The 60,086-nt window shown below is 39.8% G+C and overlaps 3 protein-coding genes across 3 annotated transcripts; all 3 read left to right on the top strand.

The window, feature by feature from the left end:
- The first annotated feature begins 26,504 nt into the window (after nt 1-26,504).
- On the top strand, nt 26,505-28,329 carry LOC135988399 (interleukin-8-like). Its single transcript, XM_065634335.1, has 4 exons — nt 26,505-26,568; nt 26,741-26,876; nt 27,628-27,711; nt 28,299-28,329. Exons 1-4 carry the CDS (start codon nt 26,505-26,507, stop codon nt 28,327-28,329), a joined length of 315 nt encoding a protein of 104 aa, XP_065490407.1.
- A 4,551-nt stretch (nt 28,330-32,880) lies between these two features.
- Nucleotides 32,881-35,699, top strand: LOC135988450 (interleukin-8-like). Its single transcript, XM_065634434.1, has 4 exons — nt 32,881-32,958; nt 33,717-33,855; nt 34,903-34,986; nt 35,593-35,699. Exons 1-4 carry the CDS (start codon nt 32,895-32,897, stop codon nt 35,648-35,650), a joined length of 345 nt encoding a protein of 114 aa, XP_065490506.1. The 5' UTR covers nt 32,881-32,894; the 3' UTR covers nt 35,651-35,699.
- Nucleotides 35,700-41,730: 6,031 nt separating this feature from the next.
- Nucleotides 41,731-44,797, top strand: LOC135988398 (interleukin-8-like). The gene is made up of 4 exons (XM_065634334.1): nt 41,731-41,791; nt 42,565-42,700; nt 43,401-43,484; nt 44,767-44,797. The coding sequence occupies exons 1-4, from the start codon at nt 41,731-41,733 to the stop codon at nt 44,795-44,797; spliced, it is 312 nt and encodes a 103-aa protein (XP_065490406.1).
- Nucleotides 44,798-60,086: the final 15,289 nt, after the last annotated feature.

The following is a 60,086-nucleotide window of genomic DNA, read 5'->3' as shown; positions in this document are numbered from 1 at the left end:
AGTTTCACACCAAGCTCAACCTCTGGAGCTACTCCCACTCTTCTGTCATTGTTTAACACAAATCAATACATCCCAGCTTGTTAAGAATACCCAGAGGTTTGATTTTTCCTGTCACAGCTTCAGCCACTGGAGCACTCTGCCTGACACTCCTGGATTAGACAAGTGAACAGAGAGCAAGCACAGCCTGGCACCTTCAAGTCTATAAACCAAGATTTGCTTCTGACAAGTATGCCACCCTGCTGGACATGTACACCATAAAGCTGTTAGGCACCAGGAATATTTTTAGCACTGAAGACCAGGTCCTTAGCTTAAAAGAGAGCAATGTGTTATTAACCCTTCAGTGTAACTCAAGCTTCATCCTGATTCTCAAATTTAAAGGTTTGTGGTTTGGTTTGTTTGTTTGCTGGTGGTTTGTTGTTGTTGTTCTGGGGGTTTTTCTAATCTTTTTTTTTTCCCCAGGACTGATTTAAGTTTTTAGAGATGACTTTTTAAAGCTTACAAGCAAGTTTTGAAAATCCAATACTTAAATTAGTTAGATTCATGCAGAGATGTCTGAAGACAGAAATTAATATAATAAAGCAGTAAAAAACCCTGTTGTAATAATGGACTAATTTCCAGTTAAACCAGGTGGGTTAATTTTTATATCGGCTTGGTGAATGTGGATCAGATTTGGTTTTAGTTTTCATTCTCACACTTGAACAACTCCTCCTAACAGCTGAGTTCCAAACACACTTTAGTGATATGCAATTATCTGATAAGTACTTTGAGAAAGGAGACTGGGCATAGGTATCACACTGGATGTGGAGGGCAAGGAATCAAAAAAAGTTCTTTAGAGCCACAAAGCAGAAATTAGTTTATTTACTGTAAATTACAAGAAAGAGAATGCTTCTATTTCTATCACAGCAAAGTAAATAATCACATGCAAAGGGTGCATGATTATTTTCATCTTTCAGAATAAACAAAGTTTATATGCCCTGGAAACCTAACAATAAGTTACAGCCTAACAACAATCTCACCCCTTAAATGGAAGGGTAATGATAGTTTCTTTAGAACAGGCAGGGAATGTGATTATCTGTGAGTCTTTAAGGGCTGGGTTACATTTCTGGCTCCTTGCATCATTAACATTGAAATAATTTTCAGTTAATAAATAATGGGAAGTTGGAGTTCAGCTACTTCTTAACTTGGCCTCAAATCTTTAACAAATAGAATGATAAAGCTAGAAGAACATCTGAAAAAGAAAAAACTAAGAGATTTCTGATCTATCTTTATTGTACACAGTCATAATAACCAGGCTGGCCATGGCAAGATTATAAAGGCGTGCTGCACTTTAGTGGAAGTGTTTTGATAAACACAACAGAATATATGTGAGCTCACAACAGATTTCCCTGCTTTCTAGTGAGAAAGGAAATTCCTAATTTTGTTTGCAAACAGCTGTTTCTGGACAACTTCAGATCATTAACTCCAAACACAGAAAATTCTTGAAATTTCTGGACCAGATATTGCAATGCAAAGGTAGAACCTTAACTGATAAGATCTGAAATTAACAGAAAACAAGCAATCAATTCTTTCCTTTACTTTACAAACCTGACCAGGAGGTTTGTGCTGATAACTGCAACAAATGAAAAAAACCAACACAAAACACCTGACTGGATTTACCCTGAAAAGGACCTCCCATTCTTTAGCAGGATTATTTTCTGCCATCACGCCAAAGTGCCAACAGCAATATTTGTGTGCCAGGACATGCTTTGCAGACAGAACTGATAAGCATGGAAAACAGAAACTAGGAAACTGATGGTTAACTCAAATCACTAAATATGCAATGCACACATCCACTAAAATGCATTGTAATCTATCATGAGCCATAATCCTTCACATGCACCATTTTGTGAATCTTGGGGACCATCAATTTCTAAGGAATAGAAAGAAGCAGAGCTAATGTTTGCAGCAGCACAGATGCTAAAGGCTATGAGTTTTGACATCGTTTAAAGAACTGGAACTGACCTTTGCCTGCATGGAAAACAGCTTGCAGATACCACTGGTTTTACTCATGAAGACACTGTTAAAAGGGCAGGTCTTACCTAAGAGTCTAAAACACTATTAGTTATGCGTCATAGATTAGCATTGATTATATACACCCATTAAGTCATCCATTTGAAATTACAGAGCTTTATAAAACCGTATAAGAATTTTCATTGCCTAGAGCTATAAAATATTATGAAGAGCAAAACCAGGGAAACTGCCCTATCCAAAGGTGCTACAGTCATACAGCTTCACACTCCCATCAGAACTCAACCTCACACAACCTCACCACACCCAGCCAACTTACACAACACTTCTAAGTCCTAACTCCTTCGCTCACCAAGTTTCCATACCCAGATTTTCCTGAAATACTAGGTTTTCTGTGAAACACCGTTTCCACAGATTTCTGGCTGTGTATCCCTCTACATCTATGCTTTTCTGTCTTCAATACAGAAAATATTGCTGACATTCCTGTGAAAGCATGCCCACCTGCTGTAGTTGGAACTGCAAATGATCAGTTATTTATTTTGTTACCTCTACACTTGCCTTTAGATTGTGTACAAATGAGATTTGATTTGCAGTTGTTGTATGAATATTTGAGAGGGGACAATCATTGTGTCTAGATTTCCCCAATTCTCCTTATCCTACCATCACCCAAATCATAAAGGAAACTTTGGCAATAACGCTAATTACAGTATATTTTGCATCACAGACATAGGTATGCAAGTCCATATTTTCTCCACAAACTCACTGAAGAAACAGAAAATGTCTCTGCTCCACTGAAGATCAGTCCTAGAGTCACATTATAAATACATGAACCTTATACAAAAAAGTCTACCAGTGATCAGCTTGACTTTAATTTCTAATGAACACAATGCAAATTAGACATTGTTTTCTTGACGGTACTGCAGTACATGACACTGTGCAATGCAATGATTGACTCTGGCATAAGGTTTGCAGCACTATTGTAAGCCCTGTGGAAGGTGTCTGCATGTCACAGCACACAGGGGGATCTGGGAGGCTCTCTGCTAACATGTTGTCAGCGTTCACTGCCCTATCAGTCAGATTTTAAATGATACTATCTCTTTTTCCTCAGAATTTAATTTCCTGAAAATTTATACAGTTCCAAAACCTCAGATGCTCTGAAATTTTGGAGAAGAGGTTGGCAGCAAATTTTTTTGGTGTGTAAACTGCAAGATATATCTGGAAAAAAAAAAAGTTTGAAGTAAACTGCACTTCAGGATTATCACTGTTGTAGTGTTCTGCCTAAATGCAGTAATGTACTACTAAATCAAATATTCCTGCTTCATAGCAATTCAAACAGAGTAATAATTACGAGGCAAAAACCTCCTAATGTTAAATTAGCTTAATGCTAGGCTGTATATGGGTTACTCGTGACTGTCTATGTAAATACTTCAGTGGTTAAAAAAAGTAGTCTAAATTTCTAGGTATCATTCTCTTCACACCTGCCAATAGAAAGAACAATTTTTTTCACACAACATTCCGCCTTGGGGCAATAAATGGAAGTCACTTTAAGAATAAGAACCTATACTAGCCACCGTTACTAGAACTTAGAAACTTCAAGAAAATGGTAAGGATGAGAGAGAATGTGGAAACTGGATTTAGCAGATGTTTTACTGAAACAGTTTTAATAAATAATGTGCGATACAAAACTATGTGACATTATCCACCATATTTTACATTACTGTAATTTACTGGATCAAGTTTCCTGATGCCATAAAATGATGCAACACTGTCAATACTGAAGGAACATAAACTTTTGGTGTATACAGCATCATTAGGAGACCTAGAAGACTGAACCACAAATCCTCTAGAAAGAGCTTAGCACCTATAACGTGTTCTTATATTACGTGCCCAGATAAACAGTATGAAGAGCACATGCACACTTACTCCACCTCATCTATTCCAGCATCTGCTCTAGAATAAAGTCAGATTTTCTTAAAGAACCATTATACACCAGAGCTTCTCCTAGACAGATGAGGTTGTAGTTTGTCACTGCATTAAAGCACACTGAAATGAGTTTCAGTTAGCCTTACACGTGTAACTCTTTGTGCAATAAAAATGTTCAGGTTGAAAAGGAATGGCATGAGAAACAGTACTCTCTAGTTTTTGCTCTGTAATTATAAAGTGAGGCATCAGAGGCTGGTGGGCATGGAGGGAATGTGTGGCAATTGCAGTCCACCTCTGCGTCTGAGTAACCCACGCTCCTTTGCTCACAATTGCTGCAGAATGCAGACATTCTTCACGTTCTGTCCCGCTGTCTCTGTATGGCATACACTTCTTCATTGTATGCTGCTAAGCACAAGGAACTTGAGTGATACGTCAAATTGCTGGGAAGCTATAATAACAACAGTGACATCTGAGACTTAAAAACATTTTCATAACGAATACAACTTTGTAAGCAAGTAACATTCCTGAAGTGCATCATAAAAATTGGTCAGAGAAAGAACTGACTTCAATTTTGGTACTGCATTAGGTACCTAAACAGATGGTAGAGCAGACCATCTAGAAGCATCTGTAGCACTTGTTTATTAATTTGCTCTTAAAAATCTCACATGAGCACAGAGAGTACTGTGGGAGAATGCAAACCAAAAAAGACTGGGCTGACTCAGTGAGGTTCTGCCTCAGGTCTGGCTGTTTGAAGAGACATCTCTGACTCTACCCTCTGATTCTGGGACACTCCTCACCTCTGTTCACTCTTCTTGCTGAAATCACCCCCAAATCACTGATTGCTCTGGATTTTTCCTGCCCTTCTGCTGCTTTTCTATTGCAATATCAATTAACCCCTGTAGGCATTCAGCTATGTAGCATCCTCTACCAAGAGCGAATACACATATACTTACTGTGTCATATTCATATTTGTCCCCTGAGTGCCTGATTGCATGGAACACATTTTCATTCTCATTCAGATATCCAAGGCCCAGACTCTTCTGAGTGGGGTCCCGGAGCACAGTGAGCACTGCATGCTATGGGTGGCAGTTATGTGCCAGTTCAAGGCAGGGGCGATGGCATTTCAGTGGTGCTGGATGAAACAATAGTGTCTCTAATTTTGAAGTGCTAAATCTTCTCTCAGTCCTTAGCTAACACATTTACAACCTATACTAGTTTTCATGGAAATTAATTAGGCTAAAATTTGACCTCATTGTTGAGGCCATCCGAACATCTTTTTGGCCTATAAGAGCTTTGAAAAAACAAAGCCAGATGAGAATGGAACACAGAAGTATACAAAATCATTATCTGATTTGAACTATGAGCTCTGCATGTTCCTGCGTAAGGCAGCATAAACAAGTCAACAACTGCACAGCAGATGCTGAAATTCTGGAAAGATTCTTCCCTGCCTTGTTGTTCTGAGGATGTGTTTTCCAGTTTGGAATTTGATCCATCTGAAACTCATTCTCAGCCCTGCAGGCAATACCTTGCTTCTAGCCAGTACACATGTCCTTACAAGTGAAGAATCTGAACAAGCTGCTCCCTGGAAATGCAAATGCAGCCTCTGGGATGGTGGTGTCCTAGCTTCCACAGCACATGCTGCACAGTGGAAATGTACCGTGCTTGCAGGAGGAAATCCTCCCCTCAGGAAGCCATGGACTGCTGGATGAGGAAGGCACTCTCTAATAGGAGGAAGTTCAGTCTTTAGGACTGCAAGCTGAACAGCATGCTCACCCAGGTCTGTGTGGAGAGCACAGGTTATAACAGGTGCAGGAATGGAAATAATTTCAGGCATGAAATATCATGCTGAAGTTGTTGCAGAAACGAGAAGCAGCTATTACTGGAGGCATAGGGACAGGGAGCTGAATGCTTCTCTCCCAGAGCACCTGGTAGCTGCACAGATCCTCTGGAGCTCCTTTGCACTTCTGTAGTAGTTAGTTCAATACTGCTGCAAGAGTTGGCACTGAATTTTTATGCCTTCATTTACAACAACAAACTTCAGAATTTCAGATACTTTTGTGAAAAATTAAGGAATACCAAGTGAAATACCCTAAATTTGAAGGCTCAGAGATCAATGACCATTTTTACAAGATTGATGTGAGTGTTCAAGCTTGGCACCACTCTCTTGGCATCCATCACAGATTTGTACTTAAATGACAATGTTTTTCAAAGAGGCACAATCCTTTGTCTCTGCTGTTCACAGACTGCTGCCTTTGTTACCTGAAATTTCAAAAGTGACATTCTTCTGGGGTTGGATCCTTTTGCTTCCTCAACCCCACACCAATGAGCAAGGCCCCGCCAAGTGCAGGATATGCTTTTTCCTAGCATAATAGACTTCATACAAGAATGACACATGCATAACTGCTGTAAAATGAAAAGTAGAAGCTCTTTCAATGTCTGTACTCTGAGGGTAATTTACCTTAATTATCCTGATTTGCCTCCTCTGGAACCTGCCCCCACTGACCCCCACATACAGGCCCATGACTCTATTTAAGCTCAGCCTTACAAGAGTTGCCCTTTTTTTGAGCTGTATTGTAAAAGTGTTGGTCTCTGTCTCAGCTGTTAATACATCTGTGTCTGACTATAGATGCTACCAATCCTGATCTATGGACTGTTTTGTTCTCTTGTCCCTCTAGACTTGAAGGACAGTCACCGGATGATCTGGTTGTAACCTGGGAGTTCACTTTTTGGCTTTATTTTGGTCTGCTTTGATCACCATGACTTTGCCTGGTACTTGGACTCATGGTTGAACATGGCTGTAGTCTTTGGCTCTGCTCAGCTTGCCTTGCTAAGGCACTAAGGGATATTTTTACCAAGTAAGGTGACAAAGGCCTCTGCTGAGCAGCTAAAATGCTGCCAGGAAAGTAGCAGGGTAGGATGCCTGCCAGGGCTAGCTGGGTTTGGGCTGCTGGTAGGCTGCAGCCCAATATGGTTAAGCTTGCACTGGCCCCTGCTGGCTTCTGCAGCAAAATGTGCACCAGAGACCCAACATGAGTCATGATTACTCCTGCTCTGCTTCATCTCTGAGCACAACTGAGGCTGCTGTGCCAGACACTGTACCTAAGACACAGCTACTGACAGATCTTTATTTACCTTTTTTTTTTAACTACAAAAAGTAAACACAATGGCAAATGTAGTTAAAAAGGACTGAGCTAAAATACTGAAATCCTCATGCCTCAGGTTGTATCCAGGAACTTAGATCTATGGTCCAATTGCACATCACTGCAGCACTTAATTTTTATAAGCTGCTAGGGCCTCTACAGAGCAAAAATAATTTTAATAATGTTGTTAAAATATTTTCTGTAGTAGAGTAATTTTTTAAATTAATGCCATATCTGTTTAAACACTGATGCCTGGAACTAAAATTTCATAACTTCAAATGTCTTGCAAAATGTATAATTTAATATTCAATTTACCAGCTGAAATGAAACTAAAATGGCACTTGGATTTTGTCAGAAGTTCTCATGAACATAAAAATAATTTCTGCCAGCTCTCACTTACCTGATCTATTCTGATCTCTTCTGATTTTCTTCTGCTCCTGTTTCCACCAAGTCTGTTTCCTGTAAAACACGTTATTGCAAGCCTTCCCTACTGCATCAACTGAATAAACATTGTTGCATTAAAAGTTCTATGTAATAATGATATACTAATGAATATTATTTGATATGCTGACCATTTATCTTACATTGGGCTTATTCCTTAGTACTTTACCTTTTCTTGACTCTTCAGGCAATAAATGCTCCCAACTACACAGCTTTTGTCATAGTCTCTAAAGAACCAAAAAGAAATCAGCATTCCAATAGAAACACTAATACTAATAATTATATCTAACTGAAGCCAATAACATTATAATTCAGGAAAACCTGTAACTCTAGGATAATCAGGATACAGTGGAGTGGAAGTACCAAAAGGTGGTGTAGGCCCAGGGAGGAGCCTATTTGGCTGACAGAATTTGCCTTGACAAAAGTTTGTATTTAACTTGGCAAAGCTGAAAGAGATTTACTCTCCCACTGGCAGAGGAGACCTGTCAGCATTTGTGTAGCAAAGTTTAACACTTATGAGAATGCTTCACTGACCCTGGATGGCAGAAAAAAATAACTGTTAAATTTATGCTGGAAAGATGTTTTAAGAGCCTGTACGATTAAATAGTGGTAAGGAGGCTATTGGAATGGAAGGTAGATGCCAAGGTTTAAGGAATGGTCAAATGAAGAAAAGATGAAAGGAATACCATTCTGGCATGCTACATGTGGAGATAAAGCACAAAGATACTAAATTTCTCATTTACACCTGCCTTGGTGTAAATGATCACAGCTAGGGGTAACCATGGGGAACAAATTCAGCCGCAATGCGGTGGTAGCTCCCAGGGCGAAGGCAAAATATTCTTGTACATAAGTAGTGGTCAGGTGGAATGAACTCGATGTGCATGAAAAGCGCAGGGCTAGACATACAGATTTTGGATTTGGTTTTGAACTGTCTCAATGTCATTAAGAGCAAGCTCTGAACAGTGGCAAGAGGTTACTGTATCAGACTTGGCCTCCAGGTGGACCTATGGACCTGCCTGGACCCACAGAAAAAAGAAAGCAATCACTAAGGCGCTACCCGCGTTTCTCTTGCTGCAGAAATGCCTGCAGTGACTGCGACATCAGGTCTGGGAATTGTTTACCCAGTTTTTATTTAACAGAAAAAACGGTGGGGGACGAACGCAGAGCAGGATCCTAGCAGCAGGATGTTTCATGCCCAGGTACTGCTGCCTTACCAGTATTTTCATATACCTCCTGGCTAAAAGATACATGGGAGAAAACTTGGCTTCTTAATTAGACTGCTTCAAAAATGCAGGGAGGGAGCACATGAACTTAGATACATGTCTGTCTTCCATACACTCTCCACAATACACCAGTAGCCAGCTTTCTGCACTTAAAAATCGTAGTTATCAGATGTGAAACAGAAAATGAGTCCATCCTCAGGGATATCAGGACATCTTCCTGGACAAGAAATAAGAGCAGAAAAAGGACATGAGATATCTGGTTTTGGTTATAAGCTTTACTGTGATTCAATGACAGCAAAGGTAATGGGTCCTGGACAAAGAAGCTGAAATGATATTACAGTATCCTACTTGCTTGAAGTTGTTAGCGAAACACTTGCAAAGAGAAATCCCGATATTCCTAGCAAAGCCAAATATTATTAAAGGAAAAAATCTGGACCAAAAATTCTAAGTCCTGGACAAAACAAGAAATAACTATGTCCACTCTAGCCCATTCTGTCTCAAGTGCAAGAGGCTGTTTCTGCCATTGTTGTGAATAGGAAAATATCTTTTCTTTTAGCTTTCAGATTAATGAGTTTCTAGGCTGCAAAGAGACAAAGCATTCTCTTCCCATGGAACACTGCAATCAAGTAAACAGGGCTGAGCTCTCATCTACTGGATCTGTCAGCACCTAAAATGACTGAGATACTGGTGTGCTTAGGAGGCATGTCAGCACTGGATCACCTGCGGAAGGGTATAGATGTTATTTTTCATCCTGGCTGCTGTTCTCACTAAATGGACAGCAAATAAAAACTTCATGTGAAAGACAGGGAGTGATACTGGGACTAGTGCTACAAGAGGAATCTGTTGAAAGGGCTTCTCCTGAGATAAAACACACATTGTCTATTAGACACTGTTTTCACTAAGGCTGCTCAATGACATCTTGTTAATAAACATAAGCTTCTTACCAGTTATGACCCATAACAATTTCCAGGATCAGGAAGATGTGCCTAAACCTGACACAGCAAAACACAAGCACAAACTCCAAACTAGACTTGACAATACAATGCAGCACTTGTACTCAAAAGAGAAGGCTCAGTTAGCCAGGCAACAGCTTGCTATTTCCTGTGCAATTTGTGTACACATGCAGTAGCTTGTTGCTGCAGGTAACTTTCAAGGTAGGATCATAAATTATGCTGTTTCTCAGAAAATAAAATATGAGCACCTCTTTGTCACCAGTTCCGCAAATCACATGGGCATCAGATTATTCTATTTCTTTTCAAAGCAGTCCTCAGGAACACAATTTAAGTCCATGTTTGGACACCATATTGGGGCAGAACCTTACAATATATTGAAAAGCTTTTAAACATGCAGTTCAAAGTCTACAAGAGAGGCCAGCATTTTAGTTTAGGTCTTATACTACATTTCTCGTATGTTTCACTGGTAACACTTCTGGTGCTATCAAAGGGCCCTGCTCATGTACTATTGCATCTTGTTCTAAAATAAATACCAGACTAAAATGTGGGGGAAAACACTTAATTTCATTGTATGTAATGTCAGAGGGAGAGAGGGAATAATTCTTTACTCTTTTTTCTGCTACAACAGTAAAAGCAATTTCCCTAGGAAAACGAAACCAAACCAAACCAAACCCCAAAAAACTCTGCAATGACTGTTAACAGTAAAAACCTGCCTCTGTGTAACACCTCCCACTTGGGAATATGAACAGATTTAGTCAAAAACCTCAACACTAGTGACAAAAGTATTAATATGAGAAGCCAAAGGAATGGTGAAACCCATGGACAAGGGTTTTTCCAAATGATGACATGGTTTTGGCTACCTACTTTGAGATTCAAATATACCTGGCTTACAAAAGGAGCTCAAGATGCACTCTGAAAATCACACTGCTTTACAGCTTTCAGCAAAACTGAAGGCATCTGCAGCCAAAAACTGGCCCACTAGACACAACACTAGGAAAATTTTGCCACTGCTGATGAGGGACACGAGATGAAGCCCATAGAAAGCACGTGCAATTTAAAATCCCTTCAGTATCTGGCACTGAGCAGGTAATCTCACACAGGGTAGTAGTAAAGGACTGCTGACACTGAGAAGCATGTATTGGAGACAATTACAAAAAAAGCTGTATGTTTCTAAAGCTTGGTCATCATTTGAAAATGGAAGGCAAAAGATTCAGAAAGGGCTTTACTGCTGTGCCACAGCTGGAAGGGAAAATTCTGTATTTTCCCTTTGCTGTTCAGAAACTATTTTGATTGAGTTTTATTTGTGTAAAGAATATTTGGGGAAGATTGGGGAAGAAAGCAGACATTCAGAAGGTCACAGGTGGCCTGATAAGCTGCAACTTCAATTTCTGCAGTCTATAACTGAAGGAAGAAAGGCTGTTGTGTCTTATTAAGTTTTCCTCCTTCAGTATTTCCAGCCAAATTCTAGAATGCTCTTGTTGAGCTCCTCTAGCAATGACAAGCAGGCAAAAATATGGTATTTCCAGCATTAGGGATCTCACTGCAATAGAGGGTGCCTGCTGTCAGGGCCCTGAATGCACCAATTGGCCTTACTAGCTCTGACAAGCCTCAGCCAGAGCATATCGCAACCACACCCTCACCCACAGGCCCAGAAACTTATTTAAACTCTGGTTTTGGCATTTTTGCCCTTTTTGAGCTACACAGGAGGAGTGCCTGTCTCTGGTTCAGCATCAGCATTGGGTCTGCCTGGCTACAGACAGTACTGATCCCGACCCCTGACCTGTCAACTCAATTTTCTGGCTTGACTTTGGATTTGCCTCACTACCGTGAACTTACTTGGTGATGTGGACTCTTGGCTGAACCTGTCTGATCTCTGGGCTTGCCTGGCTCAATTTGCTCAGGTACTATGGGAGGGGACCTGGGAGTTACTTGCTTTGGAACCTGTGTTTAAATAAAGATGCTTTCAAATGGATTCCATGCATTTACTTCTGGTGCAAGCAACACTATTCTCACTTGGTACCCTCCTACAACATCCCCTTTTTACGAGTGTCTCCTCATACATACCTACAGTGCTTGATCTCAAGCTTTTTGAAGTAAAAGATTCCAATGGACGGTCATTTAATAATCAGATGCTTATTATATTCATACATTTCACACCTTCTGAAACAGAACAATTAAACTTCTGAATTCAAAAGACAGGAGAACTCTGCACATGTACAAAGAATTTGATGTTACAGAAATGGCAGCGGCTGTAGAACTAGCATGTAGTTACAGTATAGTCATGCAATTCTTTGATACCTAGGTGCTTGAAGCTTGCCCTGTGTCACATACCAGAAGAAAATCCAGGTAGTGTTTTAACTGAAGTTATACTGTTAAGGCATGTGAGATCAGGAAAAAAAACCTCAGGTTACACAAGTGAAAACTGTGATAGGGAAATCACCTCAATGATCTCAGTGGGGTGAATAAGACCCTTGCAATCCCCAACAATTTACTAGGTCAAGTAATGCAGAAGAGAAATAGGTCATACAAATTCTATATAAGAAGTGTGACCTGCATGAGCTCATGGCAGGAAGTTCAACTTTCAGCTAATGTCTATCATTGGCATTACAAGGAAAACAAAACAGGCTCAAATGAGGACCAGTGTGTCAACTGTAGCTGAATTTCCTGGCTCTAAGAAGTGGAGCAAAGCCATAATCCAACTTAATACCTTTTTCTGTGTTAATTTATTTGTTCATAAAATTCTATAGGTATGAAATATATTGTTTGAATCCTTTCCAGGGGATTATAAGGCAGATTTCTTTCAGAAAGGAAGAAAACAAGTCTTGTTTTTCTGAATTACAGATTCTGTTTCCATTTTAAAAGGTCAAAGTGCCTAAATTGTTAAAGATAAGCTTGTGCCCCAAATTTGCATATTTTCAAGCAAAATACACAGAACAAATGTGATGGTTCTTTCAAGGGTCTTCTAGATTCACACTGGAAAGTATACTTGATAACCCACAAAGCCTAATTTTGTAAAAATAAAACCCAGTTTCACTTACATTGTCTGAGGTCTGTGCCTGTTGTGTGGAAGAACTGCGCCAATACTTCATGTAATCACATAACCCAAGGCAATTCTTTGCTCCTGTTTGTTTAAGCATATATATTCTTTACTAAAATAAAAATATTAATCACTCAGTTCTCAAGGCCTTTAAAGTAACTTTCCTCCATGCTGTATACTTTAGAGTGTTTCTTTTGCTGAACCTCTAGAAGAGTCACGGTAACTCAAACACATCTCCTGTGGGACAGAGAGCTTCCAGCTCTGCAGCTGTGTAATTTTATAGAGCAGGAGTCAGGCACAAAGAAATAAAACCTAATCTTCAGAGGTAATTAATTTGCTCTGGAATGACTTTTGAGGATTACAGTCTCATCTTTGATGAGATCTTTGCAGGTCCTGGCCTAATCAACTATCTCAGATTCACAAAACTCAGCAACAAAGCCAAGAGCTATCCTGAACTCTTCCGAATTCTAGGTTAATCTTTCCTCTGAGTTATCCACCTTCCACACCATGTACATGCAATAAATCTAATTTACTTGCTGATTTTTCCCTGGGTTGTCCCTATATTTTTCTTTCACAAGGGACCTTGGTTAAGCTGAAAATTCCTAATGGTTTCACAAGGGCACTTCTAAAGTAAGGCATTGAATTAGTCTTGATTATTGCTCTCACAGATACCCAGCAACTTCAGCAGTTATAAATACACAGCAGATGTGAAAATCAGGCCATTTATTTAAGAATTCATATGCAGATTCAAGGGTACAACTTTAAATGTCAAAGGCCATGTTGTTAATGTGCCAGCAGAACGTTAACATCACATCCTGTACCAGATACACACTAGCTAGAAAATATGCATGCCTATGTTTTATTCTCACAAAGTGATTTCAGGTCCTTGGGGTGAGCCTTAGACAAAATTTCTGTATTCAAATACCCAAATGGGAATAGGAGCTTCAGATCCAGATTCTGCTCTCAGCTTTGCAATTCAGGGCTCTCCTTGGCTGCTTGGGACAAAAGCAAGTAGCTGCTGGTTGTGCAAGAGTGCTGACAGGTGTGGAAAGGCTCTGTCCGATTTCAAAGAGCTGCGGCTCAGCCATGGGGCAGTATGCAGAGCATCCCAGGGCTGAGCCACTGCTACTATGCTTCATTTTTATCGAGGCAGCGTGCAAAAGTTTGGCTTCAGACTAGTTGCCCATTATTCTAGATACTCTTCAAAAACAAGAAAATGGGAGGTTTGCTGGTGCTAGAGTCTTACAACCAGCTGTAAGCTCTGCACCGAATGCACTAAGATGCCATCTGGTAAGACGGCAAGTGCTGCTAGAAAACCTGTATAAGCACTCTGCTATTCCTGAATTTTATAAGTGTAAGTTGTCTGCTGAGTTTATGCTGAAATAAAGGAACTAATTTATCTGCTTACTGATGCCCTTACAGGGACAGGTGATTATGCTGAACCCACAAATGAGCTGCAGCAGGAACTTAGGCTGAGTGGTGGTGAAATGCTGACTGCTCAGAGCAGAAGTATTCTCACTTTGCAAGAATGTTAAAATGCTGATGGCTGCTCCCAGGCAGGAAGCTGTCCTGCTGCCCTTAAAGAGGGGCCACCACCACTGTTTCAAATGGCAGTGTCCTTGCTTGCGTGCCATTAGTGCAGAAGTGACTTCTTACATGAGGCTCCCAGGATGACACTGTGCAACACAGTGAGATTGCAACATGATGTGGGTATGATTTTATTGTCTTGCTGGAACTCATCACCAAGTCCCTGCCTCGAAGTAAAAGGACGTTGTGAAAATGGCCTTTGGATGTCCCCACAGCAAATGATTTATTGTGAAACAAGCAATGGCTGGTGCATGGGCTTGAGGACAGTGCCCTGAAAAAGAGCAGAAGTGCAATATACTGACACTGCCTTTTGCAAATAAACAGCACAGGGAGACAAATACTGGGTCTGAAAGACATGTCTGTGGGCAGCTCATCTTAGGCAACAACTGCTCTTCTACCTCCAGCCTGTTTGTTTTCTCTTTATAGCATAGGAGTCACATGCAACACAACGCTGTAGCTGTAATGCTATAGTTGTCATAGTAGATGTAAACTAGAAACAGTAACAGTATGGTCTGGTTGCTTCCTGAGTAGCACTGAGTTCCTGATACCCACACTGGTTTCTGTTGAGGTTCAGGCGTTCAGCACAATATTACAGATATCCAACACCTCCTTAATTCACATCCATGGCAGGAAGAGCCAACATGACTGAACTTGCCATGAAATAAAGTGACCTATATGTTAGTAAGGCTTCATAAAGGCAGGTTTTGTTCTGTGATAAAAATGTCACTATGTCTTGTAATTCTATTGTGTCGTATTTGATGGTACCTTAGCTCTTTAAGACTTCAGAGCAATTGTCACTAATCCTTCAGATGTTATCTGCCAGCTAATACAGCATGTCTGATGCTTCATACAATGGATTACAGTAAATAATTTTCTAGGCTATGTTGTTACAACTAAGGATGTAGTTTGAGGCATACATTTTCAGAGAAGCCAACATAAGAAGTTCCTATGCCTTCCTCAATCCCGGGGCTCTTGTTCCCACCTCTCAGAACAGCTTTTGCACCATCTTCTCAGTTATTTTACTACCATTGTCGTAGAGCCAGAGTATAAAATAAGTGAAAAGATCGGCACTGGACTGAAAAAAACTTGTCCTTGATAAGAATCATCTCAGAAATCTCAGCCCATTCCTATTCCCAGATCTCAAAGTAAGTCCCAGGTCTTCCACTGAAACTCTGATGTGACTGTATGTTAATGGGAAACATTATTTCTTTCTGGATTAATCTGTCCAAAACTTGGTAAAACAGCACAATAAGCGTTAGTTATTGGGAAATATCTTTGATTCAAAAAAGAAATAAGGAGAGGCCAATAAAAGAGGACTTCCAGGATCTCCCCATGGTGCAACACAACTTGCCTTATGTTCTGCCTAAACAGTAAGACATAATTTTTAGTATCTTCAGAAGGGAAGCAATTCTTTTGTCATCTGAACTTGTGCCACCTGGTTTACACTTCTTACTGTCAACAAATCACAGAAGTACTCAAAAAATGTGTATGAAAACCAAACTTCTTTGCTCTTATTCCTTCTGCTACAGGTACACGTTTTTCTTCTGGAATTTCTTTTGGTAAATGATTACCATAATGTTTGGCATTTCCTTTCAATCTGAGTTGTGAAAAGAGTAGGACATGACTGGCTTATATGGAATTACAAGCATTCCTTTCAGAATGCACTGTGTTGAGTTTAAGACATGACATACAATTTTTAGTTAGTAACTTCTGAAACAAGTATCACAAAACACCAATGAAAAAAGTACATAATAAAAAGTTCTACTGTGATGGAAAGCTTTGGACAGGATCTTCTCGTCTGTCACGGCAAGAGTGTTTATGCCAGAGCAGTAAAGAACACTTCAGTTTTTCCATTTTCAATGTATTTTTCATGTAGACAGTGATGATAAATTGAGCTCTATCTTGACACTGGGCATAAAAGACTAAAAATTTCAATGAGGCTGCACAAATATACTCCAGAACTCATTTTTTTCCCTTCCTGTCCAATTCCATACCCTTGAAGCTCAAGCCTTATTACTTACAGATTTTAATAACAAAGGCTATGAGTTCAAGTGTCATATGTAGCTGTTCCCTTTCCCACACTTCTATAGCATAGTTCAAAAACTCATGTCAAAAGTGAACAGTGACGTTCAAGTCAATAAGTGCACATCCTGCTCATTTTGCAACATTAGCTGGAAGGAAATTGTTTTCAAACTCTGGTTTAGTAACCATTCCTGATCAAAAATACTGTCACATCTCTTTCAATAAAGTGCAAACCAAATCCTCATGAATTAATAACTGTGTAGTGTTTTGTAACTAACCACCACTTGTCAGAATGAGATGAAACACTTGAGCCCCTGTCACTGCTTCTGGTAAGCAGAACTAGACAATTTTATTATCTGCAATACTTTCCAAAGTGACTTTCTTGTCACAGAGAAAAGCATTTAAAAATTCCAGAAACAGAGCTAAGAGGTGCAGTGTGGTTACAGGACCTTTGCGGCTCCACATGCATAAGTTAAAGCTTTTACCAAAGATGGCTCCAAGTTAACACAATTGTAAATAACTACATACTTACTCAGGCTGGACAGCCAAATGCTTTGGATATACGGCATTCGGTAATTACTCTTTATGGTATTATTGCCTGATAATTGTTTATCTCCCAACTGTACTAGCCTTCTATGCTCATGAAGACTTTTGTCACTGTTGAAACACAAAAGTAACAATAAAGCTCATGTACAGTTGGAGGAGTGTTAGAGCAGTCATGTTACTATGCTATGAGATCTTGATCTTATAACATATGATTCAAGGTTGCACATAAAGTTACAATTCTGACTGCCATACGTTGCCAAAGCAACCGTCATCACCCAACTGCTTTGCCAGGACTGCTGAATCCCTCAGGTTACAGGTGAAATGGAGGCACAAATTCAGGTTCTGGCAAAAACTTGACTACAACTTTTGTAATGGTGCTCCTTGCTGGTTCGAGAAATTTCACTCTCCCGTGATCCTGTTACCACACCAAAATGACCAGGTTATTAGCATAAATCCTACTGCAGGCAACTGTGGCTGCAGTATCTTCAATGGTAGAGTTCAGGATCCTGAAAGGGGGGGTCAAGGTAAGAAAAAGGATCACAACCATGGATTTCAGGAGAGCAGACTTGGAGCTCTTCAGGGATCTGCTCAGAAGAATCCCATGGGATCCTGGAGAGTAGAGGTGTCCAGGAGCACTGGTTGATTTTCAAGTATCACCACCCTGCCAAGCTCAAGACTGGTCCATTCCAGTACGCAGGACATCAAGCAAAGGCAGCAGGAGGCCTGTGTGGATGAACAAGGAGCTCCTGACAAAACTCTAACATAAAAAGAGCATACAGGACGTGGATGCAGGAGTAGGGAAAACATTTTTAGTTGTGTTAGTCTTGATGTTAGTACCTGAAAAAGGTGAAGCGGGGAAGTTCTCACTCTCAGGGCTTTGTTACAAATCAGACAGTGAATGGTGAGCTTACATTTACTTCCTACCTGCTCTGAGGAATCCCTAGTCTCTAAGATTTATTCCATCAGACCTTCTGGGTATTGGGAAGACAGAGTTGCTTTTGGAGCATCTCAAAGATCCTTATGAAGAACACACTAAGCATGAAGGAGAAAAATATTGTCTCAAAATATCTGAAGTCGTTTAAGATTGGAAAATAGTAGTGGATTTTGTGGAACAGGACTTGGTCAAATGCATCAAGTAGAACAGTAAAACTAGAATATATGAGGACAATCTTTTCGGGAGACAACCTTGTAAACTTCACCATAGCCAAAAGTAGATGCAAACATAAAGTTTAACCAAGAAGAAGGGGTCCTAGGTCTCTTGCATTTCTCATTTATTCTCTGAGAGTCTGTGAGAAACTCTTCTGGAGGACATCATACTACCAAATGAGTTTTTGTCCTCTGAAACTGAAGAAATCATGGAGATTTTGCAGAAGCCATGGAAATATTTTCTGAAGAATATGTGTGATTGACAGGATGAACGTTATGAAAGACTGACAAGCCAGTGTGCCATCATGCATGCCACTTCAGAAATGAAAATGATGAAAGAGATGCTGGAATCAAAGCTTATAACGACTCTTAACAGTTCCCAAGCTCTCCAGTGGTTATCACACTTAAGAAGAATGGCGAAGGGATATTGTTTTGTGTAGGTGATTAAACATTCCTCTCAGTGACTACCCCCGGTGCATGTCTTATGCTCATAATGGATGGTTTTCTAGTTAACTGTACTGGGATTGGATATGTCAATGGGTTGGACATATCACACTGATATTGGCAGACCTGCAGCAAAAAAATGCTGGGGAGAATCAAACTCCTTGCTGTAGGCTTATATCCTTGACCTACATGAAAGATTCAGATGTCTAGGTTTGGCACAGGCCACTGCTGGTCTGTGTCAACACAGGCTATTTATGCTAAATTGGAAGTGGGTAAATTCCTTTATTCTAATTACATTATTTTATATGAGAGTAAATTAGCTCTGGGCTGGGAGTAAGTAAAACAGAGATATGTATGAGTAATTTTCACATCTTTTATTGAATCCCAATGACAAATACTTTTCCTACAATAAGTAGAATCATGGAATAATTCAGGTTACAAAAGACCCTTAAGATCATCGAATCCAACTGTTAACACTGTCAAGTCCACCACTTTTAAATACCTCCTTGGATGGTGATTCAACAACTTCCCTCGGCAGCCTGTCCCAATGCTTGACAGCCCCTTCCATGAAGAAATTCTCCTAATATCTAATTTAAACCTCCTCTGATGCAACTTGAGGCCATTTCCTCTTGTCCTATTACTTGTGACTTGCAAGAAGAGACCAACACCCTCCTCACTACAATCTCCTATCAGGTAGTTGTAGACAGCGATAAGGTCTCCCCTCAGCCTTCTTTTCTCCAGGCTAAACAGCCCCAGTTCCCTCAGCCGCCCCTTATCAGACTTGTGCTCCAGACCCCTCACCAGCTTCATTGCCCTTCTCTGAACTCGCTCCAGCACCTCAAGGTCTTTCCTGTAGTGAGGGGCCCAAAACTGAACACAGGATTCAAAGTGCGACCTCACCAGTGCTCAGTACAAAGTGACAATCACTTTCCTCGTCCTGCAGGCCACACTATTTCTGATACGAGCCAGGATGCTGTTGGCCTAATAGGATAAATAGGAGAAGATGCCTTTTTTTCAAAGAGAATCCAAGCCCAGAAAGGACAAATGCTGAAGCATAATACTGAAGAAAGGATAAAATGTGAATGGCAGATGGAGATTAGGGCTTTCAGAAGTTCAGGGCATACTTTAGCAATTGATAAAGGTATAAAAACACTTGCAAGTCTAATGGTGACATTTCAAGCTAGCTCAGGTCTTTGTTGATGACCCACAGTCATACTGTACACATATCAGTCACACAGAGACAAAATCTGCCTCAAATTAGGAAGATTAATCTGGGTAGGAAGCGTTTAGGTCAGATTACAAATGACTACTTTCAATCATCAAGTCCCTTTCTTTTGAAGAGTTCAAGAATAGCTTCATCACTTTCCCCAAAGGACCAGGGTGAATTACAAGTGCTAGAAATGTAGGATGTGAGGAGATATGATTGACAGTATAACTACCAAGATGGTTAGACATAGATTTACACTGCTAAACAATGGTCTTTTTAATTTCAGGTTCATAAAATACAAGAAACTTTATACAGAAATAGACCTGCTTTCCAAAAGTGCTATAATACTGCAGGCAACCTATGGAGACTTAAAAAAATACGAATTCTGTCTTCATATCACTCAGCATTTAAAAAAAACCAGAGAGCTACTTGTGAATGCTTGGAAAAAAAAAACAAGGTGCAAATTCATAAACTTTCCCTTTGACACAAGTATTCTTGTTTGCTATTAAATGTCTAGGAGGAGTGCGAGAAGGCAAAACAGGTCATACCTAAAGCATTTGTTTGACCTGCTGCTGACAAAACTCATTGGAATTAAAGGAAGTTCTCCATAGGAGGAGTTGCCAAGAAGTTGGAATAGTGTAAATTATTTCCTGGAGTTTTCAATTTGTTATAGGAACAAAATTACAGCATGGAATGAAGGAAAGAAGAGGGAAATCCAGTGACAAGAAAACTCAGTTTATTTCCCCTGAAAAATGCTACCTTCCAGCACAGTGTTAGTAATTATAAAACATATACGCAGGAGGTGCTGCCTTTGCTCTTTTTTCTTGAGGAGCAGAACTGGGTAGGAAGAGACAGGACTTGGCATCTGTTTCCATCTCAGCTGACTTTCCTGACTTCAGCCCAGTGCTTCTAATAGGAACAACTGGAATACCCAGGTGCAACTGCAAAGCAAATTCTTATTTGCACCTATTAATAGGAGAAACCGATCTCTTTCACAGCAAGTATTCAAAATCAACATACCATCGAGCAGAACAAACACAAACGGTTAATCTGCAAAAAATGGATGCCATGCACTCAGCAGGGCAAATTTTAACCTGTAAATAAACTAGCAGAAATCTACTCCCAGGGACAAGTTACCCGCTTGCAGTCAGCTAATATTTCTGCAATGTCTGACCAGCAGGACTGCACCAGAAGCAGATTCCTAAGCATGTGTTTGTTCCATTTTGGCCTCCAGTTTGACACTCAGGAGCATTTTCCCTCCACTCCAGTGTTAGAAGTCTTTGTTTAAGGAGCCAAAAAGTCTGTCTTGGTTTCATGTGATTAGGACGTACATACAGTCTGCTCAGTGACGATCAGCCCCACGAGGAGCCAGCTTCCCACATAATGGGGATGGGACCTCATGGATAAAATGCAGACTGCAGTTCTCTTCCTCTCTGGGTTCTTCTGTCTTCACCCTTTGTTCTCTCAGGTGCAGGCAACAGGCATACATGGACTGTCTCCAGTTCAAACTGATTTTTCCTCCATACAGCCAACACTTTGGAAATAAAAAATGCCTTGATGATTTACATACAAGAATTTGAGGCTAATGTACCCTCTTCTGTCTCCTAGTAGCTGTTTTGCTTCGCATGATCTCACTGCCTCTGAGTTCAGGACCTTGTTCTCTTCATAATTAGATCCAATGCAGAAGCACGAATCCACTGATTTTCATTTGTTCCCGATTTACACCAGTGAGTGGATGTTTAGAACTGTAATACCAACCTAGCACAGGGTTGTTAATTTTGCTTTGCTTTGCAATAGGCTTGAAATAGCTTTGGAAAAATGGTCATTAATTTAGTCTCCTCCCTCAAGTAGAAAAAGGCTAGCTAGAAAACAGACTTGTAGTTTTGGCACAGCTGAGGGGCCAGAAATTTGAAAATGGGAGGCCAGGGAGTAAAGAAGGGAGTGTAAGGACAGGAGCAAGTGCTACTCGTAAGTATATTCTCTGGTTTTTTCCTTACTCTCAGCTACTGTTTCTGCTTAGTCCTGGAAGTCTTTGCTTTGTCACATTAATTAAAATATTTGTTTGAGTAACTCTTTGGTTCATGCATTGTAATTGGTTTTCAGTTACTTACAATGACTAATGAAAAAAAGTTGTTTATTTAATATGAAAGACAACACATGGTGATACTGGGTGAAAAACTGGAAAGTCCCTGAGTAATCCTACTGCATTCTTTTTTTCCTTGCTGCATGTTGAGTAGCATGACCATCCTGATCATGCTTCTGGCAGCACGCTGCCATAGTTTCTTTGTTTCTTTTTTTTTTTTTTTTTTTTGGTTTCCAATACTACTTCTCTTTCTGGAGATTACTTCATTTCCTATGCAGTTACTACATATGTGGGGAAACCCCAGGAATACACAAAGGCAGATATTTTCCATTAAACCTGACCAGTAAATGGCTTTTGATTGTATTGTAAATGAGCCAAAGGGCACAGAAAGGAAGGACTGCAATTTTGGATTCCTTCGGACTGCTGAAAACTGTGAATGAAATTCTGAGTCAACCCTAAATGTTCTGACCAAGGTTCAAGGACTTTGCTGAAGCAACGCTCAACATCATACTTACGAATTTTAGAAGTGCAGCAGCAAGAGTGGAGGATTAAATGCATAGCACTAGAATCCAAAACAGGTAGCAAGATCGACAAAGGGAAATTAAGCCAGCTAAGAGAAAATTCAGAAGAGAGAGAAAGAATTCATAGCAATGGTTTTACACGTATTATATAATTGTGCATTGCTAGAGCACTTTCTTGTGCTGCAGTGATATCTACATGCCAGATCCTCCCAAGACAAAACTTGAAGGCACTTCTCCTGCATCCAAAACAGAGATTTCATCAGCAGTATAGATGGAAAAAAATATTCACCAGTGTTGCAACTGTCATTCTCTGCAGCAAGAATCACCGGCTGCACGGAAAATACAGGAACAGGGATCATCATCTGCTGTGCTGTGAGGAAGTGGCACTGTGGTACAGCAGAACTCAGGCTCTCATCCTTGTTCTCAGAAGACTTTGTGCAACTTTATGACTAATTAATGCTCGTTTGTTAAAGCACTCACACAATGACCTTTGTAACACCTGCCCAGTAGAGGATGGATTCAGAAAATACACTTCACTCCATGGCCAGCACTTGTAGAAATAAATGCAATTTCCATTTTTGTTAATGGTGGTAAATATGAAGTATAAACAGCTTCAGGAAGAGGGGCAGAGACAACCACACAAATTTCAGTAAGCCTATCCTGAGAAGAAGGGCTCATCAAAATGAGTTAGGCTTTCAGAATTGCATATTAACTAAACAAAAGAAAACATATATTTTTGTAGAGGGCTGACCCAGCCACTGCTGAAGCTCATCAGGAAGATAGGTACTAAACATGTATCTCATGGTTGCATGTCTATTTACAGCCATTTATTCCATATCTTTCATATAAAAGTTATTCAGTGTGACAGCTGGCAAACTTAAAATCTTGGCTTTTTTGCTGCTACCTACTAAAGGAATAGTTAGGGGAAAAAAAACATATTTATGTCATTTTTAACTGTAAGTTCTCTGTTTGGCCTGCTCAAGTCAGTCAAGTTGCCTCAGGTAAGGTTTAGAGTAGAGACTGTCTCACCACCAAAAGAAAATATAGATGACACTGAAGTCCCAAACTGTCAGACAAGACACAAAGAATTTGAGACATTTTGCTTTTATCGGTCAAAAGTATGCATAGATTTTGCATACAGGGTCACAGAAGTACAAGAAAACAAGAGGAAGAATTTGTGTGAAGGAAATCTAAATCTCAAACAGGACTACACTTTCCTGCTGAACCTAATATTTTTTAAAATAAACGAACAAACAAAAAACCAAACCAAACCAAAATGAAACAAAAAACCAAACCAACCAAACAAACAAAATATCACAATAAACAAAAAACAAACAGGAGTTGTGACATACACTGACTAAGCTTGTCACCTATTTCTAAATGGTCTTTTACATATTTGAATCTAAAATTCCAGTTATGAGCTAGAATTTTTAAAGATATCCATGAGCAATCATTGAGGAAGACAAGGACAAATCAGTGCAAGGACTTCCCCAGGGGAAAGAAATCCCCCACTGCTCATGGGAGTGTAAGGAAATGTAAAGTTTCAGGTCACTCTCAAGTCAGGGAAAGTTGGGGAGAAGCATACAGAAAATGATCTGAGACACTCCAATTTTTTCACTTGGGTACCTCAGGCTCTCTTTTGTCCTTTGCTATGCTGTATCATAGCTGATGTGGAAACCTTGATTAGTGGTATTAACGAATTTCATGCTTGCAGTAGCACCTATAAATTGATTTGTACTAATCTAGCACGTACTAGCTTGTGGTGTGACTTGGACAGGCACTTCTGTACCACGCATTGTCAAAAGTTAGATGCAGGATAGTCTGCATTCCTATGTGCCATATGTTGCTGATAAGCCCATCATTTCTCAGAAATTTTATAACAAACAAGTAATAAAACTCGGTCGGTGTTAAGGCACTATTATGCCAAGAAAACTGAAGCTTCTCAGTAACTATATTTATGACCTTGACAACAAAGGAAGTGTTTGTTCAGCAGGAGGCTACCAGGTACTGTTTATGATACTCATATTTAAGGCTTAGGAATTATTCTTTTTAGTCAGAGTCTGTATGCATCAGAAATTCAGCAGCTTTTAATTCACCTTCTTCGTGTCTCCAAAACCAGGTCCTTGTAAATAATTTGAAACAACAGCTTCTTTCTTTTGCCCAGATCATAGGAGTTTACAATAAAACATATGATCTTTTAATTTATGGTTAATCTTTTCTGACTTCTCTCTGTAACCACAAAAGGAATTTTATCTTTGTTGACAGTGGGTTTTTTGCAGGCCAAGTCTTCCGCTCACTACCTCCTGCTTTTCTGTCTTTGACTTTTAAACTACAAATCAAAACATGGGCTCAGAGGTTCTTGTTGCTCTATATCAAGATTTGTTATACTGTAATCAATATTTCATATATATAAAGACACCTAAGCCTTTTCTTTATATTTGAATAATAACGTACAAGAGCCACAAACATCTCATCTGTCTGGATCAAGAAAGCAGAAATAACGCTTTCTTAAAACACAACAGACAGTGGGTTTTATGCAAAGAAGACAAAGGATATCATCTTCATTGCATATGCAGTACAGAAAGAATTTTATCTGAGTTAATGAAACTAGTTAATGAAATCAAAGACAAAGAACAGGTTCTTGGGTTTACTTGGAAAAGTGGTCTACATTCCTCAGGCAATACAATTCATACTTCCATTTTCTCCTTGTATGCAGGCCAGAAGACCTTTCCATTGATGCTCTAGCTTGCGTTTCTATAAACAGTTTCCCGTGAATGGAAATAGTGTGTTAGGGGGAAATAAAGAAGTCCAGAGATAGGAATTAACAACACCATCCATGCTATTATCAGGCAACAAGACAACATTTTGTAAAAAGAGATCAGCCTGGAGATGTAATAAAGGTCTACAGAATTATGACCGAGAAGGAAAACAGAGATACTGATCGATCTCTAACTTGTTTCCCCATAAAAGAACCACAAGGCAACAAATGAAACCAGGATCCGAGTGAGAGACTACTAAGGATAAGTCTCAAACACACTTGACTTTCCTTACACATTTCTGGCCAACTGCTGATGGCCACAGCTGAAGAGAGGATACTCAGTAGGCAGACCTGTGGTTTGACACAGAAAGGCTGTCGTTAAATGCTCATGTGCTCATGTTACCTAATCCAGCTAACTTCACTACAAGCTGAAAATTTACAGGAAAAACAGGTGCTTAGCTCCATATGTACACATCTTATCAAGTTACTATGCAGGACGCACCCTCTAAGACTATAAACTTAATTGTGTGAAACTACAGACACTGATATAGATGTTAACATTAAGTGGAATTCAGTCTGACATACAGAAATCTCTCCTTCATGGAAAAGGAGCAAACAGTTAAGAAGTTTTGGCTTCAGAAGAAGCAGTCATTCTCAAAAAAATCCACCTAATTAGGCAAAGCAATTAATAATATCATAATAATATATTATGTATGTTCTCAATAGTACAACAAAGTCAGTCTAGATTCTGTTGTTTTTTTCAGTGATGCTAGGTTTTAATATATTTAAAAGTACTGTAAGTATTCCTGTAGAAGTTATCTCAGCATATAAAGATTTTTTTTTAAATGTAATTGCATATAAGGACAAGGGGAGCTCATTAAAATACAGTTCTAGTACCTATCATTGCTACAAAGTATTAGTTCCTATTTCTATCATGTCTTAAAATAAAAAAAAAAAAAAATCAAAGCCCAAAAACATACAGATGGAAAATCACAGATTGTATGCTTTCCACCAGGAGTGGAAAGTCCCAGAGAATAACATTAAAATAACAGCAAAAGTACAAAAGTACGGAAGTACGGAAGAAAATCACAAGAAATATGAGCATTACAAAAAAACTATAGATTCCACAAAGCCAAGTACAGGGCAATTTTGTACATGTTCTATGATTTTATATTTCTTTAATTAATAAAGTGTTTTCTGTTAATGAAAATAAATTTTGTGGTCATCTAGGGAAAGGGGTTTACCCACTCACCTGTGACTCATCTCACAGTAGCATCTTACAGCTTTGGGAGTTTCCATGGGTATGACCCACCCGTGATGCCTGAGTGCACAGGGGAGGCCAAGGCAGTATATAAACCAGGCAGGTCCCAGAGCCCCAGCACTGGCCACCCTCAGGGCTGCAGAAGCTCACCTCACCTCACCACAAAACCAGACCCAGGCAACACAAGAAGAAACACCCTTGCATCATGACGTGCAAGATTGCAGCTGCTGTGCTGACTCTTCTCCTGATCTCAGTGGTTGGAATAAAAGGTAAAGAAATCCTTCCTAAAGCTCTCCTAGTGTAAATACTGACAAGGGAGATACTATGCTGTCTTACAAGTGAAGCAAATAACTTTTCCAATACCATAAGCAAAAAGAACATGCTGTGCTTCCTGTGGAAATGGTAAAACACTTCACCTTTTTTTATTCTCTTGTTTTACAGGTAAGGCTCTGCCACGCTTAGCGATTGAACTCCGATGCCAGTGCATAAGCACCCATTCCAAGTTTATCCATCCCAAGTTCATTCATAATGTCAACCTCATCCCCAGTGGACCTCACTGCAAGAATGTTGAAGTCATGTAAGTGCTTTTGCAAAATCCTCCCAGTTACTTAACAAGAAAGAAACAGATTTTGCCAGCAGGCATGGCTACTCAGAATGTACAACAGCAACCCTTGTTGCTCTTAGAAATCATATGCTGTGTGTTATAAATCGCACATTATTTTTGCTCGTCTCTACTTTTTAAACAACCCATGCAATACGTCAACCTAAAACTACAGTTGTCAGACAGCAAATAACTTTCTAAAACTGAATTCCACCAGCATGTGAAAAGAGAATTAAACCCATGGAGGCATGCTAAGCAAGTGATCAAAACATGAATTTTAATGGCTAAGCAAAAATATGATCACACTTCTACTCAAGGCAATGAAATAACTACCATTACCATACAAATAATATAATCCCATCACAATTGCAGAATTCTTACTGTAAGAAAATTCCTGTGGACTGGCTAGTACAGTTTCTGAATCAAGATAGAAAGGTTTTGCCCTTCCATTAAACACCACCACCAATACAAAGCAAGCTGTAGGAAAAAAAAATCAATTTTGAAAAGACAGGCCTGCAAATGATTTAATGCATTCAAATAAATAGATAAGAGAAGATATGAAACTATTTTTAAGAAGACTTTATGTTAGGCTACAGCCACAAATGATACAGCTTAAAGTAAAGGAGAACATGTCAGTGTACACCCAGAGTGATGTTATGAGAGAAAAGGGAAATTGCCTTGTAATTCAATAAGTAGACCTTTTCCCTTCCTTTTTTCTCTGTTGCAGAGCTACCCTGACAGATGGCAGAGAAGTGTGTCTGGAACCCACTGCTCCCTGGGTGAAGCTGATCATCAAAGCAATTCTGGACAAGTGAGTCATGTGTTCTCAATGAGCATGGCTTATCGAAAACTGGTATTTTAAATGAGGTAGCAAACATGCACAGTGTAAAGTGTTCAAAAATCATCTCCTCAGGCAGCTGTTAGCGTTTGTGTTCACTAACTGGGACAAACATTGTGATCACTTTGAACTTTAATTATAGCATTAGGTTAAATCCCTTACTGGGCCACACACCCGATGTGAACTTTAGTTACGTAAGGCACAAGCATATTGAAAACCTGCAGCTCAAGTGATCAGGAAATCCAGACATTAACTAACTGGATTTCTCTTGCTTACAGTGATAAAAAGCAATAATCAGTTTTTCAAAACTAATGGCATTTAGATGAGTGGGGGAAAAATCAGGCCCAAGAGGTGTTAAGTGGAGCATAGAACTACTGAAGTGCACAGTTACTGAGTACTTGTGAAAAGGTCACAATGTACCAGCATCCCCTACGTTCAGTAGTAGCTTTTAAGAAGACTGGACAAAAAAGCACAAACTCATAGTGGTTGATTTCATATCATCCATGCTTATTCCATGGACAAGTTCTAATTGTCTCTTTTTCCATTTTCTTTCTTTTTAGGGCAAATGCCAAAACTGAGACAGTGTCCTAAAATGAAGAAGAAAAATGTCTTAACTCCTCCAGGAAGGCAGCCAGGAACAGCCAGGGACAGCCAGCCATTCAGCTTCGGGCAGCTTACCTCCTCCTGCCACCCACATTCACACTTTTAACAACATCTAGAGAGTACAGATTCCCTGTTTTTGTAGTTGAAAACACTAGTTTAAATCTTTTGAAGAGTTCTCATTATGTAGGAGAGAAACCACTGACACCAGAAAAAGCAGGCAGAAAAAATGGCTTATGAAAAGAGCTGGAGATGATACTGGAGTCATTTATGCTGAACACAGCTGGATCACTGCAGTGCACTCTCAGCGGAGCTTTCACTAAATGATGCCTTCCCTTTTTGCTAATAGTTTAGGAACAGACCAGCAACTCCTCTCCAGGAGAGCGTGGATAGGTATCATCAACTGTAACTAGGCCACTGGCAGTCAGAGTGGGCTACGGACTGTAAGAGGGAGGCTTGTAAAATTAGGAAGACAAAATTCTGAGGAAGCAGGTTTTGTGCCATCATTTTCAAGATATTATTTATTATGAGTTAGTGTTGTGAAGGTATACATATTTATTTTAATGACATTTTTGTTATTAAAAAGCACTTTATGTATTTATTTTTATTTACTTTTGCATAAGAATGTCGTTGGTCTTCAATATTTATTTATTTATGGGAAAATATTTGTGTTTATGTACCTAATAAATGCTTGTTGGTATATTTTCACTTCAATATTGTGTTATTAATTTCCTTCTTTAAATACAAAACTGAAAAAGAGGATGCATTTTCTATCATTCTGTATCATGTAATGGGTTCTCAGAAGGGCAAGTGGTGGCTGAGTTGTGGGTTGCAGCTAATTACAACAGCAAGTTCATGTCTTTGATGAGTGCACATGGTTTCCAATAGGAGGAAATATAAAAACGATCTACTTTCTTCCTCCTTCCTTGCCAGACTCTGTGTTTTTGGAGGCCTCAGTGATAAAATTCACTGATAGAAAGTAATGAACAAATAATGGTTAGTCACAAAAATTCCAAGGCCATAGCAGTGGTGGTGCTCGGACAGCACGTCAGCTGAGAACCTGGAACTGAACAAGGTTTTTATTAACTTAAATAAGCAGGGAAACTTGATAAACATTAAGGAAGTCACTGAGCATCCTCCCTAATTCCACTGAGGAGGGAGAACCACATCAGGAGAAGTCCTAAGAAATACAGCTCCGATTGTATGGCCATGTGTCTGCCTGTGACACAGCAATCTACAGAGAAATAGTTGGAATACAAGCAGTGAACACTTGAGAAAATGGGAAAATTGAACAAATGTTTTGATATTTGTTTTACTTTGGTCTTTTCCAATAAGGAGCTGCTCCATATTCTGCATGAACAGCCCATGTTTGCTCACAGTGCAAGATAAAAAGGGAGTTTCTGGTACTGTTTGAGCAAGTTCTTATGCAAGATGACAACTATTTCAAGCATACTTGACTCCCTCTCTCCATCTCTGCCCAGTGGGTGAGCAATTGGCTGATGGGCCAGGCTCAAAGGGTTCTAGTAAATAGGGTAATGTCGGGCTGGTGACCAGTCACTAGTGGGGTTCTGCAGGTATCCATCTTAGGGCCAGCACGCTTCAATGTCTTTATAAATGACTTAGACTGAGGATTGAGGGATTGCTTAGCAAGTTTGCTGATGGCACAAAACTAGGGGGAGATGTTGACACTCTTGAGGGCAGAGTGGCCCTGCAGAGGAATCTGAACAAATCAGAGAACTGGGCAATCACCAACCACATGAAGTTCAACAAGAGCAAGTGCTGCATTTCGCACCTGGGACATGGCAACCCTGGCTGTACATACAGACTGGAAGATGAGATGCTGGAAAGCAGCTCTGTGGAGAAGGATCTGGGGGTTCTGGTCAATGAGCCAAGTGTGCTCTGGCAGCCAAGAAAGCCAACTGTGTCCTGGGGTGCATCAAGCACAGCAGTGCCAGCCACTCGAAGGAGGTGATTGTCCCACTCTGCTCTGCACTGGTGCAGCCTCACCTGGAGCACTGTGTGCAGTTCTGGGCACCACAGGATAAAACAGATATCAAGCTGCTAGAGAGAGTCCAGAAGAGGGCTACGAAATTGGTGATGGGTTTGGAGAGGAAGCCGTATGAGGAGCAGCTAAAGCCACTTGGTTTGTTCAGCTTGAAGAAGAGGAGACTGAGAGGAGACCTCATCACAGTCTACAGCTTCCTCACAAGGGGAGGAGGAAGGGCAGGCAGTGAACTCTTCTCTTTAGCAATCGACAACAGAACCCAAGGGAATGGCAGGAAGATGTGCCGGGGTGGTTTAGACTGGACATTAGGAAAAGGTTCTTCACCCAGAGGGTGCTGGAGCACTGAACAGGCTCCCCAGGGAGGTGTCACGGCCCCAAGCCTGACAGTGTTCAAGAAGAGACTGGACAACACCCTCAGACACATGGTGTGAACTGTGGGGTTGTCATATGCAGGGACAGGAGTTGGACTCGATGATCCCATTGGCTCCCTTCCAGCTGAGGACATTCTACGATTCTGTCCCACAGCACTGCATTACACAGCCTGCTAGACCTCAGCCTCAGAATGTAAAGCAAATTTCTCAAGGGGACAGGTTCTGTTCAGACTTGTCTTACAACACTAAGCCTTCCTGTTTTCCAAGTGATTTTTACAAGCTGGCTTCTTTCAGAAACCTAATTTGGAGGGACGCCTGCTAGAAATATCAGCCAAGAATGGGGAGAAGTGGGAAAGAACCCCTTTATATGCACACCCCATAAAAGTATGTGTGTAGCCTAAAGGACTGGCACCAGTTTTAGTGCTATACAGGTACTTACAGTAAGTGCGTAACTTTTTGTCACCACCAAAACCTCAGTCAAGTTACTGGGAGCTGAATCATGGTCAAGGAAGGGTTCTTGTTATAAATTCTTCTGTATGAAACGTCAGCAATGGTTGTGCTCCCAGGACTCCAGGTAGGGCTTCTGCACAATGGCTGCACTGTATCCCTGCTTTCTCCATAGGTTGTCACTCAGTGGTGAGACATGATTCAGAGGCCGGCTACAAATGATAAAATATTGCATTTCTGTTTTGTGTGCACTCACAAGATACCTTTCTTAGGAACACAACAACAACACCCACACTTCCAAAAACTTGTCTCAGTGCTCTCAGAGCCAGCTAAGAGAAGCACTGCAGCTGTTCTGACTTGATGACTACCTTTGTCAAATATTAGCTGTTCTTCCATGTTGTTTCTGCTTTGCTAATACTGTCTCTCCAAAGCTGAACTCTGATCCCATGGAATTACAAATTCTTCTGGCAAAATATTTTAATGTTGAGACACTTAACAATCCAACCTGTTATTCACTAGTTAACAATCTTAGCTAACACATCCAAAGTGTTATCCTGCTCCCAGTGAGCAAAAGCAATACACCATATATGTTCAGGATAAACTGCCATCTCCCCTACATACAATACCAAAGCTCTCCTTTGGCAGGTTCCTTTACAAAACCCAATTGCTTTCTTAATTTTAGTAAAGTAATGAAATTCAAATGGACAAGATATTTTATCAGATCAAAATGTGGTCCAGTTTCTTTCCTTGAGATCACCTTTTTTTCCCACCTCACAAAAATAAGAATATCCAATATCCCAATAAGTAAACAATACACGGTCTAGAAATGGATTCCTGAGGAATACTTGAGATATTTCACTTATGACGTATGTTTAGCTTCTGTTTTAAACACCTATGATTATTCTAGATGCATGAGGTTACAAACAAGTGCTTAATTTAATCAGATGTTGTTACAACTCTTATTGTCAGATACTTTTTTTTCATATTCTGAATAAATGAAATTTTCAAGAGAGCTTAAGTGATTTAGCTGACAATGCCTTAGTCATTTTAAGCTCACCTTTTCCTGTCCAATGACTGGAGAGGCTTTTCAGTACAGAATTAAGCATCTAAATTCCTTTAGCCAAACTGAAAATGACGAAATCATTTCAGAGAACAATAGAAACTAGTTACATCTTGCCTTCATAAGACGCTGGGTAAATAACTTCATTAGATCCTTACCAAAATGTAGTCCATAAGATTGGGATGAAAAGTTGCAGCAAATATGTTGGGTAAAAGCTTTTGCACAAGGCATTTAAACTCTATGCAAAGAGCTGAACACAAATTCTATACTCAGAGAGGCTGGAAAATTCTCTTTATTTTGGGATGAGGCATGTCTGATAATGCTGTATTTTTTTCCAAGTGCAAGCTCAACATTATTGGTTAAAACTAATATCCCATGAAGATCGTGCAAAAAGACAGTGATGGATAACAATCACAATTTAAATCAATACAAATATAAAGCAGCAGAAGTTAGGGAGTTCTGAAGTGCTGCTGAACAGACTGCACAGAGCTCTGGACTTCTTATGCAACACTCTCACACATTAGGAAACCTGTGTGTACAGAACATTGTCCGTTGTGCTAGAGTGCACTTGTTCAGCACTCAGGCTGCTGGGAGTGCACCTTTCCAATATAAAATGTGATGTGAAATAGAACCAGAGCAGGACATCTGTCAAGAAGAAAACTTCTCTACGGTAATGGATGGCAAATATGTCACTGTGGCTTTGGTTCTTTATTTGGTCTTAATGGTGGGATCAGAAGGTAAGAAAATTATTTCTTTAAAACTCACATAACCAGATAATAAATATACATGTGCAAATGCAAGTGGGCTTATGCTATGTTAATGTCGACTTTTTGCGAGAGACGTGCGTCTTCAATAAACTATCATTCAGAAATAAAAAGTATAATTTGTATTTGCATCTGTTAGGATGCTGTGGCTGTTTGTGGGGGTAAAATATTCTTCCATCAAGAAATTAGTTTATTCCTATGCCGTAATATATGCCTAACCCTAGATTTTAAAAAATATTTGAATTAAGACAGGACCTTTTTCTAAATGTGCTCAAACATTTCTTCTTTTCCAAATGACAACTTTCTCCTATTTGTACTTTTTTTTTTGGTAGGCAGGTTAATGGTCGCGCTTCCTCAAAGCAAGAATTATGCAATTTGCAGAAGAGAATATGAATATGAGCAGATGATGATGGCAGAAACTAGTAAAGAATATGTGGATATAGTTTATGATGTTTCCCTACTTTGCGTAATGGAATTTAGGTGTAGAATCTGTTCAGGCACAAATGCATTATGAAAACAGCAAAGTATTTTCACTTAGAGAAGCAAGTTTAACTTTGAATGTATCTGCATACCAGCAGCTCTGAAAATGTAACCTCTGCTGTTGTGCAGGTGCAGTTAATTTTATCTCTGACACTCAGAGTGTCTGAATAACAAGAATAAGGCTCCTTCTTCATAGGAGCAAATAATAAGATTGTTCATTTACACAGATAAAATTAATTTTTGTTCTATAGGCAGGGTCCTGGCGAAGACAGAGGAAAAAGGCTTCCAATGTCTGTGCATAAGCACTCATTCCAAGTTCATCTCTCCCAAGGCTATTCAGAATGTGAGATTAAGACAAAGAGGACCACGCTGCAAAAATGTGGAAATCATGTGAGCACTTTTGCAAAATAGCACCTTGCTTTCAATAGAAGGAAGTGGCTTGGCATTTTGCATACTAGTTACGTCTTTACTTTGAGTGGAATTATATTAATATATCCCTTGCAAAGCCTCATAGACACCAAGTATAAGGTATTAGGCCTTCTATCCAAAGGAATGAGCTCATTTCCTGACAATGTTACAAGCCACTTCTAGACAGTGTTTTATAAGTCTCTCTATGCTAGTATTTTAATTATGACCAACATCAGAGGAGATAATGAAATCCCCATAACATATTCAGGGCACTATTAATAATTTAGACAATGAAGAATCAAAGATACAATCTTGATCCCACTGACATAAATTCAAACAATTTCCACTAACTTGGTCTGCATGTGGCAAAGCTGGAAATGCCACAAGTTATTCCCTATGTCAGTGTTCCCTGTGAGCATTTTCCTTTGCAAGGAGTGTGGAACTTCAATTGTAAAATCCACATGAGTACCAAGCATAAGACAAAAAAATCCCATCAAGAACTATTCACATGAATAGAATCAATGCATTCATGTAAACAGAAGGCAGCTTTCAGGTTTTTATGTTTTCGCTATGGTTTCATAAATAATACCTGTACAGTCAAACCCTCTGTGCAGCATTGCATGTCATCCAATTCCACCTCACCAGTAACTGGTAATTTCAGCTAGATTTTATTTCCATGATAATTAAGTTCCTGAAAGGTCTGCTAAACTATGACCAGATAGAGAAGAGAAATCTAATCTATAATTCATCTGGCTCATTAAAAAGTTTGCATCATAAACACCTATGCTGACACCATTCATTAAGAAAAAGATTTTTCAAATGGCCCAGTATGGAAAAAGTACAGGAAAATACCTTTTCCCCAGTTCTCTCAGAACTTCTAGTTGGAAAATCTCAAACAATTTTAATAAACAGAAGTTCATACCACGTCCTCTTGTTACTTAATTGCCAAATAGCTCAGATAAATTTCGAAAGATTAGGAGAGTGGCAGGGATCCACCTAGCCGTAACTTCTTTGTTTCCTTCTTGGCAGAGCTACACTGAAAGGTGGCCGACAAGTGTGTTTGGAACCCACCGCTCCCTGGGTCTGGCTCACTGTAAAAACTATTTTGGCCAGGTAAGCTGTTTTCTTCACTAGAATGCTTCAGCTGAAAGCTAGGTTTAGAAGGCAAAGTTTAGTTTCCTGGCATGAAAATGGTCACACTCCTCAGGCATTAGTAATTCTGTCAGAACAGTTCCCTCTAAATCTATGTTTCTAAGTGCCCAAGGATTAAAATTCTTTCCTAGCTCTCACACAGTCCCTGTGTGTTAAGCCACCCAAAAGAGCACAGGTATGATGCACCTAAACATCTGCTGAGACAGTAAAAAGCAAGCATGTGGTCGACGCTTCCAAAAATCAAGGTCTTAAAGGCTCCCTTCCTCTTTCTGGCTATAATTTAGATCTGTTGCTGGCATTTCTAAGCTTCACTGCTGTAAATGGGAACAATCAGGTACCTTCTTTGCTCAGTTTGGACCCAGGCATAACGGAATTCCTTTCTGTTGGAGCAGTACTTGTGTAAACACAGGATTTTTTTTGTCTTTGCACATATGCCAATTGGTTGATACAGTAAAAATAGGTCATTAACAACTTGTAAGCACCTGTTGCTCTACCTGTACTTTGTATTAATGGTAATTGTTTCATTAATAAATTTCTGAATTCAGTTTATACTTCATCTAATTACAGGGCCAGAGACAATACTGAGTCACCAATCAAAGAAAAATCAAGGAAAAATATACCTTGAAGTTTTTCAAGGATATAAAATGAGAGGAAACACTTGCTGATCAGAATGTTAAGGAAGAGACAACCTTCTGCTACATTACTACATTTGATTTCTTTGTTTTTCCCCAAGATGGGTTGCTGATTCTGCTAATTTCCTTTGGTCTGCGTATCTCTAAAACTCTCTCTGTTATGGATCAAGCGGTTCAAGCTTAATGAATGTGTTTTAATGGACAAAAATAAACAAGGTGAAATTAGTTACTCTTAAATGGCCTTACTTAAAGTAGAAATATAAAGGATAAAATTAGTAAACACGTGAGCAAACATATAATAAGGAAGAGTTTGTGTAGCTTTGCAGAAAATTTTCTTTCATGCACTTGTTACAGTTATTTGAAGATGACAACAAGCCTATGAATGTGGAAGGTCCCACAGGCATGGTCAAACTGTCTTTCTGAAATCTTTTCACAGCCCTCACCAAACATTAGAAATAATGAGGCTAAGAAAGAAGTTTTGGAAATGGATCCATAACAGGTGAATACATAGAAATGAAGGACAGAATAAAAAGGTCAGCTTTTTTTTTTTGTAAATGGACATCACCCATGGCTTTCTACAGCAGCTTGTGTGGGGTCTTGTTTGGTGGGCATATCCACAAGTGGTCTGGAAAAGTCATTTGCTACAAGCTAAAGTATTCTGATGATACTAAACGAAGAGTAGTAGAGACTAGACTCAACTATGAAGAACTGCAGAAGGACCTTAGGAGACTCATTGAGCTGGCAATAAACTCCTAGGTAAAATTCACTGCAGGAAGTAGAGGAAATGATTGACATAGGAGAAAAAAAATATAAATTAGGCATTCTAGGCTGGCCATTAGCACACAGGAGAGAGATCATGGGAGTATGCTAAATTGTATGATAGGAATATCAGATCAGACCTCTTCTACAAAGACCAAAGACAACTTCATTTTCTATGAGTATCCAGAAAATATTTTTTTTAGCATCATAGATTTTAAATGATCCATGAGACATGCCACTCATTGGAATGGGGAATGATGATTAAAGTACAACTGACTGAAGGAAATTAAGAGTACTTTAAGTCTAAGTCACTTTAGCTAAACAGTATTTGATTGGGGGTACGTGCAGCACAGCTGCAAACAGCAAACGTGGACTCCTTACTACTGCCGGAAAACTGACAACTAAATTACCTCCTGTGAGGTGCTTGGCTATGTCATCAGCAGTTCTAAGTCACTGCCAGCCTTGGGGTAGCCCAATGAATACCAGTTAATGGCTTTCAGAAGGAAGCAGCTAAAATTAGAGATACCAATTACCTGTGTTACTTCTGAAGGGGTATTTTATTGTGTGCTAGTTTCCACTTATAGATAGGAAAAAGCAGGCAGAGAGCCACATATACACATATATAGAAAAAGTTTAGAAGTAATATTTCTGAAGAAAAGCACACACTATTTTAATATAATGGGATTTTTATTGCATTTTTTTTTCTCTCACGCTACTTCTACTCAATACTATAACAGACCGCTTTTTTGTGTTGCAAAAGGATTTTGCAGCTTACATTGTTTATTATGTTAAATGTTACTGCTCAAGGGCTCAGGAGACTCTTTATAAGACTAAAATTTGGTTTAATTTATTGTTAATTTCTTTCTACAGTCAAAAAAACGTGTTAAAGATGTTTTCTCTTCATGATTCGCTACACCTCATTTATGCCTTGAGATAGAAATATAGTTTCTGAGGATAAAAAGCGCTAAAGTGCAGATTCCAGCAGCAATCACCAGACCAGAGAGAGGTGGTCAGAGCAATAGGGGACTGCAGGCAGAAGTACCATGCCTGCCCTGTAGAGTTTGATCTTCTGCGTCCCAGGTTGGGAGAGCGGAGTTTTGGCTTTTGGGAAGAGCTGCAGGCTAGGCTCCAGACTGCAAACAGACTTGTAAGAAACTCTCAAGACTGTCTTGTGTTTGACAGGGATGGACCCTTACTGGAACCCCCAACCAGAGCAACTTTGCACTCAAATCTGAATTTGTATGTCAACTAAATACATCAATTGTTCCTCCCCACTGCAGCCGCCCCTCAAGTTTTGGCAAACATTGAGATCCAACGGATGAGCAAGTTTATGTATAACAGCTTTTATGCAAAACAGATCTTCTTCATAATACTAAACAGTATATTTTTATTCAAGATTCAGAGGCCTACATTTTTGCTCTCCTTTCACAGGAGGGCTACCTACCTACATTCACCCAAGTGCTACAGAGAAATTAACCATCTCTATGCATACCCTGCTGTGATTGCACTGCCAGGCAGTGTTCGGACTCACATCTGCAAAGCTACACTGGCTGTAGTTTAAGCAAACAGCAAGCTAACAGCAAGTGACATTTTGAAAGTCAGAGATGAATGCATGACGTATATTATGTCTCCTGACCACTTCTAATTTAATCAAAAGTTCCCAGCAGGAACTTCCTAAAACTTACAGTGTTTCCTCCTGTCACTTCCATATCTTATTTCCACAGTCTGCTGGGCAGGAAGAAAATGCTTCCTGCCAAAGTAATGAAATGGAAATGCAACTAAAGCAATAAATGCAGCCTTCATGGAGCCTTTAAAACCCTAGCTGCTGGTTCCTAACAATACTCTAGTTGGACTTAGTATCTCCTCTGTTAATACCAGGTAGATTGAATTTCTTTTTAATGCAAATATTTGTGAATATTTGCTATTATTTTATGTTCATATTATCATGAATATTAATATAACGTATAATTTTCTAGTATTGCTAGATACTTTATGTTAATATTTTTAATGACTTTTCCCATGTAAAATCCACAACATTTTTAAACTGAAAACTATAATAAAGAATTGACTGTTTTCAAGTAGAGCTGAAACACATATCATAAAGAAATACAGAGTCACATAAATGTGTAGTTATAGTCTTGTATTTACAAACATATAAACTAAAAGGCAAATCAACTAAAAAGCTGCAATATTTTGTGATTCCAGAGGGGTTCAGGAAAGTCCAACACTTGCCATGATCTAAGGGTACATAATCACCTATATTTAGACACTTATGAAAAAAACATAACAAACTGACCTTAGCTTTTTTTCTTTCTTTGCTGCAACTTCCTCATATATAATAGCAAGTCAAAACCCAGATGTTTAGGAGACATTCTGCTTTTTACTTATCTGCTCCCTGTGCTCTGCCTCACTGTAAACTTCAACAAGTGTTTGCACAACATTATGCCCAGGTTTTGAGCAATGGAAGTGATTATTTCCCAACCCCTGTACTTGCCCCTTCTACTCCCCGTGTGTCAAGTGGAATGGCAGGCAAATGCCAAGCCCTTTGAGGGGAAATAGAGGTGGGTTTAGAAGACAGAGTGGGATTTTTTCCCTGGGGAACAAGAGTAGGGTGGTAGTGAGGACACACAGGAGGCAGGAGTTGACAAGAGTTCACCTTCCACAAGCTGAACCCTCATTCCAGTGAAAGCTTTGTCTCCTGGGCCTTTGGAGTCTTGTGTGCACAACTTCTCAAGTCAGAGGTCTCAATTTGCCTAAAAAAAGACAGATTCTTAATTTTCTTAGAGCAATCTTATCAGCCCAGAGGTTGGAGCATTCCCCTGGAACTGGGGTGATCCAAGCCAGCAAGCAACTGGATCGCAGCTCTCCCCCATCCCTCATGATGGTCCTGGTCACCAGAGTACGCATGAATCCCCCTCACCGTGGCCCTTGTGTTTGGATGTCCTTTGCTACATGCAAAGGCTAAATTATCCCAGCCAAGATCCAAAAAGATTCCTATTTGACTTTTGTGCTCATTAGACAAGGTAATGAGTCATGAAATAGAAAAACCACTAGTTTCCATCCTGCAGCACAGAGAACACATCCTACATACTGACCTGAAACACAGGCCAGGGAGATATTTCCTTCCCTTTTCAGCAGTCTTTTAGTAGTTAGCCTATTGCATAACTGTTGTTTTGTTCGTTAAAAGCGTGCTTTTAACAGGGTTAAGCATGGATGGTCTCTGCTTGCAGCTGTATCAGCTCAGTCAGTGAGTTACCCTTCAAAAAGAGCTGCAATTCCAGTTGCAAAAGTTGTCTCTGATAGCCAGCGGGGAAAAAATTCTGCCAAAATCAGACAATGGATTTAGAGTTCCCATAGGCAGGGCAGACAAGATCCTGGGCAAAGTGTCGAAGGGATGTAGGGAGAAGTCGGGCAAAGCACGGCACTCCCAGGAACACAGGTTAGGAGTGCCTGGCCCTGGGGCTTGATCTCACATCTTAACCTTTTTATGCCATTATCATCACTATTACACTCCCTTTACATCATCCCGATGAAACTGTGTCATATCGAGAAAAAGTGGAAGTAGAGGGGATGCTTTAGCTCTCAGAAAACATAGTGGATTTTTATTTAATGACAAATATCCTGCTCTTTTAGGCAGCTACTTACCCTTAGCTCAGAGGCAGGGTTAATCATAGAGGTGGAGTAGGCTCTTGACTTCACTTTTGACCTGGGGATTTCTGCATATCTCTTACTGCCACACTCAGGAAACAGCTGAGTCTAGCGGTGAGGAGGACAAGCAGTCCTGGATTTTACTTAGGGACTTGAGGGGGAATTTTCTTTTTTTTGCCTCAGGCATTGATGCTATTTCAGTACACACCAAAATTAGATAATAAAGGACCTTAGAAAAATGGGATCACTAATCAAATTTGAATTATCCTGTGTATGTGCATACATATGTAGAGACACAGAGAGAAAGAAAGAGATCCCAAAATAAAAGAATCAGCAAAATCTTATTCAAAGAAAGCTGGTTAAAGCTTCAACATCTAGAATTTTAACATCAGTGAAATGTGAAACCACCCTGTTATTTTAACATAACATGTACAATGTAATAAAACATAAACCATAAAATATAACCTTCTGTACCTGGTAAAATCCTCTTCTTTTTCATGCTTTCAGAGAATGAAATGTGTTTTTCAGTAAAGCTCCTAATCACACACACTCCAGATGGGTTAAAAAAACCAAATCTTCATTTAAGCAACAGATCAGCATTTGAGCCCAAGTCTTCCCTTGAAATTGTCTCCCTTGCAAGGTAATATCTCCACCAGCCACAGCAAATAAACACTCAGCATTCATGCAACATGATTCTTTAACAGAAATGTCTACAGCAGTGCCATAATGTTATTTCCCTTTGTTAAAACCTAAGGTTATGGTCATTGAAAAAGATTACAGAAAAGACTTATTAACAATATCTAGCACTTACAAAGAAAACAAAAGCAGTTGCATTCAGCAGGTCATGCTATTTTGATTCCACACAAAGCTTCCTCTACTGATCATTCATTAACATGTGTGACATGAAAAATGCAGGTACGATTTTCCAAGCCATTCAGAATTCAATATCTACTTCCCACAGGAATCTTTGAATATTGCAGGCTCAAATCCTTTATTGAACAGGTACTATTAGAGATGAATTTACTTTGGAGGATGCCACTTCAACAGAAAAAAAAAAAAATCTGTAACATCAAAATAACACTGAGGTAAAATCCTGATGCCAGTGAAAAAGCTGTTCAGTTATTTCAGCACTGCTCGATTTCTAATCTAGTTGTTTAAAATCAGATAAGTAGAAGCTATTACCATAAACGGAGATAAGAAATTAAATAGCTTAAGTATAGATCTGGAATCCCTACAAAGAACAGTTATGACCCTGAAGAAAATAATAAAAAGTTATAACATAAATGTAACTGAAACCATCATAAGGTTGTATTACCAAATAAAGGTATGTATTGGAAAAAGCACAAAATTTACAGAAGTCTACAAAAGAAATTGGAATGTGTGGCTATAACTTATTTTAATAAATTAATACATTACATAATTCTCAGCAGAATAATTCCTCGTCATTGAGGAAGGAGTTTCACAACAGTCATGTGACTCATCTTTACTGCATCTGGGAAATTCCTCTAACGCAATCTACATGCTAGCAGAGCACACATGTTGGGCACAAAACAGTATATAAGGAAGATGGATCCTCAGACCAGGCATCAGCAATCCTCCAGACAAGAGGGGTCACTGCTCCACAGAACCAGAGATAAACAATCCAGCAAAAAACTCCTGACTAATCATGAGCAGCAAACTTGTGGCTGTCCTGGCTCTTTTCCTGATTTTGGTGGCTGTGTCTCAAGGTGAGTAAATCCCTCCCAAGATCCCCATGTATTATTGTGTAGGCATCTACCGAGATGCATGTCCTTGCAGAGAGGTAGCTTTGTATTTATATTTATATTTCAGCAAATTAGTGTCTTTCGAGACATTTTCAGCAACTTGTCTTCAGTCAGAAGTCTACCAAGTAGCCCTTGTACTGAAGAGTTACTGACATCTTGTGGGAAAAATTTTAAGGGTGCAACTTAAATTTGCTTTGTTTCAATGTTTCATTTGAAGCGTATGTGACTAGAGACAGGATCTTCCGCTTAAGTGTTTGAATGTTTCTCTGCCTTCCAACACAAAGGACAGTATATGATCTCGTATTTGTTACTCAACGATCATACTGCCTCAAGCAAATAGTATAAAGCTGGGAACAGAGAACAAACAATATGAACATAGAAACATGGGCAAGCCTCCTGTAAATGAAAAAAAATAGGGCTCTGTCTTCTGTATAGTTGCCAGTTTGTCAATCCAGATATTAAAATGATGCAACTAACTGTAAAGTGTGGTCAGTACAAGTAACCACAAAATATGTGGCTTTGTTTTAAAAAGATGTGATAATTTAGTTTTAAATGTACTTGGGCATCAGCTCCTCTGAAATAAATAGGCAATTGATCTTGATACTTTGAGGACTTAGGCAACTTGGACAAATGCAGTATTTCAAACAAGAAAATAAAATAAAGCAGTGATGCTTTATATCTGATATAGGGATAGTAAGACCACCTCTCAAAGCACAATATTCCTTTTCTGCTCACAGGTAGGACCCTGCCAAGGATGGCAACCGAGCTGCGGTGCCAGTGCATAGCCACTCATTCCAAGTTCATCCCACCTAAAGCCATTCAAGACGTGAAGCTGACACAGAGTGGCCCCCACTGCAAGAACGTCGAAGTCATGTAAGCAGCTCTGCGACAGCCTCCCTCTCCTTCACCTACACTCTGCTGCTGCTTGCAGGGGCTTTTAAGATTCACAAGTATGACAGTAGGTTGACGTTATGTAGTCTGATGTGGTTATTCTTTTGAGAGAGACAATTTTAAATAATATACTGTGTTTTTAATTGTCTCTATGACCTTATGTATTCCTGAACTGATCATTATTTACCTGTCATGGGACATATTAAATCATTCAGGCAAAACCCCCATTAAAGAGTGTGCATCAGTTTAGAGAGAAAAACTAAGTTCCCACAAGCAGATTTAGAGAAGCAATGAAACTAATCTGGTCTTGAATGGCATGGAGGAGGGACTAAAATGTTGAAATCCTTATACTGCCAAAATTCCTTTTTACCACTGGAGGTTTCAATCATTGTGTAAGAAACCTTTACTAAAGTAAACAAATTCAAAACAAGTACCCATATCTACTGAGAAAGATTTTTGGGAATGTGTGACTGCTTTGAGAGCAGGTACACAAACTCACAAAACTTCTCAACAGTTTTACCCTCCTCAGCTGTGGAACACATACAATAAAATGACGAAGTCTAACCCAGAGCACACTGGGATGAATTTATACTAATTAATCTAAACATTCAGTATTAAATTCTGTGAATAAAACAAATTCACATAGTAGTTTCCTGACTTCTCTTTTTTCCCTGTTTTGCAGAGCCACTCTGAAGGATGGTAGAGAGGTGTGCTTGGATCCCACTGCTCCCTGGGTGCAGCGGATTGTAAATGCAATTCTGGCCAAGTAAGTCACATTTGCTCTCAATTTGGGCAGGTAAATCTTCCCCAAAAAAGTCAATTTGTAGGATTTCTTAGTGATTTTCTTGTAATCAGATATAACGAATGTGGAAACTTGCTGCTTAGCTATAGAATTAGTCTTAGTCTTTCTGACTCTGCTGCAGAGTCCTTGTTCAAGCCGATATGTCACAGAATCACAGAATCACAGAATGTTAGGGATTGGAAGGGACCTCAAAAGATCACCTAGTCCAATCCCCCTGCCAGAGCAGGAACACCTAGATGAGGTTACACAGGAATGTGTCCAGGTGGATTTTGAATGTCTCCAGAGAAGGAGAATCCACAGTCTCCCTGGGCAGCCTGTTCCAGGGTTCTGTTACCCTCACTGAGAAGAAGTTTCTTCTCAAATTTAAGTGGAAGCTCTTGTGTTCCAGTTTGAACCCATTACCCCTTGTCTTACCATTAGTTGTCACTGAGAAGAGCCTGGCTCCATCCTTGTGACACTCACCTGTTACATATTTATAAACATTAATGAGGTCACTCCTCAGTCTCCTCCAAGCTAAAGAGATCCAGATCCCTCAGCCTTTCCTCCTAAGGGAGATGCTCCACTCCCTTCATCATCTTCGTTGCCCTGTGCTGGACTCTCTCAAGCAGTTCCCTGTCCTTCTTGAACTGAGGGGCCCAGAACTGGACACAATATTCCAGATGTGGTCTCACCAGGGCAGAGTAGAGGGGAAGGAGAACCTCTCTCGACCTACTAACCACCCCGCTTCTAATACACCCCAGGATGCCATTGGCCACCTTGGCCACAAGGGCACAGTGCTGGCTCATGGTCATCCTGCTGTTCACCAGGACCCCCAGGTCTCTTTCCCCTATACTGCTCTCTAATAGGTCATTCCCCAGCTTTTACTGGACATGTCACTATCAAACTTTTGAGTACCAGCAACTCCATCTGGAAGGAAAGGAATACGAAAGTGTTTTGGCTCCCATTGAAATACTAGGCTTTAAAAAAATTCATCTTCCCCTTACTTGCAGTATCATATGTTGATAATTCATATTTCCAAGTCAAAGAGTTTCTTGATTCAAGTAAATGCAGAAACTCATGCTGCAGATGTTTCCTAGCTGGGCACAAGACATGCACACACTGGGATTTCAGTGGTTGCTTTCAAAACATGCCTCAATATAGCACATAGGTTTGGAAACAGACCACTCAACTGTTCATGCAATGCTATGCAATGATAATTGTTCTTGAACCTCCTTTTAAATTATCCTCTTTCCTCACCCCTTAATAGGGCTCAACTCAATTCTGACTCGCCACTCTAAGAAACACCAAGACAGAAAAAATCTGGGAACTTGTTCCACTCCTCCATTGAGAGAAGCTAGAGGGAAAAGCATCATTCAGGTTGCATACCACCTTCCACCTCCTGCATCAGTGTTATGATGTTAATTGTGGATTAATTTATCTATTTATCTATTTATTTATATATTTGCATCTATTTAAGAAAGCCTTTCAAAATGGTTCATGTTGTCTGTGGGACATGCTGTTTATTTACACTAGAGATGTCAAACAGGTAAAGTGCTAAAGGAAATGAAGAACCTTTGGAAGCCACTTCAGCCAAACACAATCAGTTAAGTGCAATGCACTTACAGCACAGCTCATTTACACTAAGTCTTACTATTTTGCTATTACACCAGCAAACTGATAATTCCTCTTGCTCCCCTGGAGTGCACTAGTATGTTGTGTCAACAACAGTTTCCTGAACCACAGTCAGCCTGTGGCTAGACTGTGAACTGTGATTTCTGACTTTAAAAATCTAGCCTACAGAATGTAAGACAGTGGGTTTGGTGTTTATTTATTGTGAATTCCATGCTATTTATAAAAATATTTATTGAGTAGTTTCTCTACAAGACAAAAAAGGATGATAATTAATTTAATTCTTACTGGATTTTTCATTCATGCTATTAATTTCTTAAGAATTTTTCACAATCCCATTGCTCTGTACAAGTATGTCTAATTAGCTACTCAATCAGCTAATGGTAAAAAATTTAGCTTACATACACAGAATTTGCTTGTGAGAGTGTATTTGTTCCTAACAATGTATTGTTATAATAAATGTTTTCTACAAAAAAAAAAAGTTATCTGTTTGTTATTTTACATTTTCATTTGCTTTATTTGGAAACAGTCAGCTTCATTTTTGCTACCGTTGTCTGATTTCTGGAGCTGAAATGCAAATTTTTAGTACATAGTACTGTAACTCACCCTGTTATGGCAACCTGACATGACTGAATGCAATAGCAATGTCTTAGGGAAGGGTAATGTTCACCCTCCTCTCTTCAGGCTGTTCCCAGTCCTTGTGGACTAGTGGCCTGTAGAGCAAGACTCCTTATTTGAGTACCTTGCAGATAAGAGAATTTTACCCTCTGGTGCCTAAATACTGCCAGTGTCCAGATCAGCCTCAGAGGTGTAAATCTTATGACATCAAAAGGCCACTATTTGACTATCAAAATGGGAATTTGTGACCTTTACTTTGGGTACCCAAGTATCAAGCATTTGCCCTTGTGCAGCACAGCCCTTGTGAGTGTAATGCACCTTCCCATAGGAGTCCCAGTGCAGTTCATAAGACAAGAGTATAAAACAACCATCCTTAACAATTCTCTGAAATCAGCAGCTCAAAGCGCAACAGCAGCCAAATGAAAGCCAGTGGAATGTTGGCCATCTTCAGGAATGGAAATGAGAATAAGAGAGAGAGGTCACAGGTTTGTTGCTCTGTACACAATTTTAGTGTGCTCACCTTTTGAGCACTGTGTGCAGTTTAGATCTCTGCATGTCAAGAAGCAGGTACCTGAGCTGGAAAAGCTAAAGGAAAGGGCAGTGGCAGTGATGAAAAGGACAGAGCAGATGCTCTACAGGAGACTAAACAGGACTTCCAATTTGGAAAAGAGGAGGTTGTGGAGAATTTGAGCAAGGCTTACCAAATCCTGAAGGCAAAGGGTGATGTACAGAGGACTGTCATTCATCAAATCCCACTCTTCAGGGTACTTGATGAAATTTGCAGGTCAGCATAGAACAGATAAAAGAAAGTACTTTTTTAGACAGCATACAGTGACCTGTTGGCAGAAGGCAGTCAGATTCAGATACTAAAAGGAATACTAAGTGATTTATTCCTCATATCCCTAAAACATGCTAAGCTATGGTACTGTGGGGACAAGGGAGAACAGCCCAGGGTGGCACGCTCTCCTATTGCCACTGCTGGACATGGGCTGCTGGGCTGGGTGGACAGTAGTACTGATCTGCTGTGAAGTCTTTATGTTCTGTGTTCTGGAGAATCCAACACATGTGAATGATCAGATCAGGTTTAGTTGATCTGAAAATACGGCTTCTATTTTCCTCTCTTCTTCAGTATCACTCCAAGAGGAAAAGGGAAGAAAGAGCCCTCCTCCTGTCGCCACAACAGTACAGGAGTAGCATCATAGTTAACATCTGCGCAGAACAAGTTCTGCTCTCCCCTGACCTGTTGCCCACCCGTTTGCGCATTGCATAACCAAAGGATGAATGATATAAGGAAACAGGCCTGCTTCTTTTGAGAGAGGAAAGGGGTTTAAGATTTCAAGGGATTTTCCCTGGACAGGAGAAAAGAGGAATGTGAGAGAGCTATTGAGTGTTTTGGCAACTTGAAATCTGCAAGATATCCATTAGGTCCTTGTCCTGGTTGATTAGGAACAGAGATCAGAACCTATAAGTGAAGGAGATCCAATAGGCTTCCACATGTACCTCTTTCTGTTGCAAATACTAGCACTTCCATGAAAACTGAAAAATTCATATGATGAAATAGAATGCACAACAGAGACTGACTACACTGTAGCTCCCAGTAAATGGTACTTACCCAGAATATGGCAAAAATAGGGTGGATTCCTGCTTTCTAACAGTGATAAAAGCAGTTGAAATGGAGGTCAATCCCTATCCATCAGACAATGCATGTGCTCTCTTTCTGAAGCAATCAGGAAAAGGTATGTTTCTACATGTGTTTCTACAGCAGAAATTGTTTTATTCCACCAGATGCTACACTCTCTTCAGCTGAAAGAGCTTTGAAAGAGCTTTCAGTTTTGGCTGAAAGTAAGTAGCCATGTGACAAAATAGCAGCATGTATTAGTTGGATTAAGCTGCCTGAGTAGCAATAGGCACAGGAGATGCATGACCACCCAAGGAATTTTAAACTAATGTTTACCTGTTTATTTGAGGCATGCACAATTTAGTGCACTTTAACCTATGATCTAGATATTCTTGAAACTGCATGATTATTGCCATTTTGTGATCATAAAAGAGGAAAGCTATCTTTAGCTTGCTTTTTCTTGAAGACCCTGTGCAGTGAGACTGATCGGTCCCCTCCTCTACCCATATCATTTTGGCATCAGATTGAGGCTTTCAACCATTTGAACTCTAAACAACATGTCCGGTGGCCCTCCAGTTACCAAGCCATGCAGAAGCCACAGAAGAAAGCTTCAGCCTTTGAGAACACACAGACTATTTAGTATCTGTGTGTATACGCTTTCCGATCCATGTAACACACCAGAAAGCTGAACAGGCAGTGAGTAAGAGGCAGAACATTTGCATCACAACCAAAGAAAGGCCCCTGAGATTTCACTGCAGCTAACTACATGTTCTTGTCCATCTTCTCCTTTTCCCAATCTCATCTGAGCTTCTGCTCCTCTTGCCCACTTCATTTGGCATCAAAATTGTATTTCTACAACCCTGCCAGAAGGTCATTCCATGTTACAGATGTGTATTCATCACCCTCCATTCATTTCTCTACTGCCCTCTTTGCAATCAAATATAGCAAAGGTGTTTATATATCCTTTCTGTCCTCAGCTATCTTCTTGCTCCCTTATTTCATCTTCCTTCCAAACCACTTTCACTTCCTTTTTCACCAACAATTTCAATTTGGGAGCAAAAAGGACAGTAGTAACAACCAAACAATGAAGTAACAACCTCGTGTTATCTCTTATCCTCAAACTCCCTCTCCCATGACTGGTTGCTGTAGTTCTGCTCTTGTATCGAGAGCCTTTTCAGTCACGAGCTGTAATTTGTTCCCTTGAATTTCAATGTTACTGTTATTAAAATATCGAAAGTATATTTGTCTCTAACGTATAAATGCTGTAAACCATAGAGGAAGTCATTGAAAGAAATGTTGGAAAGTCCCTGAAAAATAATTTAAACTCTTCCTTAAAAGAACAAAGAATACAAACACTAGTTTGCTGGCCTCCACTAATCTGTCTGTGCTGAAAACTGGCTAATCCAAACGTCCTGGTTATATATCAGGTGACAGACGAATTATCCATGATTTACTTGCTTTTGTTTTATGGATTGCTTCCCATTCTGGACACGATTGCGTTTCTTACATTGCTATCACATAATACGGGAAAATCCCAGGAAAATTACACATAGTGCTGGCTTGATATTGCAGACTTGTTCCAAACTTTGCATTTGTTCTTGTTTATAACAGGATATTATGAGCGACCCCGCAGAAAATGGATCCTTTGGAAATAATACAGACTGCCATGGGTACTTCTGAGTCTGCAAAAGTGAAACAAGAATTTCACCACCTATAAAAATAAGCCTGAGATGTCTATTGTTAAAAATCATTGTGAAAATCTATTTTTAATATAACCTACAGTTAATTATGTTAATAGTAACAACTACTAGCACCAGTCAGTGCGCTGATGACTTAACAATTTGCATGGATTTCTAGAGAAGAAGGTACTATGCATGACAGAATCTAGAAGGCAGGCTGAGACACAATTCAAAATTACAAAAGGAATAAGCTGTTTTCCTTTAGCCAGATCTAATGCTTAGTAAGTTCAAACGCAAACTCTGTACTATTAGAGCTGCATATCTACAGTGCTTACAATGTATTTTCTTCAAACCCCTCATACGTTCGGCCTGCTCAGCATCTTGTGACCATGACTACACAGAACTTCACAGAGCTATTTAATTTCAACCTGAAAAGTTGAAAGCAATAAGATTTTCTTATATTTTTCCTCTTTTTTCCCTAATGCCTTCCTAAATGCTTCCTAAAACGCAAGATGTCTTTTTGACTGCCATAATACATCGTACACAGTTCTTTAAAACACATCAAATCTGTGACACCCAGATCTATTTCCTCAGTGACAAAAGCTAATTTACAGTTCCTTCTGTGCATATACAGTAAGGTTATAGGTATAACTAAGCTCCCTGGTACTTAACTTAATCTGCCCTTTCATGGAACAGGCAACATTGTGACATCTTGCTACAACTTTCTGCAGGCAGATTTCAACACAGTTATGCTCGATAATTTTGTATCATTATCAACCTCTGATAGGACCAACTATCTTATTCCATGAGAGTTAAAATTCAAGAGGAAAAGATCAAATTTTTTTGAAAGAAAAGTATGCTAGGTTGACCAGATCCCACTAACTTGTAGATCCACTGACTCAGCCAATGACTTTAGTGGATATTTGAAGTAAGACCTTTCCTTCCAAAAGGTGCACTGGCAACTCCAGTATCAGCCTATCAATTTCTCCTGTTCCTTACTGAAAGAGAAGTAAACTGGGGAAAATGTAATATTTTTTTTTGCTTTTGAAGATCACTATTTTTCATAGATATATACCTTAAAAAAATCTGTGGAAATAAAATTTCATTAGACAAGTAGCTTGTTTTGATAGCACATTTGGACCCAGTTAGTCACCTTTCCTCCTATGAGCCTTCAGTTTTTAGAGAAAGCAGTGGTGAGAGGAAAGTTTTTCAGATTCAGCTATAAGCTATATGCCAGAATGTCAAAACCAATTTTTAAGCACTGAAGCAACACTCACACTGAGCTGCTGAGATTAATTATTTCTAGTTTTTCATCACAACTGTTTTCTGGAATGATAAAAGTTCCATAATACAATCAAATGAGTAAGTCCACCCTCTTATCCTGGCTTTTTTTGTTAAAGATATATAATACCTGCTTCCACAGAAATGATGACACTTCAAAGATATGGACAATTCTTTTTTTCCTCCTTTTTTTTTTTTTTTTTGGTTTTGAGATCATATTTCTTTCAAGATTGCAAGCAGATGAGAAAATCACAATTCAGTTGCACAAGCTAAAACTAAAATGTCAATAGAATTGTAAAAGCTTGAAATACTCACCACTTCTGTTTACCTTTAGGAGTAACTCTGCAAATGTTTTTATCACATTTGTTGACCTTTTTGTTACGTAAGGATATCATGGAGAAGGGAGCCTTGTCATATTGAGGGGCATGGATACACATTTCATCTTTTTAATTGCCACTAAATCAGGGCAATGAGAGTATTTACGGTGCTTGGATTCCCATCTGTTCTATTTTGACAGTTCTGCCTTGCTATGGAAGTGGGATCAAGACACGAGTGTGAAAATGCTGAGAGGATCTTGAATGAACTACTAGCATTCCCAGGATTAAGAAAGAAAAATGCCAGTACCCTGGGCTCCTGCTCATCCCTGTGCCCTCAGAACTACACTTTCTCTGTGACAACCTGTTCAGATTACCTTGATGGGACAAACAAGATTACATGGCTGTGCTTACTCCACAGGGGATGCAAGCCTGGAGTTTCAGTGGATTGACTTGTAGATCTGTAACAGAGCTGAGCAGTGTTTGGTCTTTGGATTTGTGCTCAAGCCTCTGCCACCTAAACTACTCTCTTATTTATTTAATCTCACTTCTACTGTCTTACGATCACATGACAGCTGGCAAATTAAAGAAGCTGGGTAGTGCCAGGGAGAATTTCCCTCTGGGAAATCATGGATGACTTAAGAGAAACCAAAACATAGGCAGATGATAGGAAGACAAACCTTAGATCCAAGAAATTGAAAGGGGTTTTTTGTTTACAAACTATTTGCAGTGTATTCTTTCCTTCTTTACCATTTTATTAAGTGTAGGACACATATATAAGCATGCATTTTCCTGTCCTATAGACTATAACCTCTCTTAGATTTCTCCTAGTGTATATTCAAACTATTGTAATCTTCAGCAGTGACTACTGCTAACTTTTGACAGGACTTTTCATGTCTCACTTTGTAGTGACTTTTTAAAATCTGAATAAGAAGGAACACATACGTTTTGTGAAAACAAACTCTGTCCTCTTCCATTCACTTGAAGGAAGCTCCGTTTATGGCCATGAAGCGTCAATAACACCAAAGCACTTACAGAAGACATTCTTGCCTCATTAGCTGAATGCGAAAGCATTGAGTGGAAGATATCATTAATCGTAAGACTGGACATGCTAGTGAAAGCCTGGATTGCAAGTGTTTCTTTTCTCTTGATGCAGAACATCTAGAAGGAATGAGACTGCAGGAGAATGAGCCACTGCATGGTGGCAGAAACCAAGCATCAAGGAAACAATGCCATGATCAAAAGGAAAGTACATGTTTACCAGTGTTTGGGAAAGCATGACCAACTGCTGTAATGGGTTATGAGAAAATGAATGAGTAGACAAGGAACAGATGAGCGCCTTATGTTCTCCCTTTGGACAGACTTTCACAGAAGTAAAGGAGAAGCAATATATACCAAGCACAGCAAAGGGCCAAAGAGTAGAATTTCAAATGTCACCTGCCACCACCCAACCTTGGACATGGGACAGAACTGTTGCAGTATGCCTTCCCATACAGAGATATCTGGGTTGAAATCCTCCTCAGGGTCTACGGCACTTCAGATTTAAGCCTCCACTCATGTTCAGCTTGGATTTTTCCACTAACTGAAACCACACAAACTTTTATGTGCATTAAAACTAAAAACCAGAATCACAGAATCACAGAATTTTAGGGATTGGAAGGGACCTCAAAAGATCATCTAGTCCAATCCCCCTGCCAGAGCAGGAACACCTAGATGAGGTTACACAGGAATGTGTCCAGGTGGATTTTGAATGTCTCCAGAGACGGAGACTCCACAGTCTCCCTGGGCAGCCTGTTCCAGGGTTCTGTTACCCTCACTGAGAAGAAGTTTCTTCTCAAATTTAAGTGGAAGCTCTTGTGTTCTAGTTTGAACCCATTACCCCTTGTCTTACCATTGGTTGTCACTGAGAAGAGCCTGGCTCCATCCTTGTGACACTCACCTGTTACATATTTATAAACATTAATGAGGTCACTCCTCAGTCTCCTCCAAGCTAAAGAGATCCAGATCCCTCAGCCTTTCCTCCTAAGGGAGATGCTCCACTCCCTTCATCATCTTCGTTGCCCTGTGCTGGACTCTCTCAAGCAGTTCCCTGTCCTTCTTGAACTGAGGGGCCCAGAACTGGACACAATATTCCAGATGTGGTCTCACCAGGGCAGAGTAGAGGGGAAGGAGAACCTCTCTCGACCTACTAACCACCCCGCTTCTAATACTACCCCAGGATGCCATTGGCCTTCCTGGCCACAAGGGCACAGTGCTGGCTCATGGTCATCCTGCTGTTCACCAGGACCCCCAGGTCCCTTTCCCCTATACTGCTCTCTAATAGGTCATTCCCCAACCTATACTGGAACCGGGGGTTGTTCCTACCCAGATGCAAGACTCTGCACTTTCCACTGTTATATTTCATTAAATTTTTCCCCGCCCAACTCTCCAGCCTGTCCAGGTCTCGCTGGGTGGCAGCACAGCCTTCTGGCATGTCAGGCACTCCTCCCAGTTTGGTGTCATCAGCAAACTTGCTGATAGTACACTCTATTCCCTCATCCAAGTCATTGATGAATATATTGAATAATACTGGCCCCAATATTGACCCTTGAGGCACTCCACTAGATACAGTCCTCCAACTAGACTTCGCCCCATTGACCACAACTCTCTGGCTTCTTTCCTTCAGCCAGTTCACAGTCCACCTCACTACCCGATTGTTTAGTCCACACTTCCTCAGTTTAGCAGCAAGGATGCTGTGGGAGACGGTGTCAAACGCTTTACTGAAGTAAAGGCAGAGCACATCCACCGCTCTGCCATCATCTATCCACCTTGTTATGTCTTCATAAAAGGCTATGAGGTTGGTCAAACACGACTTCCCCTTGGTGAAGCCATGTTGACTGCCCCTAATGACACTCTTATCCTTGATATGCCTTGAGATGGCACCAAGTGGCTCCATCACTTTCCCAGGGATGGAGGTGAGGCTGACCGGTCTATAGTTACCCAGGTCCTACTTCTTGCCCTTTTTGAAGACTGGAGTGACATTTGCTTTCCTCCAGTCCTCAGGCGCCTCTCCTGTTTCCCAAGATTCGGCAATGATGATGGAGAGTGGTCTAGCAATGACCTCAGTCAGCTCCTTCAGCACCCGTGGGTGCATCCCATCTGGACCCATGGATTTATGGATATCCAGATTGCTTAATTGCTCCCTAACCCAATCCTCGTCAACTAAGGCAAACTCTTCCATTGTCCTGACTTCCTCTGGGGCCTCGAAACCTCGAAACTTGTTGGGACAAGTTTCCTTACATGGCATTAAAAAGAAGAACCAAAATCCATTTGCAAACAGAGACATCCTAGATGCTTATATTCATTTAAATCTCCCAGGCTGACAGGAAATGACTCTTGATCAGGAAGTGAAAGTACTCAAAACAGAGAGGACTCATTTCTTGGTTTGTTTAGGTACACTACTCTTCCCTTGCAAAAGGGGCCTTCTTGTGGTTGCTTTTCGTCAGAGGTAGAAAGAAAAAGTAGAAATTGGCTTTATATTCAAATCTACAACACTAGGTTTGAAACATTTTGGCTGAAACCACATGTTCCACAAAAAACAAAAACGTTAAGTCTTAAAACATGTTACCTGTTAACGTGGTGAGAATACAAACTGGCAAGCAATGATATGGAAATACAATGCCCAAGAAAATAAGCTACATTGCTGATACACTGTAAATGGATTTTTTCCATAAATTTGAGCATATCTTATGTCTGATTGTATTTCAGTCCTTAGTGAGTTTTCTAGTGTACACAGTAAGTTCACTGCAATCCAGGGTGACATGCTTCTCATAGGAAAATTTTAGCTTTGCAACATTTAGGAATTTTTTAGGACATCAACAACCACTGAACATGAAACACGAATTCTGAGGGTGCAATACAGAAACAATGGACTACACTTCACAGATGCCCGTATTGCTCTGGAACAAGTGACATTTGCATAGATTGAAATCTCTTATCTAATCATGAATGGCATTGCTGCTGCCCTGGCTCTTCCTGAAATCAGGAGTTGTGTCCAAAAGCAAGCAAATTTTTCCAGCATTTGTGACTAAAACCAGAGTAGCTTTCAAAAAATATCCAGTGACCTGCCTGTTAAAACCTGACTATGCCTCTGTATGCGTAGGCAGTGACAAAAAACCTGGCAAGCAATTTTCAGATTCGACAGTCTATGCTCATTGAGAAAGCTACCTACTCTGCTCAGTACTTACTCTGAACACCAGGCATATATTTAAAGAAATAGTCCATTCACACTTGAATATTATTTGTGCCCTATCTTCTGCTTGTCTGACCTCATTCTGGTTCAGTGTAGCAATGATTCTGTATGAAAAAGGATTGTACAAATGGAAGAAGCATCTACATACATGCTTCAAAGCAATAACAAATACATATTTTGAAAGGCATTAATGCATGTTTAATATGACATAACTTACCACAAATTGTGGTTATATCAGGTTCTGGGTGCTCAAAAACAAACCTTTACCTTTTTCTTTATAAATATTTAGGTAGTTTAGAACAGGGATCAGAGGCAATTCTTTATTCACGTGTCATTGATAAGAGAATATTCTTCTAATATGAGAACTAGGGCCATCATGTAAAGCTAGAGGAAGCAAAATTCAGACAAACAATAAGAGAGAGTTCTTCATGCAACAAATACTTGACCTGGGGAACTTCTCACCAAATAATTCATTGTATTTCAAAAGTGTACAGAGACTGAAGGCAAGATTCAGCAAGAACATAGAAGAAAATCCACTGAGGACAGCTAGATACACAGAAATGTGATCCAGGTCAGGAAATCCCTGCTCTAAAATTGGCTAGAGTGTGACAGTATTACAGACAAGTAGCCCTAAATGTTTGTATTCTATTCGTCTTCTCCAAGGCATCTCCTCTTTTCCAAGGCATCCCCAGATCAGGAATAAAATCCCAACTTCGATGCACCTTTACACTGATCCTCAATGGCCATTATTACATTTTTCTGGTGTACATCAGAAAGTAATGTGATATATGAAGGAAACTAAAAGTCACGTTGCAGATGCAAGATCAGGGCGGCCTGTCTGAATGAGATTTGTATAAGATTACTTCTAGAGCTAGTGTCTGATAGTACCTACTTAATGATGCTTTCTCAGACAACAAAATATTTAAAGGTTATTGTCCAGTCAGATAGAACTATTAAGAGTCAAGAAATCAGACAAAGTACGATACATGGAACAGCATTTGGTCAAAATTTCTGGAGATGCTTAAAAAGGAGTAAAATTAACTCCTGTGATACTAAGACAATTTCACCCCAAGAATTATGGGCATGACATAACAGTGCCACTAACTCCACCACTGACCTCAGCTTAAGCTTTTACAGACTGTCCCTTCATCTATAGGGACACAAACAATAGCATAATCTTCTCATGCCAATTCACGTCCTGCTGCTAGCCAGTCATTATTCTAGCTCTTAAGAGCTACGAATTCTCTCTGTTGCTGTCAAACAACTGTCTCCATCTACAAGGAAATGCAAGAACCAGTATCTGAAGTAATTTTAGATCAACATTTCCGCCTCACTGATGGGAATGGGAAGCACAACAATGTTCTTCTGTGGAAATATAGTAAATGCTTTTAAATAAATAGACTTAGTCTCTAAAACAATGTGACTCACTAACTCAATTTGCTTCCTTTTACCATATCAACAATCAGATATGATTGATAAGTGTATTGTGACCGTGCAATCAAAAAAGTCCTCTGAGCTGCAGTGTTGGAAATCCTGCACATTCTACTTTTAAGAAAGGCTGTAAATTAAATAGCCACATTCTAAATATTTCTGAATGCCAAGTATTTGATCTGAGTGAGAAAACATGTTTGCCTACATTAATTCTTTCCTGGTTTATACAAATCTTTAGAGTCTCTGAGAGATTAAGATAACAGATTTTCTTCAGTTCACTTAAGTCATCATGAATCAGAAATTACTATAATGCCATTGAATTCCAATACAGTTGCCCCATGATATTAAAGATGCAAATACATATGCAGGGGAAATTCTTCCCCAGCACTCAAAGGGCAACTGAACTTACTGAAGGCACATCCTTAATTCCAACTTATTTCAATCATTGCACTGTAGGAGGTTTCTTATTCCCACCCAAAACAGACTGCAAACAATACCAGATTCATAAAATAAGGCACAAGATACAATGTTCCTCATGTTTTCAAAAAACAAAAAAAGTTGCTCTGCCCTTGCTACAGTGAGAGGTCATTTACCTTTTTTTCACCACTCTCCCATTTGCATTCCAGATCAATGAGGCTTGTTTGGATAAGAAAGATAGCGTCAGCAAACACACTAACCTCTTCTGTTCATATAACCTCCTCTTTCTGGCCAGCCTCAGCTCTTCTGCATAGTGAAGTGCCTGTGAATCTCCAAACAAGGGCATTTCCTTCTGAATGAGATTTAAAAATAATTTTTGACAACACTGCTGCCTTCAGCAGAAGCTGCTATCCCCGTTCTTCTCCTATCTTGTCTCCATGTTTCGTCATATTTTCCAACCCTTCTAACATGCAGGCACAAGTGTCTGTGCAGCTGCATGGTGCATCACACTTAAGAACTGATAACTGGAAAATAACACGTCACAAAGTAAGAGTTAGCTCCATTCTCTTGACTTGTTCATTCTGTGAAAACATGTATTGACTTAATCAACAAGAGGGAATAAAGGCCACGAGTGAATATCTATAGTGGGATGGGGACCATTTCAACCAATACAAAGATCACTGCTACCAACTGTTAAACAGCAGCCTAGGATTGTAGGGCTCTGTCTTTCGTCACATAACAGAAACACACTAGTTTGTCCATACTTTCAAGCAGAATTAAGTGAGAACATGATTTGAGCTGTAGCATTTAACTACAGCATCGAATAGCTTGAGTTTGGACCATGATGATGCCCTGTGATGATCTGAACTGGTACTAGTCAATGCAAAGGCTTTATGAAATCCTTATACCTTTATGTTTAGCCTTATTTTATTTTTCTCCTGGTAGCCATATATTAACAGACTCTAGATGCTTTACAAGGCATCCTGTATGTTTCTGAAACCAAAGACATTAAACCCCATAGCACCCTATAGTAACCGGCTTTGAAAGAAACAGAAATACAAATTCTACCACAGTGCAAATTTCTCTCCTGTGGGACAGCAAATAAAAGGTTTAGAAATAGCAGGTATTTGAACCCCATCCCATTTCTGGGGAAACCACAGAAACTGATCCATTTATTTGCTCAAGGAAACTGAGACGTTATTCAGTAAACATCCTAATTATAATGAGCCGAGCATAGATACTCAATGCAGTCAACTGCACTGTTTCACTCGATTCTAGTCTGTGCTACTGGGCATTTGGTATATTGCACATATGCTTATGGCTGATGTTTTCATGGTAAATGTGGTGGGTTTGGTTTTGAAAAACACCCTCCCTTCCTCCAGCTTTGAATGCTGAAAGTGTTAGGGAGACAGCGTGCAAGTCCTTTTCAATCCACATGCCACATCTCCTGCCCTTCTCAGATTAACAGAACTGAAAAGGAACAAAATCCTCATCCTCAGCTGGGTTTTTCTTTCTTTTTTTGTGCCTCCTTTATACTTCAGCACTGTTACTGTGTCAGGTATTTGGAAGTGGTTTTTCAAGCTTTGCTCTGAGTCCACAGATCTTTTAAGTACAGAGTAATGGGTGGTTCCTAGATGCTCATGAGACGTTGGTGCACCTGACTCATTTTCTTACTCCCCAGGGGCACTTTCCTTTCTCTGAGCAGCCCTATGTTATTGCAATGATTACAAAAGCCAAAGGGCACAGCCACCACGCTCAGCACCATCACTTCCTCAAAGTTCCTCATTTGTACTCTCATCCTGCCCCGCATCACTGCTGCATTCACTGTAGAGAAGCTGAGGCAAGTACAGCCCCAGTGCATCTACTCCACTACCTGTTGGTAGAATACAGGCAAAAGCTTGCATCCAAAGATAAGTGGAGATATGTGTGCCATAATTAATAACTTTTTGCTTTCATGTTGCCTAGGCTAAGATGCAACTGAACAAAGTGAAAACCCAAGACAGCCAGTACTGCATCTTCAAAACTGGGACTGCTTCTCCCCAAAACACAATGAAAATACCTTCCTGAGCTGTCCCCAGGTATTTGCCTATTCCAGGGACCGGCATTTCCAACTGATCAGCTTGATAATCAGCAGCTTGTTTACAGAGCAACAATTTCCCCTTCATAACTTTGATCTCACAGCAATTTGTTGATGACAGATATCAAGAGGCAGCTCTGCTTCTTCTGAGCTCTCTTGTGTTGTGTCATACACTCTCACAGGAAATAAGGCAGCTCTGGGCCCTTGTTGAGCAAAATGACCATGATATGCTAGCTTGATAACATCTATCCACTACTTTTTTGTACAAGTGGCTATTTCTGTCACTCCTGAGGCTCCTACCATCTGCAGCTATCTACACAGCTATAGAGATTGGATATTTTCCTTCTGCATTAGGAATCTCCAACAGCCCGTCACATTACCACAAACCAGAAATACAGTGGTTCATACTAACATGTCAGGCTGAAAACTGCGCTACTTCAGGAGGAGCCTGACAAGTGGATCCAGCGTCCGTAACTTAGGGCTGGAAGCTTTTTCACAGTGTTAGTCTAGATTGCTGAACAGATCCAGTAGTTCAGTTTTGATTCACCATCCAAAGTCTGTCAAGACATCTAGCCCCCTTATGTAGGTAGGAAGTAGATATCTAAGTATATTGGATGATCTGTGTCTCTGGAATATTTACTTTTAAAACCATGAAACTTGCTTTATGAGCAAGACCTGCTTGATTTATTTAATCCTCAGATACTTTACTTCCATGCAGAACCAGCCTCCAAGCATGTGCTTACCTACCTGAAGGAAGTGTGGTCTGGGACATTTCCGTCCTTAACACTTCTTAAGACTGGGACTGGATTCTCCTTTATACCTGCTGTGCCAATGGTTCTCATAACTTCCGTGGTTAACCCTGCAAATGCCACAGAAACAACAAGTGAGAACTGACTCCTGAAAAACTTATATAATCTGCAAAGAGCTGGAGATGAGCATGAGGATTTCTTCAGCACACATGGCTTTATATCACCAGTTGCCTCACACCGTACAGGTTTGTGATACCAACATTAAAACTGGTTTGAATAGAGAATGAAGGAGAATGTCTGGGTGTGGTGGCACCAGGAGGAATGGCAGAAAGACTATAAGAATATCATGTATAGATGGCCTCCGGATCTCAGCACACCTCCACGTGGCTTCTGAGACAGTGAATCAGAAGAGAAAGGATAATGAGTAAATACAGTCTATAGAACGTCATGGGTTAAGGTTAAATCATACTGAAACTAACAGATATAAACACTGTCCTTCACTGATAACAGTTTTTATTAACAAGTGATATCTTTTCCAGATGA

Source organism: Caloenas nicobarica, chromosome 4 (assembly GCF_036013445.1).
Source record: "Caloenas nicobarica isolate bCalNic1 chromosome 4, bCalNic1.hap1, whole genome shotgun sequence".
NCBI classification, from domain to species: domain Eukaryota; kingdom Metazoa; phylum Chordata; class Aves; order Columbiformes; family Columbidae; genus Caloenas; species Caloenas nicobarica.
The sequence above is the reverse complement of the archived record's forward strand: the minus strand, read 5'-3'. Positions and strand labels throughout refer to the sequence as shown.

What these genes read in the sequence shown, in the direction of transcription:
- LOC135988399 (XM_065634335.1), top strand. Translation starts at nt 26,505, where the DNA reads ATGACGTGCAAGATTGCAGCTGCTGTGCTGACTCTTCTCCTGATCTCA. An exon ending in CTCAGTGGTTGGAATAAAAG is followed by an intron (nt 26,569 to 26,740) that starts GTAAAGAAATCC and finishes CTTGTTTTACAG; the next exon opens with GTAAGGCTCTGCCACGCTTA. An exon ending in TGCAAGAATGTTGAAGTCAT is followed by an intron (nt 26,877 to 27,627) that starts GTAAGTGCTTTT and finishes TCTCTGTTGCAG; the next exon opens with AGCTACCCTGACAGATGGCA.
- LOC135988450 (XM_065634434.1), top strand. Translation starts at nt 32,895, where the DNA reads ATGGATGGCAAATATGTCACTGTGGCTTTGGTTCTTTATTTGGTCTTA. An exon ending in TGCAAAAATGTGGAAATCAT is followed by an intron (nt 33,856 to 34,902) that starts GTGAGCACTTTT and finishes CCTTCTTGGCAG; the next exon opens with AGCTACACTGAAAGGTGGCC. An exon ending in GTAAAAACTATTTTGGCCAG is followed by an intron (nt 34,987 to 35,592) that starts GTAAGCTGTTTT and finishes ATCTAATTACAG; the next exon opens with GGCCAGAGACAATACTGAGT.
- LOC135988398 (XM_065634334.1), top strand. Translation starts at nt 41,731, where the DNA reads ATGAGCAGCAAACTTGTGGCTGTCCTGGCTCTTTTCCTGATTTTGGTG. An exon ending in TTTGGTGGCTGTGTCTCAAG is followed by an intron (nt 41,792 to 42,564) that starts GTGAGTAAATCC and finishes TTCTGCTCACAG; the next exon opens with GTAGGACCCTGCCAAGGATG. An exon ending in TGCAAGAACGTCGAAGTCAT is followed by an intron (nt 42,701 to 43,400) that starts GTAAGCAGCTCT and finishes CCTGTTTTGCAG; the next exon opens with AGCCACTCTGAAGGATGGTA.